The 72,089-nt window shown below is 44.0% G+C and overlaps 2 protein-coding genes and 1 long non-coding RNA gene across 3 annotated transcripts; all 3 read right to left on the bottom strand.

Annotated features, from left to right (window-relative positions):
* Window positions 1-12,208: 12,208 nt before the first annotated feature.
* On the bottom strand, window positions 12,209-15,189 carry LOC125549272 (protein LIFEGUARD 4-like). Its single transcript, XM_087514045.1, has 4 exons — window positions 14,870-15,189; window positions 14,139-14,252; window positions 12,817-12,974; window positions 12,209-12,712 (listed from the first exon to the last, which is right to left on the bottom strand). The coding sequence occupies exons 1-4, from the start codon at window positions 15,099-15,101 to the stop codon at window positions 12,506-12,508; spliced, it is 711 nt and encodes a 236-aa protein (XP_087370171.1). The 5' UTR covers window positions 15,102-15,189; the 3' UTR covers window positions 12,209-12,505.
* Window positions 15,190-36,249: 21,060 nt separating this feature from the next.
* LOC125549271 (uncharacterized) lies at window positions 36,250-40,439 on the bottom strand. The gene is made up of 7 exons (XR_007301297.2): window positions 40,106-40,439; window positions 39,080-39,370; window positions 38,823-38,975; window positions 37,697-38,713; window positions 37,507-37,602; window positions 37,093-37,419; window positions 36,250-36,744 (listed from the first exon to the last, which is right to left on the bottom strand). It is a non-coding gene; the product is annotated as an uncharacterized LOC125549271 (long non-coding RNA).
* Window positions 40,440-45,394: 4,955 nt separating this feature from the next.
* LOC125546015 (protein LIFEGUARD 2-like) lies at window positions 45,395-49,266 on the bottom strand. The gene is made up of 4 exons (XM_048710090.2): window positions 48,891-49,266; window positions 48,376-48,489; window positions 46,050-46,207; window positions 45,395-45,970 (listed from the first exon to the last, which is right to left on the bottom strand). Exons 1-4 carry the CDS (start codon window positions 49,150-49,152, stop codon window positions 45,764-45,766), a joined length of 741 nt encoding a protein of 246 aa, XP_048566047.2. The 5' UTR covers window positions 49,153-49,266; the 3' UTR covers window positions 45,395-45,763.
* Between the last annotated feature and the right edge of the window lie 22,823 nt (window positions 49,267-72,089).

Here is a 72,089-nt window from a genome sequence, read left to right as displayed (position 1 = left end):
GATTTTGTTTGAATATGAGAAGTCATATCGCAATAACCTACATTTTCAGTGGTCGGATCTTGGCAACTATTGTATGAGACTTCCTTTATTTTGTGCTTTTTGGGCTAAACATATATGAAAGACCATCAATAATATATTTTAATCCAGTTTCGGCCATCATTTCATGCATAGGCAATTCAAAGTTTCATGACATTCATTAAATGCATAAAAATGCACTTAATGTCTTATAAGTATAGCAAATGGCCCGAGAAAATTGCCAAATTTTGACATATTCCTTGTAATACTGAGTGCGCCCAAGATTTGATGGCCAACGAAGGAAGTAGTGGCTCGTAGATCTAAAAGGATCCATAAAAAAGACCGGGAAGTATGTTTGTCCACGAAAAAAAACTTGTTCTTGAGACCTCGAATTCCCACATTCCAACCTGCATTATGCCAGCACCTCCCACCCCCAATTTCTTGAGTTACCCTTATCTAAAAAAGGACGGAGTCTATTTGGATCATAGGATCACTGTATTCAGAGGTCAACTCTCTTTCTTTGACCTCCCATCGTTCACGACATCCCTTGCTTCTCGCAAGAACGGCTCCTCGATGAAGGAGTAGAAGCGCTGATCCCCTTTGGTCAAGTGCTTATGCGTTCTCTTACCTACCGTAGGACCTCCGTCCCCAAAGAGAAGAAGGAGGAGCAGGAACAACAGGTTGTCCTCTCTTGGCCCAGTAGTTCTGCAACTACTACCGTGGGTGTTGCCAATGGGGATCCCCCATTCCAAAAGGTAACGATACCAACCCTTAGGTCCAAAGTTGTATGCCACTGTTGTGGTCCTGATAGATTCACTACTGAAGCCCCGTTATCGGACATTGCAGGCTTAGCATCTATTTTTCGTATATCGCTCCACCACACCGAGAAGAGGTATGTGTACCTCCAGAAATAACAAGAATGGAACCATAGGCTCCTATGCTGGGAGAATTTCAGGGTTTCAGGGTTTCTAACCACCTCAACTCCACGTTTCTGGCATGCTATAGTTCTTCTAGTCTCTTGGCGACGGGAATAGGAGATGACCGGTAAGCCAGATGCTTCGCAAACCACCGATACATTTTGTTGCACTTAAATGACCCTCGCTAAGAGGCGCACCTCGGTACAATTGATGTCCAATAGCTTTGATAGTAATGGATGGATCTACTAATACCACAGTCCATTGAGTATAATCGAGCAAACGATGGTATATCAATGAACAAAAGAATGACACTTGAAAATATGTTCCGAATAATTTCGATAGTAGTTCCATGAACAATCCTTTGTGGGATTGCATTAGTTTGGTCGTTGAAATGCCATAAAGCGTGAGCCAACATCCGCGATACGAAAACCAAAATAAGAATGAGGAAGAAAAAGATATTATGATGTAAGCCAATGATTCCTTGCATCATAGGTGTTGCCGCGTCTTGAGATCCTAATTGCCATGCTTTCGTACCATCACAAAGATTGGTTGTGAGGAATCAACATCTAATGAACGAAGATTCATTGGAATTTCCTATCATTTTCAGCTCTGCTCCCGGAAAGAGAAAGGAGACTGATCTTGACGCCGTCTTTGATTTTTCCTATAAAAATAAGAACATTTTTTCACGAACTTCCATGGCAAAATGTTAGTTTTTTTTACAAAAAGACTGTAAGGAAATCCCCTACAGTATAATTGGTGCAATAAACCCAAATTGCAAGTACCATGCCTTGAACCTAGGTGGGTGGGAAGGCATCAGCCCCTTCCCACCACTAGGATATGCCTTAGTCTGCGACAAAATGTTAGTTGCCTTGTAACTCATACACTGGAGCTTTTGTCACATCGACTAAGGCCGCTATACATGTTTTCTAAAGAGCAACATTCTCTTATAACCAAGCATTACAAAGACAGAAAGGAGTGTCCTGAACATAAGGCCAATGGGTAGCATACTTCGCTGAACACTCACTATATTCATCTAAAGCTAGATGCATATTATATTATATCTTGCCTTGGCAGAGCGAAACTTTGAACCCAACACAAGTAACTCTCCCGGTTTAGCGATATTGATGGGTTCGAGCCTCATTCCACTAGCCCTAAAAGCATTCGAAATATATAAAAGAGGGGGAATGGATTCTACAAGAAAAGGCAGACAAAGTTAGTTCAGGGGTCAAATTCTTGGAGCATGGCTCATTTCTAAGTCCCCAACCCATCTCGTGCTCATGTTGTACGCGGTCGAATCTTGCGGCCGGATAGAGAAATGGAATCACCGAGTCGTATGAAAAGAGGACTCTTCTTTTTAATCTTAACACAAAGGCTAGCTCCCCTGAGGGTTGTCATATTACAGTCATTTGTATTACTTTCCTACCAATCCTGAACTAGTATGACCCTTATAGCAAGCCTCACTTTACCGTTTCAGATAGAAACATATATATGGCACTACTAGGAAAAGGCCTACTAATGGCGCACCTGTTTTGACTACTAATGGCGCACTACAGGTGCGCCATTAGTACCACGCCACTAGTATATTTTAGTAATGGCGCACCACAGGTGCGCCATGGAAGTGCGCCATTAGTAACAATTTTTTTAAAAAAATCGTTTTTTCTTAATCTCAGGTCACTATTTCACATATGAGATATCCAACACATATATATACAACAAGCATCCATATAACAATCATATCCAACACACAAGTTTCATCATATATACATACATAGCCAACACATAGTTCCATCGTTATATATTACAAAAGTTTCACATTGTTCATCCAACATCGTTATCCATCAATTCATAAAAGTTTCACATTCATACAAAACAAAAACACAAATGGAAAAGAAGCACTCCATCCATGCAAGCTTCCGTGAATTAAATCAAATCTGCAAAATGATAAACAAGAAGTTAGAAGAAGAAGAAGAAGAAGAAGAAGACTAGAAGAAGAAGAAGACTAGAAGAAGAAGAAGTAGAAGACTAGAAGAAGAAGAATAAGAATATAAGAAGAAGAATAAGAAGAAGACTATAAGCTTATTATTAAACTTGATCATTTTGTGCTAACATGAGTAATTTTGGAGCTAACCTATAGGAAACTAAGCATATTAGAGATAACATAGGTAACTAAGTATATATATCATTTTGGAGATCTGACATACCTGACATAGTTTAGTTCTCATTGTTCTTCTCCTTCTCCTTCCTCAGCCTGATGCGCCAAGAGCGGCGAGGCGGTGGAGGCAGCTGTGGGATGTAGTCTTCTACCACAATTGGTGTGGTCATGTCGCCCAGCTGTGGGATCGCTACTAACTAGAAGAAGAAGACTAGAAGAACTAGAAGAAGAAGAAGAAGACTAGAAGAAGAAGAAGAAGACTAGAAGAAGACTAGAAGTAGAAGAAGAAGAAGACTAGAAGAAGACTAGAAGTAGAAGAAGAAGAAGACTAGAAGTAGAAGAAGAAGAAGAAGACTAGAAGTAGAAGAAGAAGAAGAAGAAGACTAGAAGAAGAAGTAGAAGAAGAAGAAGACTAGAAGAAGAAGAAGAAGAAGAAGAAGAAGAAGAAGACTAGAAGAAGACTAGAAGAAGACTAGAAGAATAAGAAGAAGAAGAAGAAGAAGAAGAAGAAGAAGAAGAATACTAGAAGAAGAAGAAGAAGAAGAAGAAGAAGAAGAAGAAGAAGACTAGAAGAAGACTAGAAGAAGAAGAAGAAGAAGAAGAAGACTAGAAGAAGACTAGAAGAAGACTAGAAGAAGAAGAAGACTAGAAGAAGAAGAAGACTAGAAGAAGACTAGAAGAAGACTAGAAGAAGACTAGAAGAAGACTAGAAGAATAAGAAGAATACTAGAAGAATACTAGAAGAAGACTAGAAGAAGAAGAAGACTAGAAGAAGAAGAAGACTAGAAGAAGACTAGAAGAAGACTAGAAGAAGAAGAAGACTAGAAGAAGACTAGAAGAAGACTAGAAGAAGACTAGAAGAAGACTAGAAGAAGACTAGAAGAAGAAGAAGACTAGAAGAAGACTAGAAGAAGACTAGAAGAAGAAGAATACTAGAAGAAGACTAGAAGAAGACTAGAAGAAGACTAGAAGAATACTAGAAGAAGACTAGAAGAAGACTAGAAGAATAAGAAGAAGAATAAGAAGAATACTAGAAGAATACTAGAAGAAGAATAAGAAGAATACTAGAAGAAGAATAAGAAGAATACTAGAAGAATACTAGAAGAATACTAGAAGAAGAATAAGAAGAATACTAGAAGAAGAATAAGAAGAATACTAGAAGAATACTAGAAGAAGAATAAGAAGAATACTAGAAGAAGAATAAGAAGAATACTAGAAGAATACTAGAAGAATACTAGAAGAAGAATAAGAAGAATACTAGAAGAAGAATAAGAAGAATACTAGAAGAAGAATAAGAAGAATAATATAAGCTTATTATGTAAACTTGATCATTTTGTGCTAACATAAGTTATTTTGGAGCTAACCTATAGGAAACTAAGCATATAAGCTCTAAGTTAGCATATTAGAGCCAACTTAGGTAAAATGAAGCTAACATATGTCATTTTGGAAAAGAAGAAGAATAAGAAGAAGACTATAAGCTTATTATTAAACTTGATCATTTTGTGCTAACATGAGTAATTTTGGAGCTAACCTATAGGAAACTAAGCATATTAGAGATAACATAGGTAACTAAGTATATATATCATTTTGGAGATCTGACATACCTGACATAGTTTAGTTCTCATTGTTCTTCTCCTTCTCCTTCCTCAGCCTGATGCGCCAAGAGCGGCGAGGCGGTGGAGGCAGCTGTGGGATGTAGTCTTCTACCACAATTGGCGTGGTCATGTCGCCCAGCTGTGGGATCGCTGGCGCCACCACCGGTGCGTGGTCATTGTCAGGCACCACCACCATCGCGAGGCCACCTTGTAGGATCGAAAGTATGTCTAGAGGGGGGGTGATTAGACTACTTGACCAAATAAAAACTTAACCTTTTCCCAATTTTAGTTCTTGGCAGATTTTAGCTATTGTAGGACAAGTCAAGCAATCATCACACAATTCAAGCAAGCATGCAAAGAGTATATTGGCAGCGGAAAGTAAAGCATGTAACTTGCAAGAATGTAAAGGGAAGGGTTTGGAGAATTCAAACGCAATTGGAGACACGGATGTTTTTCCCGTGGTTCGGATAGGTGGTGCTATCCTACATCCACGTTGATGGAGACTTCAACCCACAAAGGGTAACGGTTGCGCGAGTCCACGGAGGGCTCCACCCACAAAGGGTAACGGTTGCGCGAGTCCACGAAGGGCTCCACCCACGAAGGGTCCACGAAGAAGCAACCACCCACAAAGGGTCCACGAAGTAGCAACCTTGTCTATCCCACCATGGCCATCGCCCACGAAGGACTTGCCTCACTAGTGGTAGATCTTCACGAAGTAGGCGATCTCCTTGCCCTTACAAACTCCTTGGTTCAACTGCACAATCTTGTCGGAGGCTCCCAAGTGACACCTAGCCAATCTAGGAGACACCACTCTCCAAGAAGTAACAAATGGTGTGTAGGTAATGAACTCCTTGCTCTTGTGCTTCAAATGATAGTCTCCCCAACACTCAACTCTCTCTCATAGGATTTGGATTTTGTGGAAAGAAGATTTGAGTGGAAAGCAACTTGGGGAAGGCTAGAGATCAAGATTCATATGGTAGGAATGGAATATCTTGGTCTCAACACATGAGTAGGTGGTTCTCTCTCAGAACATATAAGTTGGAATTGTGTATGTGTTCTGATGACTCTCTCTCCACGAATGAAGAGGAGGTGGAGGGGTATATATAGCCTCCACACAAAATCCAACTGTTACACACAGTTTTCCAATCCCGGTGGGACCGAATCAACAAACTCGGTCGGACCGAAAAGGTAAACCTAGTGACCGTTAGAGATTTTTGGTGGGACTGACATGCAACTCGGTAGGACCGATATGGTTAGGGTTTGGGCATAATGTAATCTCGGTGAGACCGATTACAAAAACTCGGTGAGACCGATTTTGGTAATTAGCTAACCAGAGAGTTGGTCAGGCAAACTCGGTGGGACCGATTTGCTCTTTCGGTGAGACCGAAAAGTTACAAAAAGGAAACACTGAATTTACATTGCAATCTCGGTGGGACCGATTCGCTCTTTCGGTGAGACCGAAAAGTTACGAAAGGGAAACAGAGAGTTTGCAATCCCATCTCGGTGAGACCGAGATCCCTATCGGTAGAACCGAATTGCTAGGGTTTGGCAGTGGCTTATGACAAGTGAAACTCGGTGGCGCCGGATAGAAAGAATCGGTAGGACCGAGTTTGGCTTAGGGTTTAGGTCATATGTGGATATGGGAAAGTAGTTGAGGGTTTTTGAAGCATATCACTAAAGGCTCATGAGCAAGAGGCTCATTAAGCAACACCTCATCCCTCCTTGATAGTATTGGCTTTTCCTAAAGACTCAATGTGATCTTGGATCACTAAAATATAAAATGAAGAGTCTTGAGCTTTTGAGCTTGAGCCAATCCTTTGTCCTTAGCATTTTGAGGGTTCCACTTTCACATCCATGCCATGCCAATCATTGAGCTTTCCTGAAATAATCATCTTGGAATAGCATTAGCTCAATGAGCTATATGTTGTTATGAATTACCAAAACCACCTAGGGATAGTTGCACTTTCACACCTTCAGGCAGGACGGGCACGACCATCGCTAGGCAGCCACCATCATCTCTTGCCCATGGTCAGCCACCACCATCTCTTGCCCATGGTCGGCCACCACCATCTCTTGCCCTTGGTCAGCCACCACCAGCGCTAGGTCATCCTCAGCCTGATGCCCATCGTCATCCTGCAGCTCCTCATCCCCACTCTGCTCCTCTTCTCCCCCACTCCAGTCTGAATCGCTGTTGCTTTTGCTACAGCCATAATCGCTGCTGCTTTGGCTGTAGCCGGTGTTGCTACTGCTGCTCCCATTGCCTGTCCAAATGCAACAATGACCGTTAACAATCGATGTGAGACAAAGCCAGATGTAGAGGAATAAGAAGAGGCAGAACGCACAGGCATCTTCGTCGTCAGCGTAGCGCATGCGACACATAGTCGCGTTGAAAACCTTCACGATGAGCATTGTGGCGTCATCGTCATACCCGAAGAGAAGAAAGTACCCGGTCCGCAGGTCGTAGGCACTGTAGAACTTCTCCCAGCCACGGCATAGGTACATGTGGCCCTCCTGCGAAACCCCGCTGCCGGCCTGTCGGAGCTTCACATTATCTGGCGGATCTTCACCCAGCATGTTCATAAAAGTGTCAGGCAGCCTCTGCAATTTGGGACAAGGAGTGATGTAGCAAACAATAGAGTTATCATAATGAGATGGGTGAAGGGGAGATCTCTCGTTTTATATACCTACCTCGTGGCTGATATTGAAGTCCCAAGTATGATACTGAAGAACTCGAAAGCATCCAACTCGTACTCCGGTGAGGCAGAGCGGCGGTGGCTGCTTCCCCCCATCTCTGATAAACAGCAGAAGAGACCAATTAGTACCCTTACAACATTATCATACAACATTATAGCAGCATAAATTTTGAGCAGAAGATAATCAACTACACCGATGCACTTCCGAAGTTCCCGCTTCCCACCCATGATGTTGTTAAGCGAGGACTAGTGCCAAATGCATTTTCGGTACGAAAATACATCACAGGCTACTATGTTATTTAATACCATTCTTCTCGAAGACTAATGATTATTACATCCTACTAAAATGATGTTCTGTCCTCAGAGATGTCTCGTTGCTTATGAGGAAGCAGCAAATAAACACTTGAAAAAAGCTCTCGTCCTCGAAGATGCATTCTTGGTTATATTACCCTTCTGAGTTATGTTGTTCTGTTATTTTATTTGAAGACATGAAGGGTTACTTATTTGAAGATGCTACTCCTAAGAAAGGTCAACTTTTCGATCATCAGCCTCTACAATTAAACAATGATGCATTCTTCCTTTTCCTTTCCATCTTCTTCTTCTCCACCTCTCTTCTTTTCTTGTTCTCCTTTTTCTTTCTTCTCCTTCCTCCTCCTCCTCTTCTCCTTCTTCCTTTCTTGTTCTGTTTTTCAACTTTCTTCTTATTCTTCTTCCTTTTTTTTCCTTTTTCCTCTTCTTCTACTTTTTCTTCTTTTTTTCAACTTTCTTCTTCTTCTAATTATCTAAACCTAAATCTAGCACTAACCTAAACCTATCAATAACCTAATTAAACCTAAACAGCAAAGAAAAACAGTAGAAAAAAACAAAAATATGCTCACCTTGGCTCCGGGGGCAGGGGGTGGTGGTGGACGGCCGCGGTTAGGGCAGCGGCGGCGGGCCTGGCTCCGGGGGGCGCGAGGCGGACGCAGGGGGCCCGCGGCGAGCCTGGCTCCGGGGGCGGCGCGGGCGCAGGGGCCGACGGGCAGGTGGGGGGGCGGCAGGGCACCATGGGGGCGCCGTTCGGGCGACGGGGCGCCGGGGCGGTGGCGGGTGGTGGGGGCGACGGGGCGAGGGGCGGTGGGGCCAGGGGGCGGTGGCGGGTGGCGGTGGCGGCGGGTGGTTGGGACGGTGGGGCGACGGGGCGAGGGGAGGTGGGGCAAGGGGGTGGCGAGGGGAGGTGGGGCTCGGCACTACTAACAATTTTTTTTTCAAAACTACTAATGGCGCACGGTGGGTGTGGTGCGCCATTACTATGTCAACTAGTAATGGCGCACTATACCACGATGCGCCATTAGTAACAATTTTTTTTTCAAAACTACTAATGGCGCACCACACACCAGGTGCGCCATTAGCCATTAGGTGCGCCATTAGTATATAGTAATGGCGCACCACATGTCTGGTGTGCCATTAGTGACCATATCATCTATAGCCCTTTTCCTAGTAGTGTGCGCTCCTAAAGTCGATTGGATACTTTCTTTTCTATTGAATTAAGCTAAGTTGTGGACTTTTTCACGTGAAGAACTCCTTCTGATCTCATGGACTTGATCAATGCTAGTTCAGTTCACTTCATATTAGGAAATTAATTCATTAATTCGTTTATTTGCCAATGAAGAAGCCTTGCTCTACTCAGAAAGTACTGACTAGAGGGGCATGTGGATCCATAGTCCTAGCCATTCTCACAACGAGATAATAAAGCACACACAAAGACCATTAGAAGAGGTTACAACATCCAGAACGAAGCCTGTCAAGCCAACCTTCCCTCAACACGAAAATGCAACATCCGGCATACTCATTGGCTTTGACCTCAGATTCATTACTTGCTAGAGAATTGTCACAACTCGAATGCGATAATCTTGTTAATCCGCAAAGTAGCTAGCCTAAATAAGGAGTTTGCAATCGCTTGACTATAAAGTAAAGAGTGGCTAATGGGAGATTGCTTGAGTATGCTCGGTAAGGGATTAGCGTTCCAAAATATGTTCCTAGTGTGATATTTACATTGCTGAGCACTTTCCTGTAAAAATACCAATGCGCATTTGTGCGGCAAAATTCATCCTTTAAGTCAACATTAAGATTTCCTTTCAGAAATCATGCACCATGGATGTTACAACATAAGCAGTGCACGTTTAAATAAATGTGTTATGGTAGAATTACATAGTAGAGATGCATTTGCAATCAACAAGCAAAGTTGTATCGTGTAGATAGTTGGGTTTACTGTACTTCTTTGTTGAATCAATGAGGAAGGCACATCAGCTTTGGTACGCTTCTTGTGTCATGCCATTGTAGAACCATCCACTACTTGGTGGAATGCACTTGATGAGATAAAGTTCCAAACAATGATTTAGCAAGGCTGGTAATATAATACACAATAAATCTGGATCTGACGAGAAGAGTTTCCAAGAGACCTATTTGGCTATTTTAATCTCATAGACATCAAATGCCTCCTTTGAATATTTATCTATCTCAACTTCCTATTGTGCACCACCATACACAAAAGAATGTGCTACAGAGGCAAAATCTAGTAGACCAACATTACCAACACAATGTTTCTTCATACATTCGGATATTCGAGCAGTCTTCTCTTTCATGGTCTCTAACATTACCCTCTCATATACATGTGCTGATTTGGTGGCAGCAGCTGAATATCAATGACGACTTGCTAATATGCACATTCATCATTGACGTGAATACATATGTATAACTTATCAAAGAATCCATAAATACAAAGTGTCAATAAATAATCTTGTATTGTCTTAGGTAGAACGAGACATACTTCTAGATTGGATAAACTATAACATGCTACGTAAATAAGAAATAATCATACATTCCTCAAAACATAATAAATCATTAGTACAGTAATTTTAATAAGAACATGGGAACATAACTATAAACCTAGATAGAATGACTTGCAGTTCATATCATAATACAAATCCAGAATTGGAATTCTTGCAGAAGTAACCATAGGTGTAATTACATCAAGAGGACAAATGAACAACATGTATAAATTTATACGCACATCCAAATATTAGAGGGCGTTGGGTGGGGCAGGAGGGGGAGAACACCTGGTCGTTATGGTTAGGTTTTACGGTAGGCGGAGAAGGTTTGCGGATGTTCCCGCTTCAGAGTTTGTCGGAGATGGAACCATACGCCTTCGGGATGGTGCCGGATCTAGAAGAGAGGGAGGCAGAAAATTATAATGGGACAAAATTTTTGGAGTGGTTGGAAGTATTGAGGGAGCGATAATGATGAACTTTTAGAAATTGGTGGGATTTCATAACATATGCAAGAACTTCCGTAACTCTTCATCTATACTTTCAGAAACATTATTGAAATGCATTTTTTACGTTGTTATACAAATTTTATATGTGTATATGACGTACAAACCAACTTGTTGTATTGTGCCAAAAAGAAGGGACATCCACCCCAGCATATGCAGTCTGCACAAGAAGCAACCCCAAATGGATATTGAAATATTCCTAAAAAAACTTGTTGTATTTAGGCACCATTTGCATTTTTTTCATAATATAAATTAAAAAAAACCAACATATGGTCCAAAAAAGTGAAATTTCGCATGAGGTCTTATTATGGATAAATTAGGAATGTGAAAAAGTCTCTCAAGAAGTGGCAACCGTGTTGTTGTGCTTTGCTTTGAAAATGGTAGATCTACCATGATGTGTGTGTTATGCACAATTCGTTGTAAGATGGCTGTAATGAGCAATCATTCTATGTACATGTCACATGAGCGATGGTTTAGATCCTATATTTTATCCGTGATGGTGACAATTATAATCTTACATTGGCAGTTCTCATGTCTTGATTTCTCTTCGTGCACTCTTCGAACAGTTCATAACTAGTAGTACCTTTTGAAGCAGCTTGTAAGAATAGCAATCCAATATAGTCTACATTTGTTGTCATGATTTAATCAAACTACTAGAGAAAGTTTGGGAAACTTAATCAATACATATATTTAATTTTCCTGTCTTTAGGCACCATTTGCATTTTTCATTAGAAAAATGAATCCAACCTAACTATGATCCAAAAGAGTGAAAGTTTGCATGGGGTCTTATTATGATGTACTGGGAGGTGAAAAAGTCTCACCAGAAATGTCAACTGTTTTGTTGTGGTTTGCTTTGTAAATGGTGGATCTACCATGATGTATTTTTTATGCACAATTCGATGTAAGAGGTCTACAATGAACAATGCTTCTCTTTTGTTCGAACTGAAGTCTGAATCAAATATGTTTTGATTTTGACTTTTTGAAAAGAACCATTACAGTCAATTACAGGTAGGACACACGTGTGTGAAAAATATGAAGATTGTCTTCTTAGCTAATTTGAGTCTGCGTTTCACCCTCACAATCTCTATATGTCATATGACGGCGACCACACGTTTCGCCTTATGACGGCTACCACACATTTTGCCTTTGCAATCTCTCTGGCATATCACAGCGACCACACATGACGGCTCTGCTAGAGTTGCTCTAAGTGGTATACATGAAAACGTGCGTCTAATTGAAAAGAAAAGCTGCTTCACCAGCGTTTCATCAAAAAAACATGCATCCCTTTAGTTTTAATCCCTCCTTCCCTAAATATGTCTTTTTGGAGATTCCAATACGGACTACATACAGAGCAAAATGAGTGAATCTACATTCTAAAATATGTCTATATACATCCCTATATAATCCGTATTTAAATCTCCAAAAAGACTAAAAGGACATATACGGAGGGAATAGCTTAGAATCTGGGTTATTTACTTCATAGTACAGGACAAACGCCACCCACTAGACAGACCAGAAAGCCCTCGTCCAGAAGCCACACGGCTACACAAATGATATCAGAAACGCAGCACCACCAATCCAGCATGTCAAAGACCCCCTAAATACAACATCATATCTACATCCATAGAATAGAACCGACGCACGGTTTTCTTATGTTTCCTCTATACTAGGGATCAATCAACTGAACTAAAGTAAGCAACATTTTCACCGTGCCAGCAAGACAGACCAGACTATACAATTCTTCATGTCAAGGACTCATCAGGATACCAAATTCGTCGACGGGATTTGAAGCACGAGAGAGCAGGGGCAGGAAGACGTGCCTAGTTGTCACACGCCCTAAACAGAGTCAGCAGGCCCAGGAACAGATTGATGATGTCAAGGTAGAGCGTGACGGCAGCCCAGACATACTCGTCATACTTGTAACGCTTGATGATGCTGCCCGTGTCATAGACAATGTAGCCACTGAAGATGAGTGCCGCCAGCGCGCCATAGATCATGTGAGAGAGCTTGCCCAGCGGGAAGAAGATCTGCAAACAGAAGTCATGATCAGTACTTGCATTATAGAATAGAGAAGACTGATAGGTAAATGGGCGACACACCTAACTAGAGAAGGGAACGGACGGCATCTAACCTGAATGAAAGCAAAGACGAGCAAAATCATCAGAGAAGCAAATAGGAAAGGACCAAGGAAGCTAAAGTCCTTGCCCCTCCTTGCAGCCCAGAAGGTGTAAGCAGTGAGGCTCAAGACAACCACAATTGTAAGAATCCCAGCCTGCAAAATGACCTTGCCTGCACACATAGCGGACTATTTTAGCAGTGGTTCTTTATCAAAGAAAACCCATCCTACCAACAAAGTACAAAACACACACACATCATACTAACAGTAAACAAATATGTATATATATATATAAGAGCAGGACTACTAAATGAACTAATTGCTTTCTTATCATCGCATACATCTCTTTACCAAAGAAACTATCATGTAAATTTGACTAGACAATAAAGCACGTGCATGCTAAAATCTGAAGTAAATGGCAGTGATGCATTGAAGAAGCAAACTATCAGCAACCTCCTGTGATGTAGTACAAGATAGAAAGAACCTTGGAATTGGTACAACCCCAAAATGCAGTGGTGAATGCTGACGCAAACACAAATGGAGGACAGATTACAGAGTGCGTGTCAATATAACTTTGTCTAAATCGAAAGATTATGTATTAACCAGCACATGCATGAAGCATCTATTGTCTTGTCACAACACTAGTAATGATATATCAACTGAAAATCCTTTCTATTTTGATACGGGTTTAAGCTAGTCCTGCAACCTAAACCACATCCTTGCCAAAACCATGTCAACTTGGGCAGGTCAGCTCGCATATTATTGGACAAATCGGCCCTTTATATCAAATTGATACTATCACAACACTGTGTATCTTACAACAAATAGTGGCCGGAAGAAACAGTAAATAAATATACAAGATCCAACTAATGTTCTATGAAAAGCAAAGGTTACTGTTTGCCAATTCCTGAATTCAAAAAGTAACAGCTGAAATTTGCAAAACAAGGTAAAAAGGTAATTCCTGCTAGCTGGCAGTACTACAAATGCTTCTAACTCAGGCCATATCAATCATAAATGGTGTCCAACAGCTACAATTTGTCCTCAACACAGACTAGGAAAATGCATCAACTACAGTCACATGTATTTCTGAACCCAGTCCACACGTAAACAAAATGCTTCACAATATCAGCAGGAAACTACCAATTGCCGCACATGGTGACTAACAAGCTAGCTAATAGTACAAAAATATCTACTAGCCATGTATATGTAATGAATTAACACAATGAGAGGGGCATTAAAGGATGCTGATTTACATCAGCAGCAGAGCAGAGTGAGTCAAGAACAAGCTAGGAGCTGGCAGCAGGAGCAGAAAGAATACGTGGTGGGAAGACAATTACCGCTAGTGAAGGCACATGTCAAGCCGACAGAGAAGCTGATGGCCACTGTGAAGACGCCAAGCAGAAGCAGGTTGACTGGGTGCTTCTGGCGGTAGAAGTGCAACGGGAACATCACTGCATACAAAAGATTGACAAGCGTTTCATGAGTAACAGATTATACTCCCAGCTGCAATTCACACAGCAACCACATCCCATTCTACAGTAGTAAAGCAAAATTAAGAGTGCATGGGACGTTCCTGAAAAAATCAGGAGTTGTAATCCATAGCTCTGCACAAAGAATGCAAAGCAAAAGCCATAATGAAATCGCACGCATACAACTAGCAGTATCGTGTATAAATTCGTCCGAATTTCGCACTGCTTGCCTCTTGGGTCAGTTGGAATACACAGAACGACCTTCTATTTTCAGGGGAATCACTCCAAGTCTTTATGCTTGCAGGCGTAAATTCAAGAAAGATAGCTCAGTGGCTAGCAGTTGACAGAGCAAAACAAGAATATTATTCAGATCTCGCAAATCGGGTGCGGGGCTTGCGATAATTGTGCATCATAGTAGTTGTTTTGTGGCACTTAAAATGCACTTGTTGTATGTCGCAATTTAATTTTGTACAGACTGTACATACATGCTCTGTTTCTTTTTCCCAAAAAAGAAAAAAGAAAACCCTCCCTGCAAACTGCAATTGGATCACAAATTCGTAACAAAGACGATGGAGGAGAGAAATGGTTTGAGGCCTCACCGATGAAGGGGAAGATGAGGATGAAGATGTAGAGCCCGAGGCCGGCGTAGGAGGAGACGAAGAAGTGGGGTATGGCGCGGACCCTGACGAAGACGACCGCGACGGCGGCGGTGAGGAGAAGCTGCAGGCAGAGGACGACGTAGATCTTCCGGATGAGCGCCCAGCGCAGCTCGGGGCTCTCCGTCGTCCCCTTCGGTTCCGCGGTGCCCGCCTCGACGTCGCCGCCCTTCATCTCGCCCGGCGACGGCGATGCCTCCGGAGGTAGGGTTTTCGCGGGTGTGGAGTGGGGACTGGTGGCTGGTGACTGGGGAGGAGCAATGCGAACGGGCGGATCAGCTGACACCTAGTACCAGCTAGGCCCACTAGTCAGGCAGATGCAAGGCGTGGGAATGTTTCGCGGTTCCTTGTTGGAAAATTGGGGTCTAGGCGGCTCCGTACGTTTGTTGGTTCAAGGAAGGACACAGGCAATTCAAACTAATCCAAAAAGGAAGGACACAGGCTATCTTTTTTTTTATGAATTTTTTTAGGGAAACGCTTACCGTCACCCGGCGGATCGCAATGGCCGCATCCGTCACCTTCCCTGCATGGCAGGGTGTTCAACCGTGCCCGCGTACCGTTGTTCATCAAACGCGTTTCTGCAACTGTGGCTATGTTTCTGAAATATATGTGGTGTTGTAATGATCTCTGACTGGTCTATGTTTTGCAACAAAATCTTTATTACAGAAATTTTCTGCAACAAGGCCTCAGTTGCAAAAAAATAATTCTTTTTGCAACAAAACAGCCGATGCCACAAATTTCTACAACAAAACTTATGTTACATAAGTAATTCCGCAACAAGACCTGTGTTTCAAGAAGTGAGGCGTACGCGACCGCTCAATTTTGTTGATCTGACGGCTCGTGACCCGGCTGATCTCTTGAAAAGATCAGCCGGTGGACACGTAGCATGCCCCTTTTTTTTAATGATTCAATGATGAAGGGAAAGAGATTGGAAAGAGGCTCTGTCCGTCTCCACAGCCACACAACGTTTTCTTTTGTTTTTCTCTCAAAAAATGTTTTCTTTTGTTTTTTAACAAGAAAACATTTAATCTGTTCATTTTAAATCATGGCGGTAAAATGAACATAAAAAATAACAAAAAAGCATTTAGATTCATAGACCAGGTAGCGATGACTACAGGCACCGACGAGAGTTGAAGGCGCGTCACCGTCATTGCCCGTTCCTCGCCGGAGCCAGACATAACTTGTTGTTATAGACAATCAGGAAGTTGGCGTGCTAAGGCCTCATAGAACCAGCGGACGTTGAAGAGTAGCGTTGATCGAAAGCATACAACCTAGAGACACATGAATGTAGACGAACTACAATCAAATCCGAGCAAATTCACCAAAAACAAATCCGCCAAAGACGCACCTCCACACGCTCGTCGATGGTGCTAGACGCACCACCTAGACGGGTCTAGGCAGGGAGAACCTTATTTCTTTTTCAGCGAGGCGCCGTCATCTTGTCTTCCTGAACAGGACAACAACCCTAACAAAACACAAAGAAACATCTAAAAACAAAGCCCTTCCACCAGCAAGGGTCGGGATCCACCGTGCCCCATGACCCTAAGGCCACCGGAGACGAGGTGGACCAGCAATGGCGCCGGTGGGTGCTCAGAGAGTTAATTGCAAGCACCACATTGAAGACTAGAGGTTTCTTTTTTATTTGGGAAGTGAAAAGTTTTTTCTCATAAGAAAAACTCTACTAGGTTTTATTCATTAACTGGGTTGTTCAAAGGGCAACGTACAATATCACAAGGACTATCCGGTGATGGGTGTAGTGCGTGTAGCCATAGGGTCACCCTTGTTTCCATCACGTTCGCATGTAAGGCTTTCTTTGGTTTGGAGAATTTCATAGAAATTTCAGAGGATAAGATTTTTATAAGATTTTTTTCTTTAGAGTCCTTTGATTCATAGGAATAGATTCCTATTCCTACATAGAATTGGTTTCTATCCTCCACATTTCATAGGAAAATAAAAATGAGCCTAGACTCAATGGAAAAATTCCTTTGGTGTCAATCAAATGACATCTCGTTTTCTATTCCTACTCATAGGATTTAAGATACATGCCATCTCATTTCCTATAAAATTCCTATTCCTATGATAATTCTATCCTATGAACTAAAAGAGGCCTAAGTAGGTTCATACCACCGAGTTGGATCGCATACAAACTGGATCAGTTCCCTCTTCAAACCTAGTTTCTGGCTTGTAGTAAGAGCAACTTCAAAAGGCCGACTCATTTCGTCCACCTGTGTCTGTTTGGGTTGGCGTGGACAATTGTGCCGGCTCAACGCGTCGACCCAAACCCAAATTACGTCCGCGTCGTGTCCGCGCCGACGCATTTGCGGCCTAAATTTGCGCCCAAATGCGTCGGCGCGGACGCCGAACGAACGCTTTGTGTGCCTTCTCGCTATCCGCCGCGTCCCCATATGGCAACCGTCCAACTACCCGCTGCCCACGCGGTCAGCTTAATTTATGACGACGGGCCCACGCGTCAGCGACGGCGCTCATCTTTTTTTAAGCCGACCATGCGGCGGGGCCTCCTCATCCATACTCGTCGTCCACATCTGTCCACCTTTGCTCCCTCGTCGCCGGCAAACCCTAGCCACCCACCACAACCACAGCGAGATGGGCCTCTTCTCCGGCGCCAGCGGCAGCAAGGCCAAGGGCAAGTCCCCCGCCACTCCTTTCCCCTCCGAGTTCCTCCCACCTCCGCCGGTGCCTCACCGGCAGAGGCAGCGCGTGAGCGTGCCAGTGCACCGGGCGGAGTGGCACTGGCAGAACCGCCAGCCTCAGCCGTATCTGGACGTGACGCTGCCGCACGACTGGCATCTGGATCCAGATAGGATCCCAGTGCCGGCAGCGCCGCGGACGGCTCGTGCTCACGCGGAGAAGGTGCGGCGCCGGCGGGCGCTGCTGACACCGGAGCAGCGCCTCGACAAGGCCTACGCAACCGACTCGCCCAACTGGGCGAGGTAGTTCGCCTTCGAGCACGAGAAGGCGAGGCGATGGGGCGTGCGCGAGGTCAACCGGAGGCCAACGCCGCTCGTCGTCCGCGAGAAGGACCAAGCGGCGGAGGACGCCTACCAGGCGGCCCTTGTGGCCGTCTACCGGGAGAGTGAGGAGGACGAGCGGCGCAGAGCGGCGGAGGCGGAAGAGGAGGCCCGCTACGAGGCGGCAATGGCGCAAGCCCTTGCCCTCTCCGCGGCGGACGACCGCGTGGTGCCGCCGGTGGCCCCGCCGTCCCCCATCAAGCCGGAGCCGGAGCCGCAGCCGCAGCCGGAGCCAGAGCCCGAGCCCATCGCGCGCTTCTTCTGAAATAGAGTGGTGCGCGAGTGGGTGTCCGTGCCACCGGTTTGGCAGGGGGCGACGCCGGCGCAGAAGCAGGCGTACCTCGAGATATGGTGCCAGCGCCGGCTGGCAGAGTAGCGTCGTCGCGACAAGTACTGTTAGGAATAATCTTGTACTCGATGCGTTTCGGTTGTATGCATGTGTGTGCTTAGATCGAGCCGGTGTGTGGTCTGGCTCACGATCGTATGGCGATCGAGGGTTGTTGCAGCAGGCGCTAGCGATCGCGTGATGGTGACCAGGTCATGAAGATCAGGACGGGTGTGCGTACGCGCGGTGCGCGGGATGACCGAGCAGCCCGTGATCGCTACGTCTTGGCCAGCTACAAAATCGGCCGCATCGTTGGTTTGTTAGCGGGCAGCACGGATGGATATGGATGTGCAGGTAGTGGTTAGTTGTGGATGCATGCAGATCGCTTGGAGTTGGTTAGCGAGCTGCTGTGCGTCTGGCTATTTAAGCCATGTAATCAAGTCCATTGTTGTACGGTGTGGTGCCGATCGAGTTTGAGCTAGAAAGAAAAAAGAACCGCCGTTCGTCAGTGTGGCGCCGTTCGTGCGGCGGGGCGTTTGTCGCCGGAAAATCTAGTGTCCTCCTCTTTCTTCCACCTCTGTATGTCCGAGTGCGTGTAAGAGAGAGGTTCGTCCGGTGTTCGTGTCGCCGGAGGCTACTCGGCGTTCATCGCTGGACCGGGTATGTCCCAACAATTGGCATCAGAGCCTTGTCGATCTACGGTGAGTCCGTGGCGAGTGTGGTGGCGCAGAGATCGTGGTGGCGCGGCGAGGAAGCTGCGGAGGCGCGGCACAGCGAGGCGGTGTGGAGGTGCTGCACGTCGGCGTTGGGGCGTGCGGTGGCGTCGTTCCCCATGCTGGGCGCATGCCGGCGGTGGCGGCGTTCGCCCACGGCTGCGCGATGGAGCTCTGGGCCGTGTGTCGGCCCAAGGAGATGCGCGGTGCTGCGGCTTTCACCGGCATGTGTCGCCGGAGTCGGAAAAGATGGCTTGTGTAGCTACAACCGGAGACGAGGAAGATGGCGTATGTCGCCGGAACATCGGGCGTGTGTTGCCGGCGGAGAAGGAGAACGGCGTGTGTCGCCGCCGAGGAAGAGGATGGAGACTGTGTCAAGCATGGTGGTGGCCGTAGCGGCGGCCATGGCGACGATGATTGGAGCTGCAACAACTTCAACGACGGCAAGTCAAGATTAGAGGGAGATTGTTAGGAATAATCTTGTACTCGATGCGTTTCGGTTGTATGCGTGTGTGTGCTTAGAGCATCTTCAACAGCCTCGCTAAACTAGCGCCGCGCCGCAAATTAGGCCGTTTTAGCGCGCGCGCAACGCGTCGGGTCGCTCCAGCAGACGCGCATAAACGGCGCGCGCGCTATAACGGGTTGGGCGCGCGGTCGAAAACACTTAGCCGCGCGGTGTATTTCGGGCGCCCGCTGCAGCGCGCGGCACACTCCAGCGCTCGCGCCTGCACTTCCTCTCCCACTTCCACCCCCCGTCTGGCCGCGCCGCCGCCGCCGCCCGCGCCCCCCGGCGACCGTTCAGGCTTCCCCGGCCTATCCCCGCGCGCCCGCGCTTCCGCCCCATCCCCTCCTAGTCCCGCCGGCGCTCGCGCGCCTCCGTCGTCCGAGGAACAGCGCCCGAGCGCTCGCTGCCGCACCGCGCCCGCAAGATGTTTGACAAAACGCCTACAAGGTATGTATTGCTCAAACTTCATGAATTTGATGCATGTTTTGAATTGTAGTTTTTATAGTATAGTATTGAACATTGTAGATGAGTTCGTCGTATGATTCTTCCGAAGAAGAATTTGATATGGAAGAGGAGGAGGATCTTGCAATGATCCTAGCTATGCATATAAAAAAACCGAAGCATGGTGGTTCGGTTATGGATCGGCAGAAAATTTGGAGGGATAGGATCGATTCTCACAACAGATTGATCAGGCATTATTTTGCGGAGAATCCCATATACCCCGAGTCGTATTTTCGTCGCCGGTTTAGGATGAGCACCGAGTTGTTCAGGCGCATTGCAGAGAAACTAGCGAGCCATGACCGTTTTTTTCAGCAAAGGAGGAATGCCGCCGGAGAGCTCGGGCATAGCACCTTTCAGAAGGTGACAGCCGCTTTGCGTATGTTGGCATACGGTATACCGGCTGATCTTGTTGATGATCACTTGGCTATGGGTGAGAGCCAAGCCATCATCTGTGTCAAGTGCTTTGCAGTGGGAATTGTGCAAGTGTTTGGCGAGGAGTATTTGAGATCTCCCAATGCTGAAGACGTCGCAAGGCTATTGGCGATGAACAAAGCTCGCGGTTTTCCTGGCATGCTTGGCTCAATAGATTGCATGCATTGGAGTTGAAAGAATTGTCCAAAGGCGTGGCATGGGCAATTCCACGGTCAAAAAAAGGGTTCCACTATAATCCTTGAAGCGGTGGCCGATCAGGAGACTTGGATTTGGCATGCATTCTTTGGAATGCCTGAATCTTTGAATGACATCAATGTTGTCAACTGTCACCACTGATGAATAAGATTGCAAACGGTGAGTTGCCACCGGTGCAGTTTGTAGCAAATGGCCGTACGTACAACTATGGCTATTATCTAGCGGATGGCATCTATCCAAAGTGGCAAACCTTCGTGAAGCCGTTGAAAAAGCCGGAAGATAAGAAAAATCTTGACTTCGACAATGCTCATGCGGCGGCTAGAAAAGATGTGGAGAGAGCATTTGGGATTTTGCAAGCCCAATTTGCTATTGTGAGAGGACCGGCTAGATTTTGGGATTAAAAAATGCTTTGGTACATCATGCACGCTTGTGTGATCATGCACAACATGATCATCGAGAATGAGCGTGGCCAAGATTTAGACTACTCACAGTATGAGCTCTTGGGATATCCCGTGCGAGTGCGACGGAGGGCTGAAAGGGTAGCCCGTTTTATTGCCTCCTATCATGCCATTCGGCGTCCCGCAATGCACAATGAACTTCAGAATGATTTGATTGAAGAGTGGTGGGCATGGCATGGACGACAAAGAGCATGATGATATCTGCATTCGACATTGTATTGTTCATGAACTATTTGTTGTGTTTATTGCATTTGTTGTACTGAACGATAAACTATTTGTTTGAGTTGTAATGATAACGAAATTGAACTATTTATTGTTGATTTATTTTGTTTGTTTGATCATTTTTGCTCATAAATACATGTATATGTGGTTTGTGCGGCGCGCGCGCGTGCTGTATTTTTGCGCTCTGCTGGAGCGGCACGCGCGCTGCATTATAGCACGGCTGCTGGAGCCAGCGCAGGCGGGCGCGCTAAACCAGCCAAAGCGCACGCGGCAAACAGGTTTTTTACGCGCGGTGCTTAGCGCGGCTGTTGGATAATAAAGCCGGTGTGTGGTCTGGCTCACGATCGTATGGCGTTCGAGGGTTGTTGCAGCAGGCGCTAGCGATCGCGTGATGGTGACCAGATCATGAAGATCAGGACGGACATGCGTACGCGCGGTGCGCGGGGTGACCGAGCAGCCCGTGATCGCTACGTCTTGGCCAGCTACAAAATCGGCCGCATCGTTGGTTTGTTAGCGGGCAGCACGGATGGATATGGATGTGCAGGTAGTGGTTAGTTGTGGATGCATGCAGATCGCTTGGAGTTGGTTAGCGAGCTGGTGTGCGTCTGGCTATTTAAGCCATGTAGTCCAGTCCATTGTTGTATGGTGTGGTGCCGACCGAGTTTGGGCTCGAAAGGAAAAAAGAATCGCTGTTTGTCGGCGTGGCGCCGTTCCTGCGGCGGGGCATTTGTCGCCGGAAAATCTAGTGTCTTCCTCTTTCTTCCACCTCCGTATGTTTGAGTGTGTGTAAGAGAGAGATTCGTCCGGTGTTCGTGTCGCCGGAGGCTACTCGGCGTTCATCGCCGGACCGGGTATGTCCCAATAAGTACGAGGAGATACTCGAGCGCGACCTCAAGGAGAAGCAGCGCGAGGCCGATTCAACTTTGACAATAAATGTACCAACGAGACCAACTGCGCCGGAAGCAAAAATTATACAAGTAAATTCATATTCAAAAGAAGTTTTCAAATATATATTTTTTCTCCCCCGTAGTCAGTCTCGTTGGTTAAAACTTTTTTTGTGAACACAGTACAGATGCAGGCGCTCATATACTCATCTCTATAAACACACACACGCACATCCTATCCTTATGAGCACCTCCGAAAGACCGAGTCGACATATCATTTTAAAATTTACGAAGTCATCGTAAGCACCTCGTCGTCGACGGGAACGTGTCCTCCCACTGAATGCGCATCGCCAGAAATCCTAAAATAAATCCAGAAATAAATGCGAGCATCAGGATTTGATCCCTAGACGCGCTATATTTTGAAACGGATGAAGTAGTCTACATGATAACTTTTATGGAACATTCTTAAATTTGTAACACGACTTCTGGAGACCATATCATGACACCATATGAATGTCTCATGATTTTTTGGCTTCTTTTGCATTTCTAAGAATTAAAATGATAATGACCTACATTGCGAGGCTGGATCTTGGCCTCCTGGTATATGAGACTCTTTCTTTTTTGTGGTATATGGGCTAAACATATTCAAAAGATTATGAATAATACTTTTCAACTCACTATTTCCATAATTTGTACCCGTGAGGTTTGTCTCACAGTAAGCATGTCATTTTCCCTATCAAAATATGTGTAGGACATAATCTTGGCAGTACCCTCATGGTCGGGACTACCCTTAGCATGACATGATCCGTGATGGTATCTACGCTATCGTGAAAACGCACGATACGACATGACCATCTACCGCATCACGCAAGATGTTGCTTATCATATCATCGTGTGGCAGTGCCAGAAACCTCCACCGACAATAGACCCTTGTAGGCCCGGGCAATAGTGTAGCTCTGGTTTGGGGAGGCACACTGATCCTTGAAGGGGTGATGCGCATGATGAAACGTTGATTTACGACTCCCAAGAAGTGTGAAGGGGAGGGCAGAGCCTTGGCTAATGGGGTGTCTTCTATTCTTTCTTCTTGCTTCTAGGTTGGACCCGGTCCTCATGCTACCACTATACGTTTGTTATTGCATAATTACAACTTCATCGAGTGGGTGAGGTTTGTCTTAGTAGAGTCCACCATGAAATTGTTCTTTTTTTTTTACGAGGGCAATCTTTGTTTTTTTTTCTCGAATACGCATGAGTGTGCGTATCATATATTGAAGAAAGAAAGGGGTAAAAAAATCCCCATGTACAGTTTACAAAGCTCTCGTTGCACACACAAGTGCACTCCACCCGTCAAGAAAGGAAAGTACAATGATTACTCCCTATCTGCCCACGCACCTATCGCTACCACCCAGGGCTCGAGGTTTTTTTTTGACAGAAAGACTGTAAGGAAACCCCATACAGTATAATTGGTGCAACAAATTCAAATTGCAAGTACCATGCCTTAAACCTGGATGGGTGGGAAGGCATCAGCCACTTTCCACCAGTGGCAGACCCACCATTGGGGCGAGGAGGGGCGGCCGCCCTGGGTCGACGGCAGCGCAGTATCGAACCCTACCTACGTATCTTTCCTCCGGCAGGCATCAGAACACAAAATGCCAGCGGTCGCGGCACTGTTTCTTTGTTTTTGTGACTGCATCGAAGTGTTGAGGGAGAAAGAGATTTGTGCTCGTCCGCTGGTGGACTGGGCTACGTTTTATAGTTACTAGAAAGAAGTTCATTTTTCACCCTCAAATATGACCCGAGGGACAAATACCCCCCTGAACTCAAATTTGGTACAATTTCAACCCTCAAATCCTTAATACCGGGTAAATCTTCCCCTTAAGTGGTTTTGCTTTGATTTTAGACGGTTTTGAGCCAAGATCGTGTGCGTGGCATGGATTTGGGTGCGCATACAGTGTAAAGCTCGCCTGTTCCTGATGCACGCTGTCTGCTGCCCGTAGCGCCTCCTCCTGTACGTGACGCCGTTCCTACAGTTCCTCTCGCTCTACGCACCCCTCGAGGGCGCCGGCGACTACGATGCTTCCTTCCTGGCCTGCGACCTGATCGTCGCACGGTGGGACGGGCTGCCGACGCTGATGATGCCGTCGCCGCCCTCGGCGCTCCGCCACCCATAGCTCCTCTCCTGCTGACTGCTGCTCCAGTCCATGGCCGCGGCGGGGCGGCTCGTCCTCGCGACAGGCGCGGCGCACAGCCGTGTGTGCGTCGCGGCCTGTGTGGGCGCTGGCTACGAGCTTGTAAGCGCGCGCTTCGGGGCGATAGTGGACCCTTGTTGGAAATATGCCCTAGAGGCAATAATAAAAGCATTATTATTATATTTCCTTGTTCATGATAATTGTCTTTATTCATGCTATAATTGTGTTATCCGGAAATCGTAATACATGTGTGAATAACAGACACCAACATGTCCCTAGTAAGCCTCTAGTTGACTAGCTCGTTGATCAACAGATAGTCATGGTTTCCTGACTATGGACATTGGATGTCATTGATAACGAGATCACATCATTAGGAGAATGATGTGATGGACAAGACCCAATCCTAAACATAGCATAAAGATCGTATAGTTCGTTTGCTAGAGTTTTTCCAATGTCAAGTATCCTTTCCTTAGACCATGAGATCGTGTAACTCCCGGATACCGTAGGAGTGCTTTGGGTGTACCAAACGTCACAACGTAACTGGGTGACAATAAAGGTATACTACGGGTATCTCCGAAAGTGTCTGTTGGGTTGACACGGATCAAGACTGGGATTTGTCACTCCATATGACGGAGAGGTATCACTGGGCCCACTCGGTAATGCATCATCATTATGAGCTCAAAGTGACCAAGTGTCTGGTCACGGGATCATGCATTACGGTACGAGTAAAGTGACTTGCCGGTAACGAGATTGAACGAGGTATTGGGATACCGACGATCGAATCTCGGGCAAGTAACATACCGGTTGACAAAGGGAATTGTATACGGGGTTGCTTGAATCCTCGACATCGTGGTTCATCCGATGAGATCATCGTGGAGCATGTGGGAGCCAACATGGGTATCCAGATCCCGCTGATGGTTATTGACCGAAGAGTCGTCTCGGTCATGTCTGCTTGTCTCCCGAACCCGTAGGGTCTACACACTTAAGGTTCGGTGACGCTAGGGTTGTAAAGATATGTATATGCAGTAACCCGAATGTTCTTCGGAGTCCCGGATGAGATCCCGGACGTCACGAGGAGTTCCGGAATGGTCCGGAGGTAAAGAATTATATATAGAAAGTGCTGTTTCGGCCATCGGGACAAGTTTCGGGGTCATCGGTATTGTACCGGGACCACCGGAAGGGTCTCGGGGGTCCACCGGGTGGGGCCACCTGCCCCGGGGGCCACATGGGCTGTAGGGGGTGCGCCTTGGCCTACATGGGCCAAGGGCACCAGCCCCAAGAGGCCCATGCGCCTAGGGTTTCAAAGGGGAAGAGTCCCACAAGGGGAAGGCACCCCCTAGGTGCCTTGGGGGGAGGGAATCCTCCCTTGGCCGCCGCCCCCCTAGGAGATTGGATCTCCTAGGGCCGGCGCCCCCCCCTAGGCACCCATATATATAGTGGAGGAGATGGAGGACTTCATACTTTTGCCTTTGGTGCCTCCCTCTCCCTCTCCAACACCTCCTCTTCCTCCATAGAGCTTAGCGAAGCCCTGCCGGAGTACTGCAGCTCCACCACCACCACGCCGTCGTGCTGCTGCTGGAGCCATCTTCCTCAACCTCTCCTCTCCCCTTGCTGGATCAAGAAGGAGGAGACGTTACGCTGACCGTACGTGTGTTGAACGCGGAGGTGCCGTCCGTTCGGCGCTAGGATCTCCGGTGATTTGGATCACGTCGTGTACGACTACCTCATCCCCGTTCTTTGAACGCTTCCGCTCGCGATCTACAAAGGTATGCAGATGCATCCAATCACTCGTTGCTAGATGAACTCATAGATGGATCTTGGTGAAACCGTAGGAAAATTTTTGTTTTCTGCAACGTTCCCCAACAGTGGTATCGGAGCTAGGTCTATGCGTAGTTCTTCTTGCGCGAGTAGAACACAATTTGTTGTGGGCGTAGATGTTGTCAACTTTCTTGCCGCTACTAGTCTTATCTTGCGTCAGCGGTATTGTGGGATGAAGCGGCCCGGACCAACCTTACACGTACGCTTACGTGAGACCGGTTCCACCGACTAACATGCACTAGTTGCATAAGGTGGCTGGCGGGTGTCTGTCTCTCCCACTTTAGTTGGAGCGGATTCGATGAACAGGGTCCTTATGAAGGGTAAATAGAAGTTGACAAATCACGTTGTGGTTTTCACGTAGGTAAGAAAACGTTTTTGCTAGAACCCTAATTCAGCCACGTAAAACTTGCAACAACAATTAGACGACGTCTAACTTGTTTTTGCAGCAAGTGCTTTGTGATATGATATGGCCTAAGTTGTGATGAATGATGAATGATACATATGTGATGTATGAGATGTTCATGCTATTTTAATAGGAATCACGACTTGCATGTCGATGAGTATGACAACTGGCAGGAGCCATAGGAGTTGTCTTTATTTTTTATATGACCTGCGTGTCATTGAGAAACGCCATGTAAATTACTTTACTTTATTGCTAAACGCGTTAGCCATAGTAGTAGAAGTAATAGTTGGCGAGCAACTTCATGGAGACACGATGATGGAGATCATGATGATGGAGATCATGGTGTCATGCCGGTGAAAAGATGATCATGGAGCCCCAAGATGGAGATCAAAGGAGCTATGTGATATTGGCCATATCATGTCACCATTATTATTTAATTGCATGTGACGTTTATCATGTTTTTGCGTCTTGTTTACTTAGAACGACGGTAGTAAATAAGATGATCCCTCATAATAATTTCAAGAAAGTGTTCCCCCTAACTGTGCACCGTTGCGACAGTTCGTTCGTTTCTAAGCACCACGTGATGATCGGGTGTGATAGATTCCAACGTTCACATACAACGGGTGTAAGACAGATTTACACATGCAAACACTTAGGTTGACTTGACGAGCCTAGCATGTACAGACATGGCCTCGGAACACAGAAAACCGAAAGGTCGAGCATGAGTCGTATAGAAGATACGATCAACATGAAGATGTTCACCGAGGTTGACTAGTCCGTCTCACGTGATGATCGGACACGGCCTATTTGACTCGGATCGTGTTATACTTAGATGACTAGAAGAGGGATGTCTATCTAAGTGGGAGTTCATTGAATAATTTGATTAGATGAACTTAATTATCATGAACTTAGTCTAAAATCTTTACAATATGTCTTGTAGATCAAATGGCCAACGTAGTCCTCAACTTCAACGCGTTCCTAGAGAAAACCAAGCTGAAAGACGATGGCAGCAACTATACGGACTGGGTCCGGAACCTGAGGATCATCCTCATAGCTGCCAAGAAAGATTATGTCCTACAAGCACCGCTAGGTGACCCGCCTGTCCCACAGAACCAAGACGTTATGAACGCTTGGCAGACACGTGCTGATGACTACTCCCTCGTTCAGTGCGGCATGCTTTACAGTTTAGAGCCGGGGCTCCAAAAGCGTTTTGAGAGACATGGAGCATATGAGATGTTCGAAGAGCTGAAAATGGTTTTCCAAGCTCATGCCCGGATCGAGAGATATGAAGTCTCTGACAAATTCTTCAGCTGTAAGATGGAGGAAAATAGTTCTGTCAGTGAACACATACTCACTATGTCTGGGTTACATAATCGCTTGACTCAGCTGGGAGTTAATCTCCCGGATGATGCGGTCATTGACAGAATCCTCCAGTCGCTTCCACCAAGATACAAAAGCTTTGTGATGAACTTCAATATACAGGGGATGGAAAAGACCATTCCTGAGGTATTTGCAATGCTGAAATCAGCAGAGGTAGAAGTCAAGAAGGAACATCAAGTGTTGATGGTCAATAAAACCACTAAGTTCAAGAAGGGCAAGGGTAAAAAGAACTTCAAGAAGGACGGCAAGGGAGTTGCCGCGCCCGGTAAGCAAGCTGCTGGGAAGAAGCCAAAGAATGGACCCAAGCCCGAGACTGAGTGCTTTTATTGCAAGGGAAGTGGTCACTGGAAGCGGAACTGCCCCAAATACTTAGCAGACAAGAAGGCCGGAAAAACAAAAGGTATATGTGATATACATGTAATTGATGTGTACCTTACCAGTACTCGTAGTAGCTCCTGGGTATTTGATACCGGTGCAGTTGCTCACATTTGTAACTCAAAGCAGGAGCTGCGGAATAAGCGGAAACTGGCGAAGGACGAGGTGACAATGCGCGTCGGGAATGGTTCCAAGGTCAATGTGATCGCCGTCGGCACGCTACCTCTACATTTACCTACGGGATTAGTTTTAAACCTCAATAATTGTTATTTAGTGCCAGCTTTAAGCATGAACATTGTATCGGGATCTCGTTTAATTCGAGATGGCTACTCATTTAAATCCGAGAATAATGGTTGTTCTATTTATATGAGAGATATGTTTTATGGTCATGCTCCGATGGTGAATGGTTTATTCTTGATCGAGCGTAATACTACACATGTTCATAGTGTGAAAACCAAAAGATGTAAGGTTGATAATGATAGTCCCACATACTTGTGGCACTGCCGCCTTGGTCACATAGGTGTCAAACGCATGAAGAAGCTCCATGCAGATGGACTTTTAGAGTCTCTTGATTATGAATCATTTGACACGTGCGAACCATGCCTCATGGGTAAAATGACCAAGACTCCGTTCTCAGGAACAATGGAGCGAGCAACCAACTTATTGGAAATCATACATACGGATGTGTGCGGTCCAATGAGTGTTGAGGCTCGCGGTGGCTATCGTTATGTTATCACCCTCACTGATGACTTGAGTAGATATGGGCATGTCTACTTAATGAAACACAAGTCTGAGACCTTTGAAAAGTTCAAGGAATTTCAGAGTGAGGTTGAGAATCAACGTGACAGAAAAATCAAGTTTTTGCGATCAGATCGTGGAGGAGAATACTTGAGTCATGAATTTGGCACACACTTAAGAAAATGTGGAATAGTTTCACAACTCATGCCGCCTGGAACACCTCAGCGTAATGGTGTGTCCGAACGTCGTAATCGCACTCTATTAGATATGGTGCGATCTATGATGTCTCTTACCGATTTACCACTATCTTTTTGGGGCTATGCTTTAGAGACTGCCGCATTCACTTTAAATAGGGCTCCGTCGAAATCCGTTGAGACGACACCGTATGAATTATGGTTTGGGAAGAAACCTAAGCTGTCGTTTCTAAAAGTTTGGGGATGCGATGCTTATGTCAAGAAACTTCAACCTGAAAAGCTCGAACCCAAGTCAGAAAAATGCGTCTTCATACGATACCCTAAAGAAACTATTGGGTATACCTTCTACCTCAGATCCGAAGGCAAGATCTTTGTTGCCAAGAATGGATCCTTTCTAGAGAAAGAGTTTCGCTCGAAAGAAGTAAGTGGGAGGAAAGTAGAACTTGATGAAGTATTACCTCTTGAACCGGAAAATGGCGCAACTCAAGAAAATGTTCCTGAGGTGCCTGCACCGACTAGAGAGGAAGTTAATGATGATGATCATGAAACTTCAGATCAAGTTGCTACTGAACTTCGTAGGTCCACGAGGACACGTTGTCACCAGAGTGGTACGGCAACCCTGTCTTGGAAATCATGTTGTTAGACAACGGTGAACCTTCGAACTATGAAGAAGCGATGGCGGGCCCGGATTCCGACAAATGGCTAGAAGCCATGAAATCCGAGATAGGATCCATGTATGAAAACGAAGTATGGACTTTGACTGACTTGCCTGTTGAGCGGCGAGCCATAAAAAATAAATGGATCTTTAAGAAGAAGACAGACGCGGATGGTAATGTGACCATCTATAAAGCTCGGCTTGTCGCTAAGGGTTATCGACAAGTTCAAGGGGTTGACTACGATGAGACTTTATCACCGGTAGCGAAGCTAAAGTTCGTCCGAATCATGTTAGCAATTGCCGCATTCTATGATTATGAAATATGGCAAATGGACGTCAAAACGGCATTCCTTAATGGTTTCCTTAAGGAAGAATTGTATATGATGCAGCCGGAAGGTTTTGTCGATCCTAAGAATGCTGACAAAGTGTGCAAGCTCCAACACTCGATTCATGGGCTGGTGCAAGCATCTCGGAGTTGGAACATTCGCTTTGATGAGATGATCAAAGCGTTTGGGTTTACGCAGACTTATGGAGAAGCCTGCGTTTACAAGAAAGTGAGTGGGAGCTCTGTAGCATTTCTCATACTATATGTAGATGACATACTTTTGATGGGAAATGATATAGAACTCTTGGACAGCATTAAGGCCTACTTGAATAAGAGTTTTTCAATGAAGGACCTTGGAGAAGCTGCTTATATATTAGGCATCAAGATCTATAGAGATAGATCGAGACGCCTCATAGGTTTTTCACAAAGCACATACCTTGATAAGATATTGAAGAAATTCAATATGGATCAGTCTAAGAAGGGGTTCTTGCCTGTGTTACAAGGTGTGAAATTGAGCTTAGCTCAATGTCCGACCACGGCATAAGATATAGAAGAGATGAGTGTCATCCCCTATGCCTCAGCCATAGGTTCTATTATGTATGCCATGCTGTGTACCAGACCTGATGTAAACCTTGCCGTAAGTTTGGTAGGAAGGTACCAAAGTAATCCCGGCAAGGAACACTGGACAGCGGTCAAGAATATCCTGAAGTACCTGAAAAGGACTAAGGAAATGTTTCTCGTTTATGGAGGTGACGAAGAGCTCGTCGTAAAGGGTTACGTCGATGCTAGCTTCGACACAGATCTAGATGACTCTAAGTCACAAACCGGATACGTGTATATTTTGAATGGTGGGGCAGTGAGCTAGTGCAGTTGCAAGCAGAGCATCGTGGCGGGATCTACATGTGAAGCGGAGTACATGGCAGCCTCGGAGGCAGCACATGAAGCAATTTGGGTGAAGGAGTTCATCACCGACCTAGGAGTCATACCCAATGCGTCGGGGCCAATCAAACTCTTCTGTGACAACACTGGAGCTATTGCACTTGCCAAGGAGCCCAGGTTTCACAAGAAGACAAGGCACATCAAGCGTCGCTTCAACTCCATTCGTGAAAATGTTCAAGATGGAGACATAGATATTTGTGAAGTACATACGGACCTGAATGTAGCAGATCCGTTGACTAAACCTCTCCCTAGAGCAAAACATGATCAACACCAGAATTCCATGGGTGTTCGATTCATCACAATGTAACTAGATTATTGACTCTAGTGCAAGTGGGAGACTGTTGGAAATATGCCCTAGAGGCAATAATAAAAGCATTATTATTATATTTCCTTGTTCATGATAATTGTCTTTATTCATGCTATAATTGTGTTATCCGGAAATCGTAATACATGTGTGAATAACAGACACCAACATGTCTCTAGTAAGCCTCTAGTTGACTAGCTCGTTGATCAACAGATAGTCATGGTTTCCTGACTATGGACATTGGATGTCATTGATAACGAGATCCCATCATTAGGAGAATGATGTGATGGACAAGACCCAATCCTAAACATAGCATAAAGATCGTATAGTTCGTTTGCTAGAGTTTTTCCAATGTCAAGTATCCTTTCCTTAGACCATGAGATCGTGTAACTCCCGGATACCGTAGGAGTGCTTTGGGTATACCAAACGTCACAACGTAACTGGGTGACAATAAAGGTATACTACGGGTATCTCCGAAAGTGTCTGTTGGGTTGACACGGATCAAGACTGGGATTTGTCACTCCGTATGACGAAGAGGTATCACTGGGCCCACTCGGTAATGCATCATCATTATGAGCTCAAAGTGACCAAGTGTCTGGTCACGGGATCATGCATTATGGTACGAGTAAAGCGACTTGCCGGTAACGAGATTGAACGAGGTATTGGGATACCGACGATCGAATCTCGGGCAAGTAACATACCGATTGACAAAGGGAATTGTATACGGGGTTGCTTGAATCCTCGACATCGTGGTTCATCCGATGAGATCATCGTGGAGCATGTGGGAGCCAACATGGGTATCCAGATCCCGCTGATGGTTATTGACCGAAGAGTCGTCTCGGTCATGTCTGCTTGTCTCCCGAACCCGTAGGGTCTACACACTTAAGGTTCGGTGACGCTAGGGTTGTAAAGATATGTATATGCAGTAACCCGAATGTTCTTCGGAGTCCCGGATGAGATCCCGGACGTCACGAGGAGTTCCGGAATGGTCCGGAGGTAAAGAATTATATATAGAAAGTGCTGTTTCGGCCATCGGGACAAGTTTCGGGGTCATCGGTATTGTACCGGGACCACCGGAAGGGTCTCGGGGGTCCACCGGGTGGGGCCACCTGCCCCGGGGGCCACATGGGCTGTAGGGGGTGCGCCTTGGCCTACATGGGCCAAGGGCACCAGCCCCAAGAGGCCCATGCGCCTAGGGTTTCAAAGGGGAAGAGTCCCACAAGGGGAAGGCACCCCCTAGGTGCCTTGGGGGGAGGGAATCCTCCCTTGGCCGCCGCCCCCCTAGGAGATTGGATCTCCTAGGGCCGGCGCCCCCCCCCCTAGGCACCCATATATATAGTGGAGGAGATGGAGGACTTCATACTTTTGCCTTTGGTGCCTCCCTCTCCCTCTCCAACACCTCCTCTTCCTCCATAGAGCTTAGCGAAGCCCTGCCGGAGTACTGCAGCTCCACCACCACCACGGCATCGTGCTGCTGCTGGAGCCATCTTCCTCAACCTCTCCTCTCCCCTTGCTGGATCAAGAAGGAGGAGACGTTACGCTGACCGTACGTGTGTTGAACGCGGAGGTGCCGTCCGTTCGGCGCTAGGATCTCCGGTGATTTGGATCACGTCGTGTACGACTACCTCATCCCCGTTCTTTGAACACTTCCGCTCGCGATCTACAAAGGTATGTAGATGCATTCAATCACTCGTTGCTAGATGAACTCATAGATGGATCTTGGTGAAACCGTAGGAAAATTTTTGTTTTCTGCAACGTTCCCTAACAACCCTGTCACAGGTCGTCGATGCGGGACGGGCGGTTCAACTGGGACGTCGTGGAGGTCCTCTGCTTATGCGGGAAGGTCTGCCTGGTGCCCTGGTCAAGCTATGCGATAGCAGGAGGGTGCCGTGTTTGACCTCATGGCCAGCCAACGGGAGGACATGCTGCTCGGCATGCTCGTTGGCTGGAAAGGCCCTGTCGCGGCATCCCCAAACAGTGGAGACACGTTTTTTTGCCGTGGATAAGGAGTGAGGTGCACTCAGCACTTACGACCGGGGATTTGGAGGAAGAGGCAAACCATGAACGAGGAAGAAAGCTAACGTTGAGGATTTTGGATGGCAGCAACCTCTATGGCGGCGCCCTCGTCACCATCGTCTAGTTAGACATCAATTGCAAATTGAAGAAAAAAGAATGGAGCGAGGATGAACAAGAAAACTAGTCCGCTGCCACATCAAAAGAGTCAAAACCGTCTAAAATCTGATAAGTCATCAGCAAAACCATTTAAGAGGAAGATTTACCCGGTATTAAGGATTTGAGGGTTGAAATTGTACCAAATTTAAGTTCAGGGGGTATTTGTCCCTCAGGTCACATTTGAGGGTGAAAAATAAACTTCTTTCTAGTTACTACAGCCCGGCCCAAGTGCCCAATCGATCTATACTGCAATCGATGAACGGTAGAGAAGGAAATCTTTTTTATTCTTTTTTACACCCAATCGATAGAGAAATCGCTTCCAGCCGTTCCCCTCGACCTAGCCAGACCCAGCCGTTCCCCAAATCTCGTCTGGAAATTAAAATGGAATCATATTGTGACATAAGTGAGCATTTTAAGCACCAAGAGTCTTTAAAATCTTTTTTATTCTTTTTTTGTTGAATGCTACTTCCTCCATTCCCAAATATAATTTTTTTTAGAAATTTCAATACGAAATACATACGGATATATAGACAGGTTTTCAAATATGGATTCACTCATTTTGCTTCGTATGTAGTCCGCATAGGGATCTACAAAAAGACTTATATTTACGAACGGAAGGAGTATGAGTTTTGGTTGAATAGTGTTGCATTTGTGCCGAAAAAAATTAGACGTTAAATGTTCGCCTCAGCTAACTTCAATTCCTAGGTCCGACACTGCTTCCCACCACTAGGCTATGCCTTAGTCTGCTCTTATTCCGTTTACTAGTAGTATGCCCGTGCGTTGCCACGGGCTTCTGAAATATTTTGCTGAAGGTATATAAAATAATCCATGTAAAATATCACAGGAAGAGACAATATAGCATGGACACAATTGCATAATAATTGAAGTCTATTTCACTTGTAATGTAAACTGATAACAAAAAAGTAAATTGACGATGTATACACATAAATCGATGATCCAACTAAAAATATATTATAAATTATTAAAATCTACTTGATGGCCTTTAATTTTGTTCTGATTATGTGTGTGCACATGTATTGTTGTATAAAATTCGATGAATTTTTTGTCCTTTGCAACGATGTCGCCTTGATATTCTTGTTAATGGATTCCTTTGTCCATCTCAACCCCTCTCATACTCTACAAAATAATAATATAAATACACCATTTGTATTATCCTGTGCAAGAAATATATATAGAAAAATAATTATTTGTATGCATCTCTTTTCATTTTGTAAAATCAACGAGTTTTCAGTCCAGTATATTATAAAGCTTTGTCAATCAACATTTTCAAAGCATCATCCAAAGATCTAAAGTGAACATATAAACACGTATACTTAATTGGTCAGTTGCTAAATGCGAGCAGGTGAACGTTTTTAGTCAGAGTGAGTGGCATCATGCTTTTTAGTAGAGTGAGTCCCATCCCAATTTAATAAATTGTAGGCTCACCTGTAAATCACTTGTTGGTAGCTGCTCTATAGAAATGACTTGTTATGGTATGTGATATTTTTCACTATATAAAAAAGCATATGACATTTCCCTCATAAAGGCGAAAAATGCAAACATCCACTCATTTTCTTCTTATCTTAAAAAAAACAATTCACTCTCTTGTAATATGATACTCTTTTGATCCACTTTTGTGTATCTCCTTGAAACAAGTTTACACCATCATCCATAATGAAGGCCCTAGCAAAAGGTGTAGACAGCCTAGAAATCCAAGTGTCACTTTTATTTGTAAACCCAAGCTTCTTGCTCTTGCACAAATAGTTATCCAAACAAAGGATCATGGCCTACCTAGATACATTAACTGAGGCTCGTTCCCTTTGCTTAAGGCATTGTCTTACAAATGACATAAGAGTAGGTTAATTTTTATAACTTCGAAGAAACATGGATAGACATGTTAACTAATAGACTGAAATTTTTCGCTTGTGATTGAACTTAAGTAATTCACAAAAGAGGATTAAACTATAAAAACGGGAAGGGGCAAGGCCGCAGCCAGGCAGCGGATCCTCCCCAAGCGCCAAGCAGTTGCCGGGCAGGCCTGCCGCGCCTTTCCAAGACAACGACGACGGCACGGACGACGATGGAGGTGCGGCCGGGGCGGCCACGCTCAGGGACAGAGCTAGAAAAACAAGTCGTTTGGGGTCGTTAATATGTTTGCACCTTCAGTATAATATGTGACGGTGTCATTAAGTGAGTACAATAACTATCCCTAATGTATTTCTGCAGGTAGTCGGTGTGAACTGACACCAGTGCTTAAACATAAATCCAGCCCTGGCCACACCTACGAGGCCACCGGCCGCCGTCCGCTACAAGTTAGTCTAAGGTTTTATATTTTCAGTTTTTAGTAGAACGGACGAAATATCATTAAATTTATGTAAATTATTATATCTAAACTTAGTGAATTCCAGCTTGTTTGCATGAAATTTATCCATTTTGTTCAAATGCATTTTGAAATGTATGCAGACATGGTTAGATGGCCAGCTCCCGTATCACTGTCCTCATGGTTGATATTTAATACTCCCTCTGTTCCCAAATATAATTCTCAACAAAGGACTACATACCGAGCAAAATGAGTGAATCTATACTTTAAAAAGATTTATATTTAGAAACGGAGGGAGTACACGGCTAAATCGCCGGTTACAGCATGGGCTAGCTACAACCTCAAAGTAGTCTGAGAACCATTCAACATGATCACCATTGTCTAATCCTGCACCCAAAGCTGCCAGCACATTAGATGGCTGATTACATCCCCTTGGAGCATGAATCACTCTAGCCTCAATCAATGAATAAAGTACGCTTATAGTAGTGCGTACTTGATATCACATAAAAAAATACCCAGCAGCAAAGCTCACAGCCTGCTTGAGGATCAGACAGTCTGTTTCAAAAATTGCTCGGCCCACACTCAAATAGTGAGCAACTTATCCTTCTCCGCAACCTCAGAATTTTTCTCATGACGTCATGTGCTGAATTACACTCTGATCCGGATTTCCTCCAGCAGCAAGGCATACCATTGCTCCTTCACTTCTTTGCAGTTTAGAAAGAGATGGGCCCCATCTTCGAACAATCTGCAACAGACAGCACATCAAACGATTTGCCAACATAATTTCAAATTAGAACATAGCGAATTATTCAAGCTACAAAAATAGTGCATATGATTCCCTAGCAAATTCGTTTACTACTCTATATTACAAAATGAAGAATTCCTAGATGACAAATGGTTTAACAGAAAAAGATAAGCACTTGAACAACATGCACTCATTACGTAGTTGTCACGCATCAATACACTATCAAATGAGTAGGACTGTGAATTACCCAACATACCGGGGAAGCTACAATTCAGGAACTAAACCGACCAGTCGGACATGAGCAGGGAGCAATCTAAACAACTTACTAGAGAAATCTAAACGACTCACCAGGGTCCCCTGAATCATTTATATGCAAATAACATATCACAATATAATGACCGTCATGACCGTCGCCACCTGAGGCATCCCCTTCCTTCACCGTGTGGGTTTTCGCCCGCGCGTCTACCCTCCCCTCCCCCTTCCCCTCCACAACCGCCACCTCGCCGCTGCATGACGGCCACTGATCATCGTCAGCTTCATGGGCGGTAGCAGCAGCGACCTTCCTCCCATTCCAGAATCACGACGAATCCAAGGGAGTGTTTGTCTCTGTTGTCCACTCCTGCAGCTGTGCTTCGCGACCACCGTCATCGTCTCAGTCTCGGGCATCCCCTTCCTCTGCCATGTGGGTCCACAGCGTGGTCATCGTCGGCTTTGGAAAGCATCATAGAAGAATTAAATTCAGAGAAGGAGTTGAGTTCATACTGTTCTGGTAAGTTCACAGCCCATCTCCATAGTACTCAGATATAAAGGAATCATTTCAGTTGGAAGCAAAAACCCAATAACTTCAGAATCGTCAACCTGTATAAATAGAAATGGAAGCAAAGTAAATATTCCTATGATCCGCCAGGATACCCTCTAAAAGAACATCATTTTCAGCTAGGTCGAAGAGTACCTTAGAGGCTCATATCAAACTTCTCCGCCACCTAAAGAGTTTTGTCGATCCCATGGTGACCATTAGGAAGAATCTTGACTCGAGTATTGAGAAAGTAAAACTAACTACTAACCAAAAAAGGGTCTCATAATTTGCACTCATTTTAGTTTCCGTTGGCAATCTAAATTCTATGGGCTTGGTAAAATTGTTCCTTTTCTGTCCCTCGACGCCATAGCTATTGCACCTGCCCAGTTTGCAAGATGTTTCGGAGAATCACCTCTGTCTGTCCATGTAGTCCTTTTGTGACTATGGCGGCAGAAAATGCTGCAGAAATTGGTCCTCTTACCCAATCCTTCCTAAGGGGCTTTCTCCCTGCTGGTCATTGGCCAATCATTCTCTTTCCTTGTAGCTGGTAGCCTGGCACTGATAGTTATGCTAACCTGTTTCCTGGTATATTACTGAAACATTGTCACCACTACCAGCATTTGTTGGATGCTCTTGAGTTTTACGATCTACACATAGTATGTATTTTCAACAGCTTGACAACTACTCCATTTTCAGCAAGCCGGTCTTCCAAACTAATCCCATCTCTCACCTCGGCAAAAAGTTTCATGTCCACCAAATTTGCCTTCAACAAATAAACCAGACAATCGTACGCATCAAAATTTGTGTCCCCAAGCCGAACAAGCTCTATGCACATTCTGAAGTGCATGTAGGAGAACAGATTATATGCAATTGGTTCCTATGTTGTGAGCATCGCTTCACACGCATGAAGTCCAGCACTTGCCATTATTTATCACTGAAGTAAGTTCACTCTCTCACACAACCTGATATATTCTGCTGCATACAAATAAACAGCGAGCAAAGCGCACAAGATCATACCTCCAGGACATGACTTGTGTTTCTCAATCTCTTCAACTTCGGTATGCTCCACAGTCCACACTCATACAAGATCTAATTTTCATCAAACATAGCGCTTGTGTATGTCTTGATCGCATGCCATTCAGTGGCCAGGTTAGCTCTCATTAGCGGACTCCCCTATAACAATTAGATGCAAATCACATAGTAAAACTCAATAGTTCTACTAATAAAAATGAATGTACTCACAGCAGAAACTATGTATTTCTTTCATAAAAAATCAACGTACATTTCTTGTCATCTCCTCGACGTAGTTCTCCTCAGACTCACTGTCAAATTGCAGCCTCATGTACTTCTTAACCCCTGTGCTCTGATCTAAGCAATTTATTAGAGCAGGGTACTAACGCCGGCAAGATCGTGTGTTCTACACAACTGCTTTACCCTGCATGTTGTCAACATGAGAAAAAAATGCTTCTTAGAACTCAACTCACACACATCCACACACTGTCCAAAAACTGAAATATGTCGCAGTGAAATAAAACTCACCACATATGGACACACTATTTCCTAATTACATTTTGTCCTCTCAACATTTGACCTGCATTTCCGATATCTGATCCCAAAACCTTTCTCCCAAGTGATTAGATTGTAAAAACCACATGCCTCTCTCATAAAGAGTCAGAACTTGTCCCCAGCACTGGTACAATCATATTATGTATTGGATCGTTAGCGAATGCCCTTATCGCTTTCTCAAGAGATGTCGCCCGAGAAGGGCATGGTGCGCCAATGCAATCCTTACTCTGCACCCATGTTTCCTATTGCTCAGCTGAAATCAACCTAAAAGATCATGTCCATTAAATTAAATCGACATACATGCATTTCTGAACTTTATATAATTCATCGGTGTCACATAGCTAAATTACAGTTATTCCACGTTAGAAATAGCTGCCTCAACTAAATATCCATCAAAAAACTTCCCAAAAGCGAGACTGTGGTGTCCTGGTGATCTGCGACGGCGGCAGGGCCGGTCCTGAGATTTCGGGGGCCCGGGGCGAAACGAAAACATGGCCCCTTAATGTATACGTACAAAAATAGTCAATATATGTAAGTATATTGATATGCTCGGGCAAAGTTACAAAGCCACACAACATACAAGATCAACTAATATAATTTTACTAATTATTATGGCATACTCACAAACCAATAATTTTCTAGTACAGTCTATCCTTAGGTAATGTACAATCATTTGATTATCAATGGTCATATTGTAACAATGAACTAAAAGTGTGTCTGGAAAATTATGACAACAAATCTGGGAGACATGGCTAAAGGAAAACCTATGATTGAAGTGCTCAGACAAGAAAAGTGAGGCAAGTGATGCAGAAAAATCATTATGAATATTTGGACCTACGTTCTCCAAGACATGTATACAAGTGAGCAACCATGAGTAAGTTAGTACTGCCAGTACAACGCTCACTTGCGCTAGTTAATACCAACTTAACAGTAAACGGCAAACAATAGACACCGGATATATTAATCAGCTAGATATTTGAAGAGAAAATGCAGTCTTACCTTCCGTCAGGGGGGTAGCCACCAAGAGCATGGACTTCAACCACGCAGCAGCAGCAGCAGCAGCGACTACAGGCAGAAGCTTTGCCATGAGAGGCAACCTGTCTCCGCGGATGACAACAAGACCATCGCAAGTTCATAATCCTGATGCCCGCGGCGGATGGAAAGGCGAAAGAACTCAAAGAAGTACGAGGAAGAGCGAACCGGCGGCGGCATCGTGGATAGTCAGATCGGAAGGATGAACCGAGGATGGAATAGGCCCTGATTAATCGCGGCCTAATTTTCAGCGTGGCGCAGTACAGAGGACGACGTCCTGGGGGTCCCCCTCGGCCTCGGGGGCCCGGGGGGGGGGGGGGGGGGGGGGTGGGTCCTGGTGATCCGAGGCGACGTCTCTTAGGATCAGCAGCGGCGGCAGATGGGAGCGGAGGGGGACCAGATGGCGGCGGAGGAGGAAGACGGCGCCCTACCCTGCCCTTCCCCGGGGTTCTGCGACGGCGGCGGCCCACAAGTGGGGGGGCTCAGATCTTGGCGGAGGCAGCAGATGGCGGCGGAGGAGGAATACATCGAGCACACGGGGTGATTTTTTGTGGGACGCCCAAAAACCAGTGCGGGAGTGGTGGTGGGAGGTGACGAAAAAACCGACGAAAAAAAACCAACGAAAATAAACCGGACAAAAGTGGTGGGACGAAAATAAACCCTCAACACAGACTACCAACTAAGACATTAGAAATAGAGATTATTTTAAGAATCATGCTAATTCCTTTTCCCTATATAATACTCGGAAGATTCTGGCCAACCTTGCCTCATGGCCCAGACTACCCTTAGTGTGACATGATCCATGACGGTAGTTGCGCCTTCGTGAAAACCCAGAATACAACAAGATATCACTTATCATATAATCGTGTGGTAATGATGGAAACCTCCACTAATAATAGACCCTCGTAGGCCCGGGCGATAGTGTAGCATTGGTTTGGGGACACTGATCCTTGAAGTGTTGATGCGCATTCTGAAATGTTGATTTTTGACTCCCAAGAAGTGTGAAGGGCAGAGCGAAGCCCTGGCTAGATGGGTGTCCCCTCTTCTTTCTTCTTGTTTCTAGGTTAATTAGACCCAGTCCTGGTGGTGCTACTATACGTGTGTTATTGCATAATTGCAACCTCACCAAGTGAGCGAGGTTTGTCGTAGTAGAGTCCACTGTGGAAATGTTTCTTTTTCCTTATTTTCTTCGAGGGCATTCGTTGTTCTTCTTATTTCCTTCATTCTTCTGTATTAAACATGACTAGTGCTAGGCGCCGGCGCGTCGGCCCAAATTTAGGCCAGTCGGTCGCTAGCCGCACGATCCACGCGTGCGTAACCGCACGATCTCCTGTTCCTTCTTCATCCTCCTCTCGCACATCTCTCGGGAGAAAAAAAAGGAGCGCTCAAGACAGCACGCCGCAACCCACCCCCGGTCATAGCTCGCCGGCCTTCCACGTTAGCACCGGCCACCGCCCTCGTCGTCCGTGGTCACCCCTCGTCATCGCCGGCCGCCGCCCTCGCACAACTTCCTCCCACCGTTCAAAAGAAATCCCTCCATGGAGCTTCTAGCACGAATCCTTGCCAGTTCCAGCACAAAAAACCTCATTTGCAACCTCATAGTTACATGGGGTCGCCGTCCTCATCCCCGGGTAGCCGCTCATCATCGCAACAGCGAAAACGCAGCTCCGTCGTCGCCGCTCGCCATGATTAGCTAGTCATCCTCAGTTTGAATCTTTTTTAGAAGCGGGTTGTAGCTTTTCTCGACGCCGCTTGCAGCTTTTTGCGGCTGCACGGTGGCCGACCTCCATCTATCCCATATCCAGTTGAACCTTTTTCGAAGCTGGTTGTAGCTTTCTTAGTTGCCGGTCATAGCATTTTTCAGTAGGGGCTGCGGCTCTGACGCATGTCCGTTGAAGCCCCTTTTCTATCCTAAATCCTACTTTTTCAGGTGTCGGACGTAGCATTTTCATCCGTCGGTTGCAGCTTTTTGCGTCATGGCCGCCGCCAGCTTCCCTGTTTGGTGATGAAGCTTTTTAAGATACTGGATTTAGCCTTTCAGGACGCCGGTTGTAGCATTTGAAACTGCCATTTGTAGCTCCTCCGCACGTCAGTCATAGCCAATCCGCTCTCTGGTTGCAGCAACAAAAATGCCTGATGTAGCATTTTGTCATGCTGGTTGCACCTCCACTGAACGCCGGTCAGAATACTCACTTTTCTGGATCCAGAAAAAAATGTGCCGGCCATAGCAAAAGGAGTTGCTAGTTGCGGCTCTACCTCGAGCTGGTCGCAGCTTTATGATAGCCGGTTGCAGCAAAAACAGTGTTGCGTGTCGCCAGCCATGCCCGTTGTAGCTTCGGTCATCATGGCGATGCAGCTTAGAGAGTGAACCAAGGGGGGAGGGGGCCCTAGCTCGGGGGGTTGGCTTCGTGGTGCTCGGGTCACCATGGACGCAACTCGCCGGTCATGCTTGTTGCTGTGGTGGACGCGCGGTAGGGGATGGAGCCGTTGCTCACGGCCGTGGTCGTGGCCTTTGAGAACCTGGCGCGTGGGATGGAGGCCGACAGCGGCAAGTTCCGCCTCGCTGCCTTCGACGACACCTGTGCGAGATGGGATGGGGGGGAGATAAGGTATGTGGGTCCCACACCGCCACACGTGTGACGACTTGAGTAGCTGTAGCGTGCGTGCGAGGACGCGTCCGGCGCAAAGTTCTGCCAGCGCGCCGCACACAAACATTTCCTATTAAGCATCGTGAAAATTTCTTTTTCTATATAATATTTTTACAAAACATATTATTTTTTTATAAAGAAACACATGATTCATGTACTCGGAGCTATTAGTTGACAAAGAAACACATAATCCATGTACTTGAAGCCTATACATTGACAAAGAAACACATAATCCATGTACTTGAAGTCTATTGGTTGAGACATCCATCCCCGGATTGATGACATGGCCTATTGCTAGTGGAAATAAATCACGTAATCACGTCCACCGTCCACACCAAACCAGGGTAAGAAATACGGATTGCGTTGGCCGCACGCTGCCGCTGCAAGTTCCTCTTTTCCTCCCAGCAAAAAAAAAAAGTTCCTCTTTTCCTTGGCTCTCCGCACGTCGCTACTGGTCGGCCATCTACACTGCTCTTTTTTTCTCCGTCTGAATTTCCGGTAACACGCTGCCGCTGCAATATTAGGATGCCTCCTATATGGTCTGGTTGTTACACAAGTCTGAATTCCTAAAGATCCAGGAGGATTTCAATGTTGCTAAAGAAAGAGACAAGGATCAGTCATCTGAAACTTCTATTCCTACCTTCTATCATTACCACTTCATTTTGTTATGAAATAGCATAAAAGAGGATGAGATTGTCCGCCGTTATCATTACACTGGGGGCATATGAACTTCATAGCAAGATATTTATTGCAAGAACCTCTTTCTACTGGTACATAATCTCTACAACATTTCATACAAGTGTCAATGAAGATTCCCACATCCTCCATGCGATTAAGGTGGTGTTTGGTTCTCTAGTTCTAGGATTTTGTCTAGTCCCGACTAAAAAGTCCCTAGTCCCTAAAAAGTTCTTTATGTTCGTTTTTAGAGACTAAAAAGTCCCTAGTCCCTTTCTAGAGGTTATTAAATGACCATGTTACCCCTAGTATATAGAAAAATAACAATCAAACAATATCATGGGGTGACGGGCCAATAGGTGCATGGAGCGGCATTGTTGGAAAAGTCCCAAAAAGGCTCTCCTTGAGAGTCTTCTTCATTTAGTCCCAAATGCCTAGTTTAGTTTCTAAAAAGTCCTTCCCGTTTGGTAAAAAAAGTTTCTAAGAAGGACTTTTTCTAGTCCCTACACAAAAAAATCCCTGAAAACAAACACCCTCTAAAAAAAAGTGAACAAGCAAAAACTGAGTAGTTATTTAGATAATTATGAGATAAAGTTTAATATCACCGTATATTGAATTTCTCACACAACGTGGCATGGCTAGTATTTCCTTATGTTGGAATCCTGAACTGGCAGCAGAATAATCTTTTTCATGTCCTCTCTAATTATTATCTTCAACTTTGTTATGGTGCATCTCTTAATTCTATGTAGCCAATACTCAGGCATATTAATTTTGTACTGTATCATTACCCTTTGGTCATAAACGAAACGAAGCATTTCCCACTGACATATTGTACATTGAAATACATTTGTTTCTCGGTGCTTTCTAGGCAATTTAAGAAATGAGAGAATTCAGAATAGCTATGAGAAAGACTAGTCCAATCCATAATGATGTACCGGAAAAAACAACATTTGTATTATTTGACCAACCATAGAAGAAAACACAGGGGTACACTAATTACTAAGACTGAGGAAGCCGCAATTAATGCAAAATCAGCTATTTGGAAAGCAATAATCGTATTTCTAATCCTAAGCTACCATCAAATAAAGTTAACTACATTTTTTATCCCTCACTTAACCAAAATTATAAAAAAAAACTAAAATACATCATATACGAATAGATCCATGCCCCACTTAGTTGAACATTCAAACCACCTATACCTTTGCAGTTCGGTTTTTTTTTCTTGATCACGACACACTTAAAATCTATATAACTAGAATGCACAATAGATCTGCACCTCTGGGTATACCTTTGCTGCATTTGAAAATATTCTAGAAAAATGCCATATGCATAGATTGTATATTGCAAGAAGATGAACTACATACTTTAAAGCCTCTCACACTAACTTTTACGCCTGTCTAGTACAGTGTTTTCACGTGATTTTGCAAAACAAGAGAACAAAATAAGTCACGACCAGACCAACAACAGGCGCAAGCACGGCGTGATCTTATTTATCCCTCCTATCTATGTAACCTTATGTGATCAATGATCGTATCAGTTCAGTCAAAACAAGAAAACAAACTAATCAACTAGCCATACAAAAAACCTAGACAAAAGAAGCAACAAGGACCCCCGCACGCATGCACAAAACAAAAAACATACAATGGCTTTGCATGAATCCACCAGATAAACAAAAATTCCCACAGCGGCAGCCCTCTTTCAAATCCTTTTTTCTCATAAGAAAAAAGAAATAAGCACATGTATGGGCTTACCGACGGGCGCGACGCACGCCTTCACCTGCTAGTTCCTTAGTTATCAGTGCTAACATCAAGCTTAACTGGTTGAAATCTACTCCCTTCGTTCCGAATTACCTGTCGCAGGTATGGATGTATCTAGATGTATTTTAGTTCTAAATACATCCATTTCTGCGACGAGTAATTTGAAACGGAGGGAGTAAAAGCAACATCCTCTTTGAAGGTACGTACACTACCAAATCATTACCTATTGACTTGTCCTGATTCAAACCTGTTACCCACACGTACAGCGGGCATGAGACCAATTCATAGGTGCTGGGAAGCAATATTGTCCTCGTGCAGAAGTCGCGTGGCCATACAAATGATATCAGAAACGCAGCAGCACACCACCAATCCAGCATATCAAAGACCCCCTAAATCCAACATCACATCTACACTACCATCCATAGAACCGACGCACGTCAGTTTTCTTATATGTTTCCTCTCTAGGGATCAACTCAACTAAACTAATAAGCGCCTATACAGTTCTTCAAGTCAAGGACTCGTGAGCAGGTGAAAAGGCGATGCACTTAGCTGTCACCCGCACTAAACAGGGTGAGCAGGGCCATGAACAGATTGATGATGTCAAGGTAGAGCGAGACGGCGGCCCAGACATACTCGTCATAGGTGTAACGCTTGATGATGTTGTCCGTGTCATAGACAATGTAGCCACTGAAGATGAGTGCCGCGAGCGCGCCATAGATCATGTGAGAAAGCTTGCCCAGCGGGAAGAGGATCTGCATATTTAGACAAGCCATGATCAGTATTGATTGTAATAACAATAAAGAAGACTGATACAAATGGACCGCATCTGACCTGAATGAACCCAAAGACGAGCAACATGATGAGAGAAGCAAATAAGAAAGGACCAAGGAAGCTGAAGTCCTTGCCCCTCTTTACAGCCCAGAAAGTGTAAGCAGTCAGGCTGAAGACAACCACCGTTGTAAGAATTGCTGCCTCCAAAATGACCTTGCCTGTGCACATGCCGGGACTATTTTAGCGGTTTCTTTATATCATATAAGAACAGGGCAAATTAGCTACTAATTAAATTAACTAATTGCTTTCTTATCAAATCATACATCTCTTTACCAAAGAAACTTTCATGTAAATCTGACCAAACAATAATGCACTTTCATGTAAATGACAGTGACACATTGAAAAAGAAGCAAACTATCAGCAGCCTCCTGCGATGTGGCACAAGCTAGAATGAACCTCAGAATTATTATTGGTACAACCCCAAAATGCCGTGGTAGGAACGCTGATGCAAACACAAATGGATGACAGATCACAGAGTGCCTGACAACATATAACTTGTCTAAATTGAAAGATTTATGTATCTTCAATCACTTTAATCCAATGCGATTTATCCAGCACATGCACGAAGTAACTTTATAAAATAACCTATGAAGCATCTATTTTCTTGTCACCACAGTAGTTTGATATATCATGTGAGAATCTTTTTTATTTTGATAAAACTTTAAGCTAGTCGTGCAACCTAAGCCACGTCCTTGCCAAAACCATGCCAGCTTGAGCAGGTTGGCTGGCATATTATTGGACCAAACGGCCTATCACATCACTATGTATCATACAACAAATAGTGGCAGGAAGAAACAGCAAATAAATATGTAAGATCCAACCAATGTTCTATGAACAGCAAAGGTTACTGCTATTTTCTAATTTCTGATTTCAAAAAATAATAGCTGAGAATAGCAAAGCAAGGTCTGCTCAAAGATCAATCCTACTAGCTGGCAATATTGCAAATGCTAACTCAGACAAGCATATCATAAAAGGAAATTTGGCGGTATCTCTGAACCCAGTCCACACGCAAACAAAATGCTTCGCAATAATAGCTAGTAGTAAACTATCCAATTGCCATACATAAAGCTAATAGTAGGAAAATATGTAATGAATTAACACACAATTAATGAGAGGGGCATTAGAGGATGCTTATTTACATAAGCAGCAGAGCAGAGTGACTCAAGAACAAGCTAGGAGTTTTCAGCAGGAGTAGAAAGAACAAGCTAGGAGTTTACAGAGGGAGGGCATCATAAGAGCAGGGGAAATTAGCTACTAAATGAACTAATTGCTTTCTTATCATCTCAAACTCGTCTTTACGAAAGAAACTTTAATGTACATCTGACCAAACAATAAAAGCACGTGCATGCTAAAATCTGAAGTAAATGGCAGTGACGCATTGAAGAAGCAAACTATCAGCAACCTCGCTGGATGTGGTACAAGCTAGAACGAACCTCAGAATTGGTCAACCCCAAACACAAATGGATGACAGAGAAACAGCACATAACTTTGTCAAAATCAAAAGATTATGTATTTTCAATCAAATCGCTTTAATCCAATGAGATTTAACCAGCACATGCATGAAGTACCTTTAAAATAACCTATGAAGTCACTATATCATGTGAAAATCCCTTTTACTTCAATAAAAGTTTAAGCTAGTGGTGCAATCTAAACCACGTCCTTGCGAAAACCATGTCAACTTGAGAAAAGAAGGTTGGCTGGCTTATTATTTGGCCAAACGGCCCTTCAGATCAAATTGATACTATCACAACACTATGTATCTTACAACAGATAGTGGCCGGAAGAAACAGTAAATAAATATGCAAGATCGAACCAATGTTCTATGAAAAGCGAAGGTTACTGTTGCTAATTTCTGAGTTCAAAAAGTAACAGCTGAGACTAGCAAAGCAATGTCACCTCAAAACGCAATCCTACTAGCTGGCAACATTGCAAATGCTTAACTCAGACAAGCATATCAAAAAAGGTGACCAACAGCTACAACTTGGTCCTGAACACGGACTGGGAAAATGCATCAACAATAGTCACATGGGCTGCCTGAGTGTGTACAATTTGCATGGCCATGGAAAATTGGCGGCATGTGTATTTCTGAACCCAATCCACACGCAAGCAAAATGCTTCACAACAACAGCCAGTAGGAAACTACCCAATTGCCGTACATGGTAGTGACTAACAAGCTAATAGTTGGAAAATATCTACTAGTCATGTGTAATAAATCAACACAGTTAATGTGAGGGGCATTAGAGAATGCTGATTTACATAAACAGCAGAGCAGAGTGACTCAAGAAGAAGCTAGGAGCAGAAAGAATACATGTGGGAAGACAATTACCGCTAGTGAAGGCACATGTCATGCCGACAGCGAAGCTGATGGCCACTGCGAAGACGCCGAGCAGCAGCAGGTTGACTGGGTGCTTCTGGCGGTAGATGTACAACGGGCACAGCACTGCATACAAAAAAGTTTAACAAGCATTTTAGTAAGTAACAGATCGATTATACCAGCTGCAATTCACAAAGCAACCACGACCTATTCTAGTCTAGTAAAGCAACATTAAGAGTTCATGGATGGTACATTACTGCAAAAATCAGCAGTTGTAAAACCAACACATTCATAGCTTTGCGGGGACGCCCAAATGTAATACAGAGCAGAGCACGCAAAGGTAATGCAGAGCAGAGTCCTGTCCTCCCTCAAAAATTAACAGCCACAAGTTTCCCGTCTTGTAAATCGAATATATTCGTGACGCTCGCGGTGAGGGAAACCCTTCCTAGAATCGGATGGGATCGAAACCCCAAGGAGAAATCAAATTCGTAGCAGAGAAGATGGAGGTGGTGTGTGTGAATTCTCACCGATGAAGGGGAGGATGAGGAGGAAGATGTAGAGCCCGAGGCCGGCGTAGGAGGAGGCGAAGAAGTGGGGGATCGCGTGGACCTTGACGACGACGGCCGCGACGACGGCGGTGAGGAGCAGCTGCAGGGAGATGATGACGTAGATCTTCCGGATGAGCGCCCAGCGCAGCTCCGGGCTCTCCGCCATCCCGGGGTACAGCGCCCCCGCCGGCGCCGCGGCAGTGCGACCGGAGGTCCCCGCCTCGATGTCGCCGCCCTTCATCTCGCCTCCGGAGGTAGGGTTTTGGCGGGTGTGGCGGAAGGAAGGCGAGAGGGAGGGGAGGAGCAAAAGTGAACAGGGGAACTGGGACAGGCGATGACGATGGGCCGAAAAGGCTCGGGTGCTCAACTTATATGGGCAGATCGGATGGGAGACCTGCTGGGCCCATTAGGAAGGCAGATACTACAGTTTCGCAGTTCCTTCCTCCTTACGCGGCTCCGTACGTTGGCTCAAGGAAGGACAGAGGCTATCTCGATCTTGCATGGTGCTTTCTTTCTCGAGCGGTTTCGAATATTGGATTGGTGGAGAGAGGGACGTTCGTTGGGGCAAACCGGTACGCGGAGACGATGATAAACGAGACGAGATGGCGTACGTGGAGCGAGTCCAGCGGGAGTAGGGGTGGGCAGAAAAACCGACGAACCAAACACCAAACCAAAACCGAGACCGAATAAACCGAATTTTTGGTTTTTTAAATTGATACAGACAATTTCAGTTTTTAGTTCCAATAACTGAACAAAGTTCGGTCTGTTCGGTTGCTTTCTCGGTTAGCCAAACTAGTACCGAACTAGTATGCAGGAGTACTAAGCTAGCGTGGAATTTCTTTCAGTCTCTGTACGCGAACCACGTCCGGTCGTTTTCCCATACCCAGCCCAACTAGCTACGCTACTGTCTACTGGACCTAGCTAGATAGCCCACTAGCCCAAATGAAATGGCTTTCGTGGATTGTGGAATGACCACCTGCCTGAAGCTAGCGCGTGTGATTTAATCGATTGGGACACACTTCCTTTAGTCCCACCTCGCTTGGTCAATCAGGAAAGGTAGACAGGCTCAGCTATATAAGTGTGTGCCGCTGCTCGCCTGGGGATAGAGCGCATTTGCTCAATCAACGGGGCCTTCGGTATAAACCGGAAACCGCACCGAAATAATCGGTTAACCGATTTTTCGGTTAGCTTTTTTTTGTACTCATTTTCGGTTTTTGATTCTGTGAACCGAATATTGAAATAAACCGAATGGTAGAAACCGAATTTTTGGTTTATACCGAACGCCCACCCCTAAGCGGGAGAGACGCGTTTGATTGAGTCGTCGCGCGGTCGACGCGCATGAGCAAGGTCGACTGTGGGCCAGCCAGGGCGCGTGGCTGATTAATGTTTTTTCCCTTTCGATTTTTTTCGAGTTTCTTTTTCACATGGGAACTGGGAAAGAAAAATTAATAAGGGTATTCAAATGGCATTTAATTGTTTGAGTAGGCTCTACCTGTTGTTTTGCGGAAAAAAAAACTCTACCTGTTTTAACATCTAATATTTGTTTGAGTAGGCTCTACCAGTTTTAACTGGGGTGTTCAAAGGACATTTTGCAATGTCACTAGGACCACCCAGCCAAAGAAAAAAACATGGCCACAATTGACATGAAGAGCGTGTTTTTGGATGCTCGCTTGGATTTTGACCCCTTGCACGAGTGGCCTAGTGTAGCCCGGTTGAGGCTAGGCTCTCAGTCATGTTCTACAACCCGTTTGGCTGCCCTCATTGCAGTTTTTCAAACGAGCACCACACCCTTCGACTCGCCTCTATCGAGCCAGCTTTCTCTTTGAAATTTGATCGAGACGGGCATACATGAAGCTGAGCGAACAATAAATGTACCTTTCATCTTCAACGTGCCCAGAAATCAAGCATCCTTCTTGAACATGGTGGCATCTGCATCGTTGTGAAGGAGTGTACTGCTACTTTCCTACTTGGAAGTTGTTGGGCCCTAGGAGAAGGGTGATATATATCTAGCAAAAGGTTTTCCCTCAGATGGTAACCAAGTTTTATCGAACCAGTAGAAATTCTTGGATTACAACCTATGATCAATACATGCACACAATTAGAGGACTTCTTCCTGGTCCTCAACAAAACAAGTGAGGTTGTCACTTGTCAGCCTAACTAGCCTTGCTAGTTACATGATTAACGTATAGTCTGGTTGGAATCAATGATTGCGAGCAAAATAAACAAACAGATCATATTTGTAACAATAAAGAAAAGAGTTTGATCAGGGTTGAAAACAATAAGGAGCGACCCAACACCAACACAAAAGGCCTAATAGCGGCGTTCAAAAATTAACATTAGTGGTGCACATGCCGGACGTCACGGGTAACAGGTTTTTAGTGGCATGGTGGCCGAACGCCACTAATATTTCAGTTTCTAATGGCCAGGATGTCAGACGCCAATAAATTGTAAAATGCTAGTGGCGCCTATGTTTTTGGTACATCACTAGTTGAGAATATATGAATGGTTTGGTTCTTAACATCGATGCCACTGGTAACAATTTCTTTTTTCTTAAGTCAATTACATTTCCAAATTTCATCCATTTAATTTGCAAATTCAAGCATTTAGCCAAATACATATGTACATTTGATCTACTAGTACTATAATACGTACATGAAACTTTAAAAACATGTACGTAGTTGGTGCCTCTAGTTGCTGCCGCCATTCCACTTGGCTCATAGTGGAGACCCTTGATGTCCTCTTGTGAAATTTCACTCCAACCACTTGAATATTTATTCTTTCTAGTACAATTTATATATTTAGTCAAATACATATGTGCAGCTCATCCACTAGTACTACAAAAATAGATCGCACTGTCAAAATACAGACATAGTCAGGAGTGCGGCGTTTCTGCTCCCGGGCTCAGCTGCACCCGCGCTGACGAAAAAAAAATCAAAACAAATACTAGAAAAAGTAAAAAAAAAATCCATTTTTTTGGGTGGTAGATAATTTGATGCGTGAGGTTCGCTGCAAATTTCAACTCATTTGGACATTTGAGCAGCTCTCTGCAAAAAAGACAAAATCGGGGTCTGTAAAAAAGTTTATTGTTCACACACTGTTTTGACCCAATTTGTCTTTTTTGCCGAGATCTGTTCAGATATCCAAATGAGTTGAAATTTAGAACGGACCTCACGCATCAAATTATCTACCATACAAAAAAAATTGGATTTTTTTTAAATTTTCTAGTTTTTTTTGAATTTTTTTCTAACTGGAAGCAGATGAGCCTGGGCACCTATTTGGATTTTCGCATAGTTGATGCCTATACTTGGCGCCACTGCTCCACTTATTGGAGCATAGGGGGATCCTTGTTGTCCTCTTGTGGCATTTCACTGCAAGCACTAGAATTTTTGTTCTCTTGGCCGCAAGAATTTGTGATTCTTTAGATTGAAATTATGTCGCCAGAAGTTAGGCCAAACTCTTAAATTTAACTGCCTTAAACTTTTTTGCACACAATTTCATTTCAAACAAAAATTAAAACAGAAGATAACATCATGCATTGCATAACATAAATTTAAACTATTTGACTCAAACAACATATAACTACTTCTGGCATACTAAAAATTAAATATTCTCCTTCGGTCGCGAGTTGCACCCAATACAAGATGCCATCGTCGAAGCTAGAGTCGTTGGACAGGCTCGACGGCACGGTTCTTGTAGAGCTCGTAGACCCGAAGCTCGTCAACGATGAGCTCCGGGTGATTCGCTCCGAGCTCGGCCATGTAGGACTCGTCAGCGCGAGTGGTTTCCATCTACTCGATGGCCTCCCCATTCTCCCTTACCTCGCGGCGGGAGACCACTAGGTGATTGATGAATCCAAAATTTAAGTTATTTTTACCTCGTGTTTTGTGTCGTTACTAGTTGGCTTTGCCACATTTTATCGCATTCGCGCACCTCTTTTTGCGTGTTTAGACCAGGATGCCATTTACGGGAGTGTTTGGAAGTTTGAGGAAAGATTGCCAAGGTATGGTGATAAAATAACGTCAATTAAGCTCATATATTATTGCCATAAACATGAAGCAAATGGGAGAAGGAAGAAGCCTCGCGGAGGGATCCATAGCGCTCGGTAGTGCACGGTATGAGTGCACGCATTTGTACCCCCGATTTGAGTGGTTGCCTGGTTGATGCATGTGAGCATGGTCGACGTCTATGACCATGGGGCCAAGGGGTGTAGGGGACATAATATTTTTATTTTATTTTTAGGGGTTTCCTTTTCATATGGGAACCAGAAAGTTCTTCTTTTGGAAAAACTTTACTGGGCTTATTCATTAACTAGGATGTTCAAAAGACAGCTTATGAGGACTAACCAGCCAAACATGGCGACCAACGGCACGGAATTTTCTCATACTCTGAGTGACTGGCTCTTCGTTGAGAACAAAACCACGGGCACTCGGCAAAGCGCAGTAAGACGACAGGAATACTCGGCAAGCTCTCTTTTTGCCGAGGACCAAATAGGGAACCCACAACAAGCAGAGTGGTGCCACGTGGCACATCCGACAGTGGATAACAGCTCGGTGACAGAGGCACTGCATTGCCGAGAGCCCGTGACTTGGCTCTCGGCAAAGCGTTGTTTCCCTTGCATTATTAAATTGGAATTTTCCATCTATGTCTATGTTAGAGCTGAGTTTAGTCCCACCTCGCCTAGGACGAGCAACAGAACCGGGTTAAATAGTCGGATAGTCCAGAAGTAGTAAGCTTCGGTATTCATTACACTCTTGTTAAGGATATGGACTATTACTGATTCTTTGCCTGTTCCGAGCGGAGAAGGTCCATAGTAACAGTCCATATTCCTAATGATGAATGCCGACGCTTTTTACTAATTCAATTATTATTTTTGAGTTTTTCGTCTGTGTGAGAGCAATGATCCAACCGTTTAAATCCACAAAACATGATACGATATCGGAAATCGGCCCCTGCAGGGTGTGGTAAATGTTTGGGCGCTTCACCTCACTTGAGGACGCTTGTAAACTGCACCATGACCTGGGTAATCTCTAGGTATCAAGAGGGAAAATGTCGGGTTTGTGAAAGAAGTGCGAGTCATGTTGCTCTGTTCGACTAGAAACATGTCGTGTTATCACAGGAGGCCATCAAATGACACGTGTCAGGCCCTGTATTTTATGGACCCGCTTGCAATATTTGAGACATTTATTGCATTGCTAGGGTTTTAGCGTCAAAAATTGCATATCTGCAAGGCGGACGCATGAAATCATGCCCAGAAGCGGCATGGAAAATCCTATGTGATGTCTTTGCAACATGCTTAGTCCTTGTGCAAACAAGGGAGGGGCAGGCCCTGCCACCGGGGCGGGGGGGGGGGGGGTGAAATTATCTCGGTGGCATGCCTGATCCAATAGTTTAAATCCTCGGAAAATCCTACGATACCGAAAATCCTCGGGAGCTGGCACGGTGTATCCGATGCGTTATGCGCTAAATAGTATTGGCCCTATTTGACGTAGGGAATCCTAGTTGACGTGCAAGTTCATGGTTAGACAACAAATCCTTACCCCTTGTAGTCACTATGGACAGATAATGGGCTGACCCAAATAGATTGCCAGACACTCCCTCTTCCGATTTGTTGGGAACTTTCTTCGACCTTTTCAGAACTTTCCTAGACCACATTCTTTTTCTGTTCTTTGTTTCTTGGTTTGTTATGGTTTTTTATTTCCTTTTTTCTTATTCTTTTCATCCCACGTTTTCCATCTTTCGAATATTGTAAAAAAAGCGGAGAAAAATTCAAAGAAAAATAAATGAAATGCACCTGCCAATTTTCAAATACGTGAATATTTTTGGAATTGATGAATATCTTTAGTCAGAAACCAATTTTCAAATTCTCCAACATTTTTGTATTTATGACTTTTTTTAATTTGGTAAGTTTTTTAAATTCAAGAACATTTCTTGAAATCATGAATGTTTCCCAACTTCGCAAACACTTTACAATCTCACAATCATTTTTTCATCATCATTGCATTTATTGAATTTGCGAACATATTTTGAAATCAAGGAGCTTTTTCAAAATCATGAACATTATTCAAATTCATGATTCATTTTTTAAAATTGGCCAACATTTATGTAATCAGGGACCAATTTTAAAACAAATATTTTCAAATTCACAATCATTTTTTTCATTTATGGACATTTTTTATATTCACAGACAATTTTTGAATTCGCAACATGTTTTCGTAATATAAACATCTTTCTAACTCGATTGATTATTGAAATTGTAGACATATGTTTGTATTACGAGCATTTATATATTTTTTATACATGAATAATTTTTAAACTGCGATGATTTTTCAGATTCTACTTTTTTTAATTCATGAATAATTTTTAAGTACCAAACATTTTTGGAATTCAGGAATCATTTTTCGGCTGTGCGATCATTTCTGGCATTCATGAGCATTTTTCGAGATCATCCACCGCAGGGGTATCCCTTAGTTACTTGCTCCCAATGGCCCGCCATCCACCTAGGCGGTCGCTAGTTTTTTTTTTCAGAATCAGCCGGTCGCGTTTCTGATGCAGGAGCTCCTAGTCAGCGCCTTCGGCGCCAATCAGGGATCCCGGCGCTCACGCTTGCACACTAATGGGCCTGGCTCAATAACACGTGTTTGCTGGCTGGGGCGTCGCTTCATTGTTGATGGTCCTCCTGGGCTAGCTGCTGATTCGTCGTGCTTGACCGGTCAAACCGTTAACTTTTGAAAAAAAACAAAAAGGAAAAAAAATATAAAAATACCTGAATTAAAAAACATACATGAGAATTCCATAAAAGTAAGAAATTTTGGAAAAAAAACTCATTGGATTTTAAAAAACATTTCATCAGATTTAAAAAAAGTTTATTGAATTTCCAAAAATTCATCAAATTTGAAAAAAGTACACCGAATTTAAAAATCTCTTTTTAAAATGTTCACCGAATTCTAAAAAAATTTATTTGATTCGGAAAAAAAATCACAAACATAAAAAACAAGATCATTGATTTGAATATTTTTATCAAATTTAAAAAATCATTGATTTAAAAGAAAAGTTCACATATTTGCAAACAATTCATAGAACCAGGGTGAAAAAAAAACGAAAAGGGGGAAATGTAACTGAGAAAAGTAAAAAAGGAAAAATAAAGAATAAAAGAGGGAGAAAATTGTGTTTAAACAGATCCCGTTGGGATAGGAGAGTTGTTGCACCAGCGTAACTTCGTCAAGGGGGGTCATGGGTTTACTTTATTTTTGCGGTTTTAAACAGAGAAAAGAAACCCTAGATGGGACAGCCCATCACGGGAGCGTTGCAAGCGCCCGTTTGCAAAACCAGTACTAACGGCGCCTGTAGCGCGAGAGCTATTTCTCGCTTAAAGACACGACAGGTTCCTCTAGCTAAAGCGTGAACAGTAATCGGGCCGGCCCACTATACAGCATATAAATAAAAGAAGCATAAAGGGCGTCTAAACAGCCACGCGACGCACGCACGGAACCCTCAACTGGGCCAGCCCAATAGTAAAAAAGCAAGCACCAACTGGGCCGGCCCAATAGTTAAAAAAACAAGCCTGCTATTCTGCCAGGTTGCGAGCTCTGGACCTTCGTGTTAAGTAGGAGAGGAGCTAACCAGTAGACCTAACAAGCTTTGCTGGTAAATGTGAAGCGTGCTAGTATAAGATCTAATACCAAAGAAGAATCCAGACAGTTTTTTGAATTTTTTTTCAAACTTTCCTTCGAAATTCTGATTTTTTTAACAAATGAGAAATGTTTCAAAATACAATATTTTTTTTAGCAACTCGGACATATTTTCAAATTTGAAAAATAAAACAAAAGGCGTGAACATTTTTCGACAGATTTGTTTTTGAAATACCTGAACATTTATAGAATTTTGAGAACAAAAATTAGATAATGGAACAATTTGTCAAAAGCACAAACAGTTTTTGGCAATAAAAAAGGAACAAAATTGAAAGCAAGAATATTATTTGAAATTGCGAGCAATATTTGGGAAAAAGGTAAGAACTTTCAAATTTATGAACAAATTTTTTTAAAATAGACTTTTTATAATTTTGTGAACAATTTTTTGAATATGCGATCATTTTGGACAACAGAAACATAATTTAAAACCAAACATTTTTCAGAAAATACGTAAGTTTTCAAAGCGCAAACTTTTTAGGAAATTTGAAATATAATTTTAAAATTACTGAATTAATATGGAAAAAAGAATATTTTTTGAATTTGTGAATAAAATTTGAAAACAGGAACATTTTCTGAAAACATGAACAGTTTTTGGGAACATCAAACATTTTTTTTAAAAAGGACATAAATGATCATGAGAACATTTTTAGAAATTCTAAAAAAATGTGATTTAAAAAAAACAGGAACAAAATTTAATCCACGAATATTTCTTGAATTTATGAACAAATTATAAAATAAGAACATTTCTTGAATGTGCAAACAAATTGGAAAAAAGGAACAATTTTAAAAATTCCCGGTAAAATTTCATATTTCTGGACAAAAATTAAGCATATGTACATTAAAAAAACCAAATTCTAAACTTTTTTGCAATTGCTGAACAAAATTTGGAAACAGGAACATTTTTTAATATGTGAACAAAATTTAAGAAATTTGAACATTTATCTAATGTGTGAACATTTTTGCAAAAAGAAAAAGAACTGAAAATAGTAAAAGAAGATAAAAGAAAAACAAATAAGAGATAAAAGAAGAAAACAACAAAGAAAAAGGAAAAAAATAAACAGAAAAAGAAAAAAACTTGACAGGAACCAGCTGGAAGGTTCCGAAAATCGTAAAGAATTGCCTAGAATATCCTAGAAGTTTCCGAAAGCCGGGAATCCTGAAAACACTTAACGGGCCGGCTCACCTGGAACGATCGCTCGATCGCCTGTGCGATCCCCCAACATTTTGCCGCAACGAGTCGCCCGACGCACCCAGAGGCAGCGAACTGGTCCGGCCCAGCAGCGGCAGTGCACGTGAAAAATCCAAAAAATAATGCACTCGGTCTGGTTTGAACACACGGCCACACAATACAACTCGCAGGCGGGGTAGTCTTTTTCCCTCTAGTTGGGGTTTCATCCTCTCGAGGCGATTGCGATCGCCATCGTTGAGATCGTAATCTTCCCTACCTCCGGCGTGTCTTCGTGCCTCCTCTCGTCGAGCGGGGGTGAGGGGACGCCCCTGGCCCAGGCGGGGCTGGGGAGGAGGGCTCTAGGGCTATCAACAAGGGCTCGGTGGTTTTCTCATCGGGCTAGGGTTATCAAGTTTTTTGCCATGGCGTCTGACGGAGCTTTGGGGTCACGGTCTGCGGCGCGGCCCGAGACGGACGACGTGACAGCACTGATGAGGGAATTAGGTCTTCGAGAGGAGGACCTTGACGATGTGGTGTACGATGAGAAGGAGGCATCGCCGGAGGCATCGCGATGGATGGCGCTGGTCAGGGTGCACTCGCCCAAATCATACAGCCAATATTGGTTTTTTAGGAACATGAGATCGGAATGGGATCTCGCACAGGAGGTGCAGTTCAAACCGCTCGAGGATAATCTGTATACAGCCCAATTTTCATGTCTGGGAGATTGGGAGAGAGTAACATGTGATGGTCCATGGCACTTCCGGGGAGATGCCGTTATTCTGAAACCATATGATGGATTGGCCAAACCGTCGACAATTCAACTTGACACGAGTGAGATATGGGTGCAGATTCATGATGTGCCGCCACTCTATGCTCATTTGGTTCCATCTTTAGCTCAAAAGGTGGGAGAAGTTCTATATGCAGAACCCCAATCGCTTGACTTTGTGGGGAATTTCCATCGGGTTTGGGTTCGGATCGATGTCAACAAACCCTTGAAGAATGCTGTCTCTATGATAAGGGACGGAAAGCGCCAGATATATCGTGTGAGATACGAGAAGCTTCCCAATTGGTGTGCGGTCTGTGGAAAGATGGGTCACCTCTTCAAAGAACATGGCAGTGGGATTCATCCTCCAGAAGCCTTAGTTTTCAAAGATCTTAAAGCTTCCTGGGCCATGCGTATAGGACAGGGTCCGGGAGGGGGCCGTGGTCGGAGAGGAGGCCGGGGAGCTAAGGGAAGCGGTCCTTTCTCTGACCAAGGTGGGGGTAGCAAGGAGCAGGCAGATTATACATCCGAAGCTGATGTGGACATGACAGAGGCTGATTATGCAAGGAAGAGGGTACAAGTGCAACAAGGGACACAACCGAGCCTGAGTGCAGGAGGCCAGGGGGCGACCCTAGCGCTGCCACCTCCCACTGATCCCATTAGTCCTAGCAGCAAGCAGGTCTTGAAGAGGGCCAAAACACATGAAGCAGCAGAAGAGCAAAAGGAGGGCGATCTTGGTAAGGTTGTCTCAGCGTTGGCGGGCTCCTTCGAGGAGCCCCGCCGGGCCCAATGAACATTTTCTGCTAGAACTGTCGTGGTGCGGGTAAAGCTGCGACAGTCCGTGAACTTCGCGATTTCGCGAGGCAATTTACCCCTACCCTATTGTGCATTGTTGAAACTCAAATTGAAAGTGTTATGGTAGAAGCGTTAGCTGGAACTTTGGGCTTTGACAACTCTTATGCTGTTAGTAGTCAAGGTAGGAGTGGTGGGATAGGTTTTTTTTCGAATAACTCAATAAAGTTGGAAGTTCTTGGTTACTCTGTGTATCATTTAGATGTGTCGGTTGAGGAACAGGACGCTGAAAAGTGGAGAATGACATGCGTTTATGGAGAAGCACAAACACATATGAGGCATCACACATGGAAAACTTTGAAAAACATCAGTAGTTTGAGCGATCTTCCCTGGCTCTGTTTGGGGGATTTCAATGAAGTTTTACGCCCTGATGAACATCAAGGAGTTGTCCAGCGTAGCAATGCCCAGATCCAAGCCTTCAAAGAAGTCCTTGATGTTTGCATGTTACTTGACCTTGGCTATAAAGGCAATTTTTGGACCTTCGAGAAGAAAGTAACAGGAGGGAGCTATACAAGATGCAGACTTGACAGAGCTCTTGTAAACGCGTCATGGCTGGCCAGGTTTCCGCTGGCTGCGGTCACGCACTTGACCGGGGTTACATCAGATCATGCACCTCTACTCTTAGAGCGGGAAGTACAAAACAGCGAGCGGATTCAGAAACCGTTCAGGTACGAGCTCATGTGGGAGGCGCACGAGACTTTCCTTGACACAGTAGCTTCGGGATGGGGGGCTGGCCCTCCGTGCACGTCTGTGGCAGCGCTACGCCACAAATTGCGGGACCTGGCGACTAACTTGCAGCGGTGGAGCCGGGATACGTTCGGGAGTGTCAGGAAAGAAATTAAAAAACTCAAACAGATGTTAGAGGAGCTAAAAAACGACCCAACAAGAACGGGTCCTTCCCATGTCGAGCTAAAAATCAATGAGAAGCTGATTGAGATGTTTCACAGGGAGGAGATTATGTGGCGTCAGAGAGCCAGGGTAGAGTGGCTTTCGGCAGGAGACAAAAACACAAAATTCTTTCATCTCCGAGCCAGTCTTCGGTGCAAGAAAAAATATGATAAAGGCTCTATAGAATTCCCTGGGAGTGGAGATATCTGATCCAGCAAAGCTAAAGGTATTAGCTAATGATTTTTACCAGTCTTTATATCTCTCCGAAGGTGTCCAAAACATGGATGCGGTGCTAGACCATGTGCCCAGGAAGGTGACAGCTGAGATGAACTCAAATTTGTGTGCCCCGTATACCAAGGAAGAGATCAAGACTGCTTTATTTCAGATGTTTCCGACAAAGGCTCCAGGCCCAGATGGTTTTCCTGCTCACTTTTACCAAAGGCATTGGGAGGTTTTGTGGTGATGAAGTAACAGATATAGTGCTCAGAATAGTAAGGAGCGAGGAGAGCCCAGAATCTGTTAATGATACAGTATTGGTATTGATTCCTAAGGTAACAACCCCTACGGTACTTGCTCAATTCTGACCTATAAGTCTATGCAATGTTCTGTATAAGATAGCCTCGAAAGTGATAGCCAACAGGTTGAAGAGGATTTTGCCTGACATAATCTCTGAGGAACAGTCTACCTTTGTCCCTGGAAGGCGTATTACTGATAACATCATATCTGCTTATGAGTGCTTACATTTTATGAAAAGGTCAAGAGCAAAGTCAAACAGTTATTGTGCTCTGAAGCTGGACATGATGAAGGCATATGACAGACTGGAGTGGGCATATCTCAGAGGTATCATGACTAAACTGGGTTTTGATCTACATTGGATAGATGTGGTCATGGGCATGGTCTCTTCAGTCTCTTTTTCGATTTGTTTTAATGGCGAGAAGCTTGACTCTTTTATACCCACTCGTGGCATCCGGCAGGGAGATCCAATCTCCCCCTACTTGTTCTTGATTGCATCAGAGGGCCTTTCGTGCCTCCTTAAATCAAGTTCTCAGTCGTCTCTTACAGGTATCCAGGTGGCTCCCTCGGCTCCCACCGTCAACCACCTCTTGTTTGCAAATGATAGCCTGTTGTTATTTAAGGCAAGTGGGGAGAGCTCAACTATGGTATCAAACCTGCTTGATACTTATTGTTCTGCTTCTGGACAACGGATCGACAATGAAAAATCCTCTATTTTCTTCAGCAAGGGTTGCCCAGTACAGACAAGAGAAGTTGTCAAGAACAATTTGCAAGTACAGAATGAGTCCTTGAGTGAACGTTACCTAGGAATGCCTACAGATGTTGGCCACTCTAAAAATGGTACGTTCAAATATCTTCGGGATCGAGTGTGGGAGAAGATTAAGGGGTGGATGGAGAAGTTACTTTCTGCTGCTGGTAAGGAAGTTTTGATCAAATCTGTTGCACAAGCTATACTTGTTTACTCGATGGCGTGCTTTAGATTACCACGAGGCCTTTGTGACAGCATCATGTCTATTATTCGACAATTCTGGTGGGGTTCCAAGCATGGAAAGAGAAAGCCCAGCTGGGTGGCGTGGGACATAATGACTATGCCGAAGCACTTGGGGGGCTAGGTTTCCGTGACATGGAGATTTTCAACCTCGCCTTACTGACAAGGCAGGCATGGCGTACCCTAACAGACAGCAACTCACTAAGCGCCAGAATCCTCAAGGCAGTTTACTTCCCACACTGCTCTCTCCTTCAAGCAGAACTAGGATCGCACCCATCCCAGATATGGCGGGCGATTTTGGATGGTCGGGATATCCTGGCGCAAGGGGTCATCAGGAGAATTGGTGATGGGGAAACGACTGATATTTGGCGGCACAACTGGATCCCACGTGATGGGCTTAAGCGTCCCATGTGTTCTCTAGTTCAGAACCCTCCGGCGAGAGTGGCGCGGCTTATAGATCCAACATCGGCAACGTGGAATGAAAACCTGGTACGCTCGGTGTTCACCCACTTTGATGCGGAAGAGATTCTACGGATCCTGCTTTGCACTCGCCGGGTGGGCGATTTCTAGGCCTGGCATGAAGAGCCTCGAGGTAATTTCAGCGTTCGTTCTGCTTACCGAATGATTCTAAAAATGAAACACAGCAGGGAAGCTTGGTTAGCTGAGGAGGACGGTACATCTTATGAGCATCAAGACACCAAGAAGTGGTCTATGATCTGGCACATGCAAGTCCCCTCCAAACTGAAGGTGTTCGTGTGGCGGCTAGCCCGTCATTCGATGCCCACGGGATCGGTCCTCAAACGTCGACATATGGCAACAGAGGACACTTGTTCGCTATGTGGGGCGACTGATACATGGAAACACGCCCTCATTGCATGTCCGATGGCAGCAAGCGTTTGGGCTTTGGCACCGGATGAGTTGGTCCAGCATATGATTGAGCGCGAGGAGGATGGTCCGAAGGAGTGGCTGTTTGCACTACATGAAATATTGACGAATGACCTCTTCGATCGCCTGGTGGTGACGCTCTGGGCACTTTGGTATGCGAGGCGTAAAGCAATTCACGAGAATATATTTCAGGCACCATACTCTGTCAACAGCTTCATATCAAAAATATTTGGATGAACTACGAGTGACCCAGCAAAGGCATCCTTCCTCGACCCCTTCTAAAAGCCCGACCAGCGCGGTGGCTTGCACCACCATCAGGTTACGCGAAGTTTAACACCGATGCAGCGGTAACCAGAAACGGTGGGACAGTAGGGGTGATCTGTAGAGACGACAGGGGTATGTTTATGGGAGCCTCGACTCTCTCTTTCAGATACATTATGGATCCCCCGACTTTGGAAGCACTTGCTATTAGAGAGGCACTAGCACTGACAGATGATCTATATCTGAGGCGCATCCAAGTGGCGTCGGACTGCAAAACAGTGGTGCAGGACATACACAAGGAGAATTTGGCAAGCTACGGAGCAGTCATTCATGAGATAGTTGAACATTCTTTAGCTTTTGATTTCTGTAATTTCAGTCATGAGTTTAGGAGCTCGAATTTTGAAGCTCACAACTTAGCGAAGCATGCTTTATCTCTCGGTGGTGGCCGCCATGTTTGATTAGGTCATCCCGGGAATTTACCATCCGTCCCTGTAAACATTGTGACAACTTAATAAAAGCTTCGTGATGTTGCCTAAAAAAACAATACAACTCACAGGCTATTAACCAGTGCGGCTGAAGAGAATTGTTGTTCAGTATCTAGCTCGGGGTTTTAATAACGCAGTTATGTTAGATCAAATGTCTTCGGAAAATTCAAACAGGACTATTTTCGAGGAAGTACATACTTTTTGAAACATGAAATATTCAACAATTCCAACAAAAACTACGAAATTTGAACATTTTTGATTTTGTGATTTTTTAAAATTAGAAACAATATTGGAAATGCGAACATTTTTTCAAATACAGAATTAAAAAAAATGAAAACTGAACATTTGTTGAGTACGTGAACAAAATTTGAAAATTTGAAAATTCGAACATTTTCTGAACCTATGGACAATTTGTGAAAACGCGAACAATTTTGTGAAAAAGCAAAATAATTATGGAAAAGGAGTACATATTATGAAAATGCGAGTTATTTTAAAAAAATTCAAACAGAAATTGAAAGTGGGAACATTTTAAAATTCTTCAACACCTTTTGAAAAGCGTGAACATTTTTTAATCTGTGAACAGGTTTTGAATGGGAACAGTTTTTTGAAACTCCGAACAATTTTCAAAAAAAACATTTTTCGAATTTGGAACAGATATTTGAAAGTCTTGGGCTTATTTTGAGAGAAAAGGAAAAAATAATAAATAAATAAAACAAAAATGAAATAGATAAAACAGAAAAGGAAAAAAACAGAAACAGAAAAATGGAAAATAAAAAACACGCTTAAGGAACATTCTGCATGGTTTCAAATCCGATAAAAACCGGCTGGGCAACTTCTAGAAATTTTCCAAAACCGAAACTGCCTACAGCAGGCGATGGGCTGGCCCACTTGATCGCTCCCCTGTGCGACTGGTAGACTGTTTGACGCAGAGAATGTCAAATAGGGCTTTCCAGGGATCAATGTCAGGACCAACTGCTACGCAAGTGACAGACTAGCCACTACGCCACATATCAGGTTCGTGTTTCAATACTAGGCCGTATTCTACTTAAAGTAAATAAGTTGGACGCATGCTACTGGTTCCCATGTATATAATGTCAGTTTTTTCCTTTTCTTTTGTATTGTTTCTTCTCCGGGGTTTTCCTTAGTTTCTTCAGTTTTTTTCATTTACCTTTTCCTTTGGTTTATTTTATTTCCTTTTCGGTTTTCTCTTATTTCTTTTAATACTTTTATTTTCTTTTTTCATTCTACATTTGTATATAAAATTTCAACATTTTATCAAATACTTGTTCAACATTTTTCAAATAATTTTTTGTTATTTTTCAAATACTTGTTCAAGGTTTTCATATACATGATCAACATTTTTTCAAGTACGTGTTTAGCATTTTTCAAATCCTTGATCAAAAAATTTTAAATACTTATTCAACATTGTTGTAATATTTGTTCAACTATTTTCAAATACTTGTTAAAAAAATTTCAAATAGTTATTCAACATTTTTAAAATACTTGTTCAAAATTTTATATATTTGTTCAATACTTTGAAAGTACTTGTTCAATATTTTTAAATTCTTGTTAAACATTTTTATTTACATGATCAACATTTTGCAGATATTTGTCCAACATTTTTCAAATACTGGTTCAACATTTTTAAAATATTTGCTCAACATTTTTAAAATGTTTTAAAAAGTCTTTTGAGTACTATACATATTTAGAATATTTCATATCATAAACAAATGCACAAAAGTAAATCAAAAACAAAAAACAAAACACGTATAAGAAAAACAGGAAAGAAGACTGTACTCTTCTGCACTCATGGGCCGGCTCAGCTCGCTCTCGCTGAAGGCGAGACATAGCGCAAACCGGCGGCTGCAGCCGGGTTAACTGGGCTCAGACCATTATTGAATTTTTTTTATTTCTATGTCTTAGTTCCCAAGAAGGGCGCCAATTGTAGATCAAACCAGCGACCTCCCGCATACACGTAACCAGGAAAACCACCACCCCAACGACTGGGATGTGGTAACCTTTATCCTTTCTCCTCTTTTATTCGTTCCTTTTCCTGATTTTTTTGTTTTTTCCTTCTTACAGGTTTGGTGAGTTGAAAAACTTTTTTGAAAATTGATCAACTTTTTAAAATTTGATAGACTTTTTTTTCAAAATTAATGAACTTTTCTAAAATTCGGTGAACTTTTTTCCTAATTCAATGAAGTTTTTTCAAAACCGATAAACAGTTTTTTGAAAACCTTTATTTTAAGAAAAAAATTAGTTATCTTTTTTTCATAAAAAAATTGAACTTTTTACAAATTCGATGAACTTTTTTCAAAATGGATGAACATTTTTTCGATACTGATGAATCCTTTCCATTTTTCACAATTTTTTTCTAATTTTCGAACCTTTTTTCATAATTCCCTTTTTTGTGAATTTCTTTTTAAAATAATTAATTCTAGATATATAATATATCTCTACAGAAACGAAACGGTCAAATACATCTCATTTTTTATAGTTGATAAGCATGGCATCCTGGTCTGGTGGTTCTAGCGTTAGGTTGTTATACCTTCAGTGAAGGTTTCGAATCCAAGTTCTTGTCTATATACCAATTTTTTTTAGAGCATCTCTAGCAGAACTCTTAAACCGTGGAACTGAAAATGCGCTTTTCAGTTCGCGGAAACGTGTTTTAAGGCAGAGGCGAGGACGAAAAAAATTGAAGGTGTGGCGAAGTCTTAAGGAAACAATTCTTTTGATGCAAATCGAAAGAGTCAAGACAAATTACAAACGAAAAGCTAAATACAATGAATATGTAGTCATGTTTCAATAGGAAAACAACCTAAAATATATCGATAATGAAGCTTTCAATGGCATGTGCCGAAATATTGACACTTTCACAGATGCTTGGATTTGTCACTACCAAATACTTCAAAATACTTCTTCAAATCTGCAATCACAACATTAATATATCACTACAATCTACTCGAATTTAAGGCTTGAAGTTGCTGTTCAAAATTGCTATAAAATTTCAGGACAAAGAGAAATTACCTCTTCCCCTTTTCTTTGGATTTACTAGTCCATTCCCCTTTCTATCCATCTTCTAGTAATCTGGACATACCCTGAAATTCAAAAACTTGTTCGTACAGTACACCGTTATATTCAGAATTACTGCAGTTGGTTCGAAATTTCAGATCCTCGAGAATTGACAGAAGAAAAATCGGAAATACCTAACAAAGTGGCTGCAACTAGTCTCTGGTACGGACCCTGAGGAACTACCAAGGAATTGCTAGGAAAATCCCAATGGAGCTTGCTACCGCCACTGGAGCCATCTGTTGCTGCCGCCGCTGAAGACGTCGCTTGCTGCCTTTGCTGGAGCGCCGCTGGAGCCACCGCTGAAGCTTGCTGCCGCAGCCTTCTAAGCCCCCAGCCTGCCGCCGTCGTCGGTCGCCCGCCTGGTCCTCGCGACCTGGCCAGCCGCCGCCGCCGCGCTAGCTTTGGGTTGCGTCGCGTCTGGAGAGGTGCGTGTGTGCCGTTTTTTTTTTGCCTCATGTTCGTGGGCGCTCGATCGAATCGATCCTGTCCGTGGTCGATCTCCACGGGGCACCGCTACTGGCCCAACAGCCTGATGCGTCGGCCCATTAGGCTCTGTACCGGCACTGCAGTCGAACGAGTCCAGAGTTTGCCGATCGGTAGATCCGTAGATTAGATGCATACGTATTAAATTTTTTTTGCCCGAAATCAAGGTATGGCGGCTGCCATATCCTGCCCACCGGAGCCCTCCGCCAATGTTTTAAGGGTCAATTTAAGCTGCGGCGGAGCACACCCCTCAAACTTAAATAGTAAAACCAAACATTTGCATATTTTTTCCCACATCTTCTTCCTCTCGCCTGTGTCCACGGTCTTCTACAAAGTTGGCAGACAGCGCACAAAAGCGGCCAAATACGGAGCCGACGACAGCCAAATACAGAGCGCACCCAAATCGAGGAGCTAGCTACTCCCACCTTCCATATATATATATAGGGCCTAGTTTATTTTTGGAGGTTACCTTTGACTATTTCATAAAATTAATAATATATGAGATGCATAATGTGAAAATTATATCATTACAGGCTCATTTCAGTTACGAATTTGATGGCGTGTTTTGTGTAACTTATATGCTATATATTATTACTCTAACATATGGTTAAACTTAGTCTCAAAAAACATATTAAACTCTATATAAATGAAAGAAGGGAGTAGCTAGCTAGCTCCTCCGTCGAGTTAGCCAACTCTAGGAGCTAGCCAGCTCCTCTGTCGGTGGCTCAGACGACGGACGCGAATGGCAGACACGGATGTTTTCCTGCAGTTGAGCTCCCGCCAATTATTTATCCCGATACAACATACAAGGCACTGTAGAAGCGGACGCAAAAACACAGATTGAGAGGAGTTTTTTACCGCGCTCCTTAAAAAATTTCATAGGTCAGAGTCGTTTACGGGTTCTATTCAGATCACTTTTTCCGCCTAAAACTATAAACCAATAGTTATTTTACAGTTTCGTGCGTTTTAAGGGGTCTGCTTGAGATGCTCTTAGCGCCAACCGACGCGTACAGCGCCGACTAGGAGCTCCCCTTTTGACGCTTCTTGTGTCACGGACAGGGCACCCTCCCAATGGGCCGGCCCACTAAGAACCTGTAGCGAGCTACTGTGCCGCCAATTTTTTTCTAGTTTATGTTTCGTTCAGCTTTCAGAAAAATATAGAAAAAATACTTGCAAAAGTGGAAAATTTTATTGAGAATCTTAGAACCTTTTTTAAAAATGGAAATTTTTTTGTAACGTGAACATTGTTTTGGAATGAAAACTTTTTAAAATATTTGAACTTTTTTGGAAAGCCGGATATTTTCTAAAATTTTAATCATTTTTTGATTTTTTAACATATTTGAGAAAATCGAATGTTTTATGAAAATTCAAATGAAATTCTACATTCACAAAAAATAGATTTTTTTTTTCGAAAAAATCTATAAACGATTAACAAGAAAGCAAAACCAAAACTATGGAGAAGGTTCCCAAAATCTGTTTTTCCAGCAGCCCAAATCACTCGCTACATGCTGCTGCCTTGTGCGTTTGCCTGCCTAGACGCAACGAGCGTCAAATAGAAAACACAGTCATATTCATTGCCTTAAGCACCGAATCGTACGGCGGCCGTGATCCATCAGTCTCCTGCTAGCTAGACCTCATTGTGTTACGCAAAAAAAAAAAGCTAGACCTCATTGTGAGCTCACAAGCTGTTCCCTGGTTGATTCGGGTGTTTTTTTTTTCTCTCGTTCCACTGTTGTTGGATGGAGAAAACATGTATCGGGTTTTGCCTTCTTTTGTTTGGAAAAGTTGGTGAAATCGAAAAATACTCTGGGTGTTTTAAAAATTCTTGTGAATTTGAAATTTCATAAGTGTCCATGAATTTTAAAAAAATAATTAATCTTAAAAATATATTTATGGATTTTAAAAAGTGCATGAACTTGAAATCATATTCTAGGGAGGTCATCTAGTTTTGCTTCGACAGGGAGCAAGGGTAGTTTTTTGTTTTTTTTTGTAGTATTTTTGTATGTTTAGTATGTAGTATATGCAATGTCACATTTGGTTGTGCTATGTTTATATCTATCATATCTACGAAACTATTATGACCTAGGTGTAAATGCTTGTAAGTAGGCTCATCGATGGCGGGGCCGAGTTGGGTGACCGCACAAGGCCACAAAATTTCGGCCTCTATTGACTGCTTTAAGTCAACCGATCAATTTTTTCTGCCTTGCTCGGCTTCTCTATTCCATTGATCGTTAACAAGACCCTAACATCAATTCCCCATCCGTCAATTGCCCAATCGCACGTGAAACTACGACATCAGATCGTCTCCATGGTTGACCACTTCTGCCGATCACCCACCACGAGCCGACCATGTGTGCCCTCACCCCGATTGCTCCACTGCTAGGTAATGGATTCATATGTTCTCATTTGATTTGATGGGAATGGCCGAACGGGGCTAGGTTTAGGGCAAAGTCATTAGTATTACTTGATTTCTCTTTGGGGAGCATTATAAAATCACCATGTAAGTGCTGTGCTGCGCGGCGCTCATTGGTTTTGTTTTTGTGTAGATTTTCCAATTTCCTATTTGAATAATAAAGCATTAAATTTCTTTTGTATATGAAAACGGGAAAAGTTTATTTCTTGATCTTCATCATATCTTCCGGAATCAGAATAGATGGACTTAAAGTTACATGATGAAGTCACACTGTGCATTAGTTATGTTATTAGTTCTTCTGCTATATGAAGTTTTCGCGTCCTATTTTGATTGTCGCCCCGGGGCAACAAATTTCAGGAGACGTCCCTGCTTTGTATGGATTTGAACAAACATATTAGACGTCAAAATAATCCAGTCCAACTGGAGATGCTGTTTGTCCACTCACGAACGAAGGATTTGTGATAACGAGTTCTTGTTTATCACCACATATTCCATAACATGCTGAAGCTTCTACTGAGCACTGAGTACTGACATACTGCTGTGCAGCAGTCGTTGGCTGCAAAATCGACTGCTGCTGCTGCTGCTGCTGCTGCACTGGGCTGCTCGGAAGTGGACCGACAGAGCAGCCTTGCTGTCCTGGGCCTGAAGCGCGAACGGACGCCGCGACCACTTGAGCAGCAAGCAGGAGGATATCTACAGCCAGATTGGGTCCAGCGCTCCGCACTTTGGACCGAACTAGCCCGAACTTGGTCCTCTCGTGCAGTGGACCGGCCGGGGACATGCCTGGCCGCCGGGCAGTAGGAGAGAGAATGTAGCAACTAGAGGCCGAGAGTGACATTGGGGGATTTTATTTCAAATGATTCAAAAATGATACTATTTTCAAGTTTAAAAAATGGAAAAACTTCTGTGAAAACTTCTACATAATAAATGATGGATCTGTAAAATTTTGTTCAAAAATATTATGATTTGCAAGCTGCATAAAGAAAACAAATTCTGGGCCAACAACCAAAAAAATTGGCCCATTTACATGTACGCATTTCTTTTTTTGTGTACACCACGTATGAAAGTATATTGTCATATTCCGCAAAGAAAGTATATTGTCATGAAATTTTCCCTGAATGTTATATATGTATTTGTGTGTGTACAGAAAGTTTTTTCTATGTAGAAATATGTTTTTGTTAAAGTCCTCCCCTGTGCAAATCCAATGATTTGAATAGTACCCCTGTGCAAATCCAAAACATAACCTAATTTAACCATAATAATCCTAAAGACCTCAAACGTACGCGTGGTAGGGCTCCCAGCCCGACTCAATCACGTTCTAGCTCTCGCTAACTAACCACCCCACATCATACCCAGCTGACCCATGACACGTTGCAAATTGAGCATGAACCATGCGAGGTTGCACTACTACAGGAAGATCCAGTAGTAACGGGCGTAAAAAGTCCATCATTGACGGGCGAGGCTATCAGGAGCGCCCGCCGCTGCTAACATGTCAACAGTGGCGACCGGGTCGCCCACCATTAGTAGAACATTTTTAGTGGCGGGTTGTGCTTAGTGCCAGCCTTGCTTCTACTAAGAAGGGATGTATAACTTCGATTGAAGCAGTTTATGTACCCGCAGACGATTTGATCGACCCTACCCCTGCCACAACATTTGCACATTTGGATGCTATTGTCATACTTTCCATAGGATTAGCTTCCAAGGGTATTTATCCAGCAGTAGATCCTTTAGATTCAATCGCCGGGAATAGCAATGCCGGGCCTTCGTCTACACCCACCACAGTCGTGTGGGGTAGCACTGGCTAGCCCTTTTTGACACCTGCTGCTGGTAGCAATCCAACCCTATAGGAGAAACGTTGTAAGCATTTTATCACGTGATTGCAACATTTTGCACATGATTAACACGTTGCATTACATATATAAAATATTGTCTCAACATTCAAACATTCATCCACACGCATACAACACATTACAATGTGGTCACAATAATTAAGAGCATTAGTGCAGCAAACAGAGTAAGAAGTGCAGGGCAACAAACATGTCTTATCACACAATTAATATTTCGACAAGTTGTTTAAAGGAGTCTATATACCAACTTGGTACGTTGGTAATCGGCGAGAACAAGTCATCCACGTCCTTCGATTGTTCGGCTTTGTAGTTGGGGTTGTCGTCCGTCGTGTAGCTATGGCTTAAAGTGGAACTTCCCGTCCTGACAACCTCCCCATTGATGATCCTTGCCGACACCTTCCGGAGGCGCTCACGCTCTCTTGAGAAATCCCCTATCTACATGTCACTCTCTTTCTCCTCAAACCACTGGGTGATTTGGTGATGATTCTTCACAAATTAGGTTGAGCGTAAAAAGTCGTCCATGAGGGTCATGACATAGTAGACAAACCTTTGGGAGGTTTGGACATTTGGTTCTTGGTAGCAATAATAGCTGCTGCTGAACTTGAATTCCGAATGTTGTGTCATATTTTTTCCTGCTATTCTTATACATGAGTAGAGCAGCATTTAGAACTTCCTTTAGTTTGGTACAAGTCTTTTGAGGGCCTCTCTTTGAACGAAAGAAATAAGCCCAACCCTGTAACGACAATAGTGTGATTGTGATCCAGTGTTGATTGTTGCGCAGAGAATTGAAGAAATCAACGTGTTGTTGGGAAATGTAGCATGCAATTTCAAAAAATTTCCTACGCGCACGCAAGATCTATCTAGGAGACGCA

Source organism: Triticum urartu, chromosome 3A (genome assembly GCF_056163025.1).
Source record: "Triticum urartu cultivar PI428250 chromosome 3A, HENAU_Tu73, whole genome shotgun sequence".
Lineage (NCBI taxonomy): Eukaryota > Viridiplantae > Streptophyta > Magnoliopsida > Poales > Poaceae > Triticum > Triticum urartu.
This window is presented reverse-complemented; position numbering and strand designations above follow the sequence as displayed.

Coding starts and splice junctions, on each gene's coding strand:
- LOC125549272 (XM_087514045.1), bottom strand. CDS start 15,101: ATGAAGGGCGGCGACGTCGAGGCGGGCACCGCGGAACCGAAGGGGACG. Junction 12,975..14,138: donor GACATGTGCCTTCACTAGCG/GTAATTGTCTTC, acceptor CTATGTGTGCAG/GCAAGGTCATTTTGCAGGCT. Junction 12,713..12,816: donor TCGTCTTTGCTTTCATTCAG/GTTAGATGCCGT, acceptor TTCTGTTTGCAG/ATCTTCTTCCCGCTGGGCAA.
- LOC125546015 (XM_048710090.2), bottom strand. CDS start 49,152: ATGAAGGGCGGCGACATCGAGGCGGGGACCTCCGGTCGCACTGCCGCG. Junction 46,208..48,375: donor GACATGTGCCTTCACTAGCG/GTAATTGTCTTC, acceptor GCATGTGCACAG/GCAAGGTCATTTTGGAGGCA. Junction 45,971..46,049: donor TCGTCTTTGGGTTCATTCAG/GTCAGATGCGGT, acceptor CTAAATATGCAG/ATCCTCTTCCCGCTGGGCAA.